Source organism: Populus alba, chromosome 2 (assembly GCF_005239225.2).
Source record: "Populus alba chromosome 2, ASM523922v2, whole genome shotgun sequence".
NCBI lineage: Eukaryota > Viridiplantae > Streptophyta > Magnoliopsida > Malpighiales > Salicaceae > Populus > Populus alba.
Genome location: NC_133285.1, coordinates 9985760 through 10045919, shown reverse-complemented (window position 1 = coordinate 10045919; position 60160 = coordinate 9985760). Strand labels below are relative to the sequence as shown.

General features: G+C 30.5%; 4 protein-coding genes, 1 long non-coding RNA gene and 1 pseudogene across 6 annotated transcripts in view; 5 read left to right on the top strand and 1 right to left on the bottom strand.

Moving 5' to 3' along the window:
- LOC118063512 (CBL-interacting serine/threonine-protein kinase 9) overlaps window positions 1–5055 on the bottom strand; it is a 6349-nt gene extending 1294 nt beyond the window's left edge. Inside the window, exons 1-9 of one of the 2 annotated variants that reach the window (XR_004689915.2) lie at window positions 4640–5053; window positions 4431–4493; window positions 4259–4330; window positions 3997–4104; window positions 3757–3837; window positions 3402–3455; window positions 3186–3311; window positions 3006–3095; window positions 2692–2814 (exon numbers count right to left, since the gene is read on the bottom strand). Coding sequence is in view for 1 of the 2 variants with exons in the window: in XM_035077570.2 (XP_034933461.1) it covers window positions 2692–2814; window positions 3006–3095; window positions 3186–3311; window positions 3402–3455; window positions 3757–3837; window positions 3997–4104; window positions 4259–4330; window positions 4431–4493; window positions 4640–4816 (894 nt within the window). In the remaining variant the exon portion in view is untranslated. Of the gene's footprint in view, window positions 1–2691; window positions 2815–3005; window positions 3096–3185; window positions 3312–3401; window positions 3456–3756; window positions 3838–3996; window positions 4105–4258; window positions 4331–4430; window positions 4494–4639 lie in introns of both variants that reach the window. The other variant, XM_035077570.2, reaches the window with a different exon arrangement.
- A 7602-nt stretch (window positions 5056–12657) lies between these two features.
- Window positions 12658–13418, top strand: LOC118063511 (uncharacterized). The gene is made up of 2 exons (XR_004689914.2): window positions 12658–12804; window positions 12927–13418. It is a non-coding gene; the product is annotated as an uncharacterized lncRNA (long non-coding RNA).
- A 6700-nt stretch (window positions 13419–20118) lies between these two features.
- On the top strand, window positions 20119–23860 carry LOC118063510 (GRF1-interacting factor 3). The gene is made up of 5 exons (XM_035077569.2): window positions 20119–20541; window positions 20661–20768; window positions 21813–21889; window positions 22902–22983; window positions 23057–23860. Exons 2-5 carry the CDS (start codon window positions 20691–20693, stop codon window positions 23444–23446), a joined length of 627 nt encoding a protein of 208 aa, XP_034933460.1. The 5' UTR covers window positions 20119–20541; window positions 20661–20690; the 3' UTR covers window positions 23447–23860.
- A 2236-nt stretch (window positions 23861–26096) lies between these two features.
- Window positions 26097–27715, top strand: LOC118063509 (uncharacterized). Its single transcript, XM_073407391.1, has 2 exons — window positions 26097–27440; window positions 27559–27715. Exon 1 carries the CDS (start codon window positions 26499–26501, stop codon window positions 27432–27434), a length of 936 nt encoding a protein of 311 aa, XP_073263492.1. The 5' UTR covers window positions 26097–26498; the 3' UTR covers window positions 27435–27440; window positions 27559–27715.
- A 12027-nt stretch (window positions 27716–39742) lies between these two features.
- Window positions 39743–42811, top strand: LOC118063508 (uncharacterized). The gene is made up of 6 exons (XM_035077565.2): window positions 39743–40014; window positions 40088–40148; window positions 40244–40379; window positions 40904–41240; window positions 41726–41854; window positions 41939–42811. The coding sequence occupies exons 1-6, from the start codon at window positions 39912–39914 to the stop codon at window positions 42409–42411; spliced, it is 1239 nt and encodes a 412-aa protein (XP_034933456.1). The 5' UTR covers window positions 39743–39911; the 3' UTR covers window positions 42412–42811.
- Window positions 42812–43857: 1046 nt separating this feature from the next.
- Window positions 43858–46370, top strand: LOC118063507 (elongation factor 2-like; annotated as a pseudogene).
- The last annotated feature ends 13790 nt before the right edge of the window (window positions 46371–60160 follow it).

Genomic DNA, 60160 nt, shown 5'->3' with positions numbered 1-60160 from the left:
TAAAGATTGGTAACATTGAGAAAATAGGTAGAGGAGAATTTCAAAAATACATAAAAATCAAGCTGCAATTTTGAAGGAAATTAAAGGCCTAATTATATCCCATTATACTCAAAATTGAAGAAACGATGTAGTTTCAATGTCAAATTAAATGATTATTGAACGAATTTGTATAAAAAATTAAGTCCAAGTACATAATTAAATTTTTAAATGGGTAAAATTAAGTTCAATGATTTAATTAAATGCAAAGACTTAATTATACTTTAAATGGGTAAAATTAATTTTATTAGGAATTTAATTGGTGAAAAATTAAGTTTGGGAGCCTAATTTGAGCTTAGTTTAGAACATTTAAATTTTAAGAGCAAATTTAATTTTTATCAAGTCAATTGATTGAAATTAGGGGCAAAATCACAAGAAAATTAGAGTTTTGGGGTCAAATTGAAAACTTTTCACAACCAAGAACCATTTTGCAAAAGACAATGAACCATGAGGACCCAACTGACAAAACCGGGGGTGAAATTGAACAAAAAGGTTTAATGATCAATTAAGGGTCAAAATGCATAAATCCGAGACCAAGGACCAAAATGAAAAAGACGCCGAACTGCGGGGTTAAAATTGAAGTTTTCCAAGGACTTAATTGTATCAAATCAAAAGTTTATGGTCAATTAGGGGTGCAATTAACATACATTGAAAGGTGGAGGACTAAATTGATTTATGGCAAAAAAAAGGAACCAAATGTTGCGTTATCTGATTATTATTAATTATCTTTTTATTATTACCTAAAAAAGCTATCTAGGTGGCTATTTTTTAGGTGTATTTAATGCTTCATATTTCCACCAAATTTGACAACACCTAAACCAAAATGATCACCTAGCATTTCTATACAATCAGGTATGGTCCGTTCAGGCGTATTGACACCATAGCGACCACAACGTCGATTTAAAGTGGTCAACTCAGATAGCCTTTAGCTGTCAAATTTGACAGTTCATAATGTCTACTTTGACCCAATGATCAAGATCCTTCCCAGCTGAATCAGGGGCAAAATGTTTTTCCCTGTGAAGACAATATTTCCCTCTTTCACCTTCTATAAATAGGGGTTGATTTAATGGTTTGAGTATCAAGAAACTCAGGTCCAAAGTCGGCTAAAAACCAACCCCTCTTCTCTCTTTGTTGTCCTAGCTGCCAACCATCTCCACCACCAGGTTGTCTGCCACCAGCTTCACCATATGTAGCTAGCTCAATCACTAGCCGACCACCAAGAGCCACTATCGGTCTCTCTCTCTTCTTTACAAACACCCTCTTCCTTCTTCTCTCTCCCTTTGCCATAGACCTCTATCATTGCAATTGCCGGCCTCACATCATCCTCCCACATCAGCCAACCATGACCACTATGCTAGGTTACTCCGCTTTCCTTCTTTCCCCTTTCTCCTTTACCCCTTCTTTTTTGTATACGGGATCCATTCTACATACAGGCAGAGAGGGAAAATAATTAATCCCTATTTTGGGCTGGACCTATGCTAGCCCAGCCCAAGTGGCTGGGTCAGGTCCAGCCCACCTAAAAAAAAACAAAAGATATGTTTGGTCGTTTTTTACCAAACCATGTTGGACTCAACCTAGCTCTATATATAATAATAATATATTAATAACTATTATTATAATATTTTTTTATAAAAAATTCCAAAAATCCTTTCAAAAAATTTATGATTTTCTTACATGTTTTTTTTTTATATCAATATTGCATAATATCAGGCTCTGTATTTACACTATAAGATATAGATCTCGTATTAAATACTCAGTTTTCTCTAGAATATTTCTAAACAATTTCAAAAAAAATCTCCAAATTTTTAAATTAATTTCTCTTTTAAAAAAAACAAATAAAAAATATTTTGTTTCCATGCATATGATCAAATCCTAAAAAAATTTTCATGTATATTTTCATAAAAATTGCATTTTTCTCATATTTTAAAAATCAGAAAAATAAAATTGATATCACAACTAGTTTATGATTATCCATTGGATTTAGCCAAAAGGTCAAAAACTCTTTACTAAATATATTTTTTATTTCATAGGGTTTAAGTGTAGACTTTAATACCTGTGTGGTGTGTAACTACACAATAGAATACACTCTTAGGCATTAAAGATATAAAGTGCAAAATAAATACAATACTAAAATTCAGATCTTAGAATCATTAAGATTTAACCCGATAAGATAGAGACTCTAAGAAAAGGAGATGTACCTTGAATCATAGACAAAATCAATGAATATAAATTTGACCCAAAAAAAACAATCAAACAACAATACAGTTTACTTTAAATAGAATGCACTTGGAGTGATGCATCTTCCTTTACACAACACCCAAACTCTCGTAGACCATAGGTTATTAGTAACTATAATATTAGATGGCTACTCTTGAACCTTAAATATAATTTTATTATTAAACCCTAAACTTTTTCCTTCCCAACAACACACACCTCTTAAGAGGCATGAAAAGCTCGCCATCACCCAGACATTGCCCCCGCGACATCATTGACACAAACAAAAGCCCAACAAAGTTCAGTGCCGAGAATTGAACATACGGGATTAAACATTCTGAATGCCCTTCCTTAAAGGGTCCGCAGAAGTTCGGTACCATGACATTATTTTGACGCCTTGTCTAAGGTAAATTAGCTAGCTTTTGTGATCAAAATTCTTACCTTTGAGTCATTAAAAACAGCATCAACATCATCTATATTTACATCCTCTTCCTGCTCGAATTGCGGTGGCTTGTATCCTTTCTTGAACCATTCATCTTCTAAAATTTCAGAAACTGTTATCCTCTGTGGAAGATGCAATCATAATATTAGTGATTATGAGCATACGATTGAGACAAGAACAAAGCCATCAAGTACCGCATTAGGTACTTTATACGCTGATTCTCTAACCACACTAATAACAGGTCCAGAAGCAAACTCAAAACGAATGAGTAAATTTAATGTACATCCAACAAAGAGAGGGATCTAGATCTCACTGTAAGAGGTTTTGGGTCAAGAATGCGCTTTATCAGTTTCTTTGCACCAGATGAAAACCACGATGGAAATGTGAAATCAGCTCCGCAGATCTGAAATTACTTTCTGACATGCATTGGTATGCATATGGAAGGTCTCTAAAATTAAAAAAACGTGAAAAAGAGAGAGGTTAATTTGCTTACTTTTCTGTACAAAACCACAAGACTTGACTCGGAAAAAGGTAAGAATCCAGCCATAAGAACATAGAGAATGACCCCACAAGACCATACATCGGATGCTGTGCCATCATAACCTTGGTCTCTGAGAACCTGGAAAGAACAATAACATATGCAATCAACACAGTACCAGAGAATGTATTATCTGATAATTCTAATTCCATCAAATTAAAGGTGAAATACCTCAGGTGCGACATAATTTGGTGTTCCACAGGCAGTGTGAAGCAGCCCATCACCCTAAAAGTAGAAAAACAGAGGAAAAGGTTTGCCTTCATTGCTTTATATTGCAGAAACGATCAATTCCCAGCAGTAAGCTTTTAAATAGTAATCAGTTTCGATAATTCAAGAGAAAGGGCCCAGTGTCTTCATATACAGAACGTTATGTATTAATTTTCATCATATAAATGTTGGGAAATACGCAATAAATCCAAGTATCAAATAACACACTTCTTAAAAAACTCAATCCACCTAGAGAAAGCTGCTCCTGTCTACATAAACGTACAGGATAGGATGTAAGCAATAATCAGATAAGGCTTACCCGCAATTGTTGTGACAGCGCACTCAATCCAAAATCCGAAACTTTAAGAACACCGCGTGAATCAAGAAGAAGGTTCTCAGGCTGCACAAATGCAGAGTAGCCATTAATGATCAACAAGTAAACTCCTGGTTGAGCGAGGCCAGAATCAAGTGTGTGTGTGTGTGTGTGTGTGTGTGTGTGTGTGTGTGTAGGTAATCAGGAAAATGAACATAGGAAATCATGCAAGGCATATAGGAAAACCTTCAAATCTCTATGGAAAACGCCTCTACTATGGCAGTAATCCACGGCTTTAATAAGCTGCTGGAAATATCTCCTGGCTTCGTCCTCTTTAAGTCTCCCGTGCTTAGCCTAGGAGCAAGGAAACAATCAAATAACCTTTTTTAATTACGTGGTCAGTGCTGACAAATTAAAAACATCAATGCACAAGAAAATGGGAAATGCGAGAAGTAATAATAAATTAGAGGAATTAACTCAAAAGAGAAAAAAAAATTTAACTTCTTACAATTTTGTCAAAGAGCTCTCCTCCGTCAACAAACTCAATGACAATGTAAATCTTAGTTTTACTTGCCATGGCCTATAAATATATGCAGGTAGTATTAGTAAGATCAGTCGCATACATATAAAAATCTCAAGAAATATATCCTTTTATTATTATTATTAAAAATCGCAAGTACCTCAAAGATTTTGATGACATTTGGATGTTTAATCAGCTTCATTGTTGATATTTCTCTTTTTAACTGCCAACAAAAATTATATATATAAAAGAAAAACAACGCAAGGAGTTCTCTTAATCATTGATTCAAAATTAATAAATCATCATAATTAGAATATTGATATCCCACGGTACAGAAGTTGATAAGAGATTAGCATTAATTATCAGAACCTGTTCGACCATCTTGTGACGGAGGACTTGATCACGGTCGAGAATTTTAATGGCAACAACATCACCGGTCTGAACATTTTTAGCGACCTTGACCTTGTCGAAGCTCCCTTCACCAATGGTCTTGCCTAACTCGTACTTTCCTACACGTGTTCTCGCCGCCGGTACCTTGACACTCATGATTAGTTATTTTGTTGTGTTAATAATAATTCAATTTGTCAGATTAATCGAGTTTGTTGTTGTATAATATAAATGCAATGGTTTTTGGATTAGAGGCGGAGGAAGAAGGAAGAAGAAGAAGAAGAGAGGAGGGAAATTTCGAGGATGGTGTGATGATGTGGGTCCCCGAGTGGAGAGGAGAGAATGCTATCCAACGTCCGTACCACAGTTCAATCAATTCACTCGATTTCCGTGTCTTTACATTATTTTTGGTAATTTTTGTTTCCTTTCCTTTTCTTTCTAAGAACTCGGAGGCTTCTGTGGAACCAGGGAGTTTACGTCCTCATCCCTTGCATAATCTTAACTCTTTTCGAAATCAAATTATAAAATGGGAAAAATACATATAGCTTAATCTATCCTTCTTGGAAATGTTTACAATATGTTGCGATTCACATCTAAATTAGCAAAGTGGTTTTGTTTTTCTTTTCATGTTCTCGAGATCAGAAAAACAGAACAAATTATTAATTTATATTTTAATTTATACTTGAATTGTGGATAAATACTCAAATATACGACTCAATAGTAATTTGATTTTTAATATCAAATATAATTGTTAATTTGAATTCAACTGTTTAAATTAGATAGGTATGATTTATTATGTTCGAAAATATCAATCAATGATTTATAAATAACTCAATAATATAATCTCTCCAACTAGATTATTCTCTTTAAAAAAAAATATTGATGGAAATCCACATGTATGCTTCTTGCATGTGTATTTTTCTTTCCAATTAGTAATATAAAACCATTACTAGTTTAATTCTCATTTAATAATTTCACTTTAAATTAAAATACTTTTTATATGGTATCAAAATTTTAATTACTATTATAGGTATGAATCATAATATCATATTATTTTTAATTAATTTTAAAAATTAAATACAAAATAATCCATAAATTTTTATAAGTTTTAAATTCAAAAGATTTTATTAGATAATAATTGTATAATACTATTAACAAAGTCTCATCCAACAGTAATGAAATAATTCAAATTCAAAAACTAAATCAAATGAGATCAAATTTTCTCAAGAAGCAGATATCTGTTTGGAGTTCTTTACGTGTTTACAGGATTCAAAAATTTTAATGCTACGAAGAACATCACAAAATTTATCTCTTAAAAACATAATACGATCACAAATAGTAGGGTAAAATTTGCGTGGTCCATGTCCTGATTGCTCGTTACGCTCTATGATGTGCTCATACTGTAAAGACAAATATCACTGAAAAGCATATAATTAAATACAAGTTACTTAACAAGCAACGTTGTCTTGTTCCAACTAGGTTGTTTAAAATAACCGATTAATTAAGAAAATCAATAAAATCAAAAAAAAAATTAACTAAAAAAACTGAATCGAAATGAAAAATCAATTGTCAAAACCATAAATTTTAACAGGTCCGGTTTGGTTTTGGTTTTGAACCAGACACCAGCTCAAACCGAATCAGACCCACTAAAAGCCAAAAGTTACACAAATCTTTGAGCTATAAATACTTAAAATGTAACCTAACCCTAAAAGTTAATATAACCTTCTTGCCTCTCACAACAAGCCGCCACCTGTCCCAGAAAAATTCTCAATCTTTCCTCTCAGTTAATTCTCAAATCTTCCTTCTCAATTTCCCAACCTTCCTTTCCAGTGAGTGGGTTGTTGAACGAGCTTTCAATGCGAAGGTCATAATTTTTAACATTACATACACATCCAACAGTGATCTTCAACGAAAACATAATAAAGAAAATAGGAGTTAACAATTATTTCTCTCCCTTGCTTCTATATATTTATAAGCCTATGTAACTTGAAAATTTATAGTAGCTTGTACTTGCTATATACACTCCATAGGAGAAGAACAAAGCTACGACAATATCTTTGTGTATTTTTGTCACTTGTATTTTTTTTTTTTTGTTATCTTTCCTACCTTTTGATTCTTAGTTGTCTTTCTTGTAGTAACTATTCGTGGTAATAGCTGAGATCAATGGGACTAATGACAGTGGAAACCATGGCGGTAAAATCTATCTTCTTTATGTGCCTGAGATTAGGTTTTTTGGTTTTTTTGCCAAAAAAACTGGATTTAACCGAGCCGGACTAGTTTGGTTTGAACCAGTTTTCGGTCCGGTTCAGTTAATATTTCACAAAATTAATATAATTCGGTTTGGTTGGTTTTTTAAGTTTAAACCGAACTAAACCGAATCGTGAACATCCACAATTCCAACCATAGTTTTTAGACCTTACTTAATTGACTGGTCCAGTTCAAAACTCAGGTTCCGAGTTTTAACAGGGTCATCAGGTTGGCTGAGTTAATTTTTAAAAAAAATCAAAACGATTTTGTTTTAGGTAAAAAAAAAAAGAAGTAAAACAAAAATCAATGGGTTGCGATCGGGTTTTGATCGGGTCATGTCGGTCAACCAAGTTACATTAAGTTTTTTTTATCCTATTTTTTATTCAACCCAGATCAGGCTAAATTTCAGAACTATGATTCCAACTACCTAATTCACTCATCCCCCGTTGCAGGTCACACACTTTTGTTTTTTTTAAAAAAAGGTGAATATAGAGTTTTTTTCAATGTATTTTTATATAAAAAATTTAAATTTAAATTAAAAGGTTTATATAAATATTTAATTAAATAAATAGATAATTATTTTTATAAATAAATAAAATTGATAATAATAACTAAAAGCAAAACTAGAAAAATTAAGAAATAATTATAGACTAAAATATTTATTGTAAGCATTTAAATAAATTGATAATTATCTATATAAATAACAGGAAAAAAAAATTAACAATAACTACAAGCAAAATTAAAAAATTTGAGAGATAATTCTAGATAACAATATTTAATTTGCAACATGGGCGTATTTATCTAAATATATTTAATTTATTTATCTAAATATATTTACTAAATTTATTTATTAAAATTATTTATTTATTAAATCAAATGATAATATAAATATATATATATTAAATTAATTAAAAAAAATAAAAAAAAATTATTTAAGGTTGTACATATTAAAAATATTATATAAAAATTAAAAATAATGAGATGAATTAAAATAATATTTTTAAAAATTAAATATATAAAAAATATTTTTTTAAAAAAAAATACTATTTAAAAAAACAGCAAAACTTGTGGCCGGCTTCAAAAGGGGTCCGCATGGGAAATTGGTGGACTACATTTTGGCAACTCGTCCTTCGTTTTGTCCTTCATTGATTTCAATGTGCGGTTTATAATGTTTACTTTCTATGACATCTCATGGTGGAACTTTGTCCTGGAGAGGTTTTCTCACGAAGATATAGGAGGAAGTGTTTATGTGACTAATTATTGGACTCGACCGGAAGTGTATTGAAATTTGATAATAGTTATTGTTTATAGTATATTTTATATTTAAAAATATATTAAAATAATTTTTTTTAATTTTAAAAAGTTATTTTTGGTATTAGTATATATCAAACAGGATCATAACATACTAAATTGAATTATTAGATATTATAATTATAATTTGGATAATTACACTGATTTTTTTAAAGCTTAATTATTATTATTATTATTATTATTATTTTATTTTGCCACTATTTTTAAAAAAAATTACAATTTAAATGCTTGATTAACTTAAAATCTAAAGTGAAAAGAAAATAATGAATTTATAATGTAACACGAACACGCTAACATCCTATAGTTTCTTTGTTCAATTCCCCCCCCCCCTTCTCTCTTTTGTTTCAATCAAAAGACAAAAATTGCATGCAAATTCATTATTGATCAAACAATTATCTCTCTACTAGTAAGAATCATCATCTGATTAGTTGAGGATAAGATTTTTAAGATCTTAAAAAATTTAACGAGATTTTTGCCTAAACAAATCTAAGATTTTTACTAGCAATGAAATAGACATGTTTATCGATTCCAGAGCTGATGTCTTTTACCATTGCAAATGACACTTTTCAAATGTGGGGTTGTGAAACATGGCTTTGTTGGCTTCCTCTTCAACTTGTTTGACTAAGGAGGTAGGAGGTGATGGTTGAGTTAGAATTGAAAGGAACTGGATTAGAAAGAAGTTGGGATTGTTAGATGTAAATAAAAAAACTATAAAATGGAACCAAAAAATTTCTTCAAAATAGACCCATCAAGAACGCTCCATAAGCCCGGGCTTGGTATCTCAAGCTCAAAATACAACAAAGAAGCCAAGAAGAGTAGGCTCGGGCTATCACGCCCAAGCCCAACACCCAAAGAGCCTAGGCTTGGACTATTGCCCAAGCCTATGCAAGGCACATATCTTGCTAGGCATGCACCCCAGCACCATTGTGGGCTTGGGTTATTACCTGAGCCTATACAAGGCGTACACTTTATTGAGAATACACCTAACGTCCTTGGTGCTAGGCATGCACCCCACCATTCTTATGGGCTCGGGCTTCCACGTTCAAGCCCCACATCCTCAGGCTTGGGAGCATGCCCTGAGCCTAACATGCTTGGATCCAAGCAGTGTGCCTGAACTCATTTCTCATCTCTAATACACTTGAGCCCAACTTGTTTGGGTATGGGCAATTAGTTTCGACCTGCTTTCATCTCTAATGAGTTCAAGCCTCAAGCACCTCGTCCATACTCAATACTTACTATGGAATTCTCTAAGATTCCATCCAAGTCTCTCAATATTTTATATTGTTTTAATACATATTATTTTGAGTAGAATACAACTCAAAATATCACAACGATAAAATTACACTCCAAACTCTTCTCTTCACAAAAGAACAAGACTTGTGAGCTATTAATATATCATGAGACCTTCAGAACAAATGTTTATAATTTCTTCATTCTCAATATTTTTAATATATATTTTTTCAAAATCTATCTTTCTAAATTACTAACTTTACCATTAGAGAGTCCTCACATCAATCAAAATGGATCTTTTGTAAGTACTAGCCACAAATCACCTTGACTTACCAAACATCAAGTATAAGATATCAATCATTTTGACTAGGGAGAATAGATGAGATTGTTAGAACCAATTGATTAAATGATTATCCAACCCGAGAATCCTATTTCTAAACTATTTGGATTTTTAGAGCATCATCAGGGATGAAGCAATATGCCTTGGTTGAATGAATTGTATAAAAATTAGTTTCGAAAAGATACAATTTAGAAGGCCCTTTATCGAGTGAAAATAACATGGTTTGTTCCAAAAACTTTTGGTTTTGTACAAGAAATCTCGGTTGTCATATGGGCAAAATTTGACAAAGTAAAAGATGAAATGAATTCTAATTTGACAGTAGTGAATGAAATATTTATGATTTTTTTTTGTAACGAAAACTCTTTTTCCTAGAAAAAAAGGAAAGGAGAAAGACCTTTTTTATGTTCGAGACGGAAAAAATATTATATTATGAAAATAAGTTATTATTTAGTATTATGGTCACTAAAAAACTATAATTGATCTATAAAGTTTTAAGATAAGGAATTAGTTATACTAAATATAAAATATTATCATCCTAAAGTATTTTTTCTAAAATATAATGCATTGTTAATCTTGTCTTTTATTCCTAGAGTTTATTATGACTAAAATACCACTAATACATATATTTGGATAAAAATATATCTATTATAATGAATTAAATCTTAGATAGACGAATCAGTTCAAGCCTAACCTAAGGTCTAATTAATCTTTGTCACTCTCAATTATTATCTCTTGATAATATGATTTGTTTTTTGGTCGGTTATGGGACACATGAGAGAGAGAGAGAGAGAGATATGCTCAAAGTCTAGCTAATAGAGGAAAAATAGGGAATTTAATGCCAAAAAAAAAAAAAAAAAAGATGTTGTAGATTTTTTTTACCCCAACTGATATGATAATTAAATTTTCTTTTCATTAGCATTTTTTATTATCATTTTTATTAGTACTGACAATATTTTTTACTGCATAAGAATGAAGTTTTCTATGACTTGGATTGTTAAAACATATTTCCATTTCCGACCATACTAGGCTTAGAATGGCTCCTCGAGGGATGATGGAACCTAGACCCAAACGACCGTTTTAGATCTGCTGATTTTCTAACGGGCTCATCATATAAGAAAATCTTCTTTCCGTTTGATGGGCCCACTCAACTTATAAAAACTTGACGTTTATAATGGGCTGTTTTGAGCTGGAATTTGGAAAGGAATTTGAGTCCATAGTGGACAGTATCATGGGTCCTATAGACTTCTATTCTTCGAAAAGGATTTGGCCATCCAAAACCCGGGCCCACGAACCAAGTTGCTTGCTTTGAGAGTTCATATTATGCTTTTAAAAAAATAAATTTTAAAAAATATTTATTTGGTTAAAATTATTATGAGATAAATTTTAGTTTATAAAATAAATAAAAAATAGATATTTATTAATGAAATACAAGTATTTTATCTTATATAAAATCAAGGTTAGAAATATATATATATATATATATATATATATATATATAACCCCACAATTTTTTCTCTATAATTAGACAAACAAACATAAAGTTAGATAAGTGTAGAATATTTAATATTGTTTTCTCATAATATTAAATATTCTACACTTATCTAACTAATGAAAGAAAAAAAATTCGAAAATGAAAATAATTTTTTAGATTAATATAAATATCTAAATCAGCTTGCGCTCACCTCGAATAATTTCAAGAGTCAAGAAGTTAATGACTATATAAGTCTTCTATAGCCCCGAGATTCGTGAGGCTTGAACTGGTAACGTCTAAAAAACAAATCTCCGCTCATAAAAAAAAGATTTGACAATGAAAATATTTTTTTCTTAAATTTGAAAAATGGAAACAGTTTCAATCATCCAGCATACCTTTTGAAGTTATAAAGAAAGCTAACTATGTTACAATAATGCTCAAATAAAGCAAAGCGTCCCTAAATATAACTGGCTGAGATGCAGCCTGTTACAGCGTTGCCGACAAAATACATTTCACTTACAGAAGACTTCGGCATAACCTCAAAGGTCAAATGCAAACGGTAGGCCTAACACATGTCCAGTCACTCAATAAAAGCCTCTTGTCGTTACACCACACCCAAACTCCACCGGTAAAATCTACTCGGTATAGTAAGTTTGTGACAGTGAGTTGCATTAGAAACTGAGTTAATCTATTAAAACAGAAATTGAGTTAATAAAAATGAGGTTCTCCTTTTCTTCTTCTTTTTGCAGATGATATATATCATTTCATTTACATAGAAATTATTTTCATGGTAGTCCTAGCATTGATCGTCTCGAGAGAGGGAAAAAAACTAGTATTAATTAGTATAGACAGAGTGAAGCACCGAGTAAAAAAACAATGGTTCGAGAACATACATGGATAGCACCTTACATTATTTAAAAGAAAAACCTGGAGAATTGAAAGTAGTTAAATTATCATAATCAAAGAGGAAATAAAGATTATGATTTTGAGAATTTATTAAAGTGAACCCGCTGTATACAGGAACTAACAGCCAGCTATCAAAACAGGCACCAGCCACCAGAATTAAAAAGATAAAAAAATATAATGGTGTTCATATAATTATTAACTTCATAATTTATAGAATTAATAAATATACAGATGATACTCAAGTTAATAAATAAATAAAAAACAAAAGACAAGACAAAAGAATCTACCCCAGATAGCTTCATCGATCACAAAGAGTTAAAACTAAGACGCAATCATTTTCTTCTTTGAATACGGAACAACTTTTATAAAAACAAAAGGAAAGAAAACAAGATGTCACGTTGATACTAGCTTTATTACCGGTAGCAGTATCACTTGAAATAATATTTGTTTTTAAATAATTATTTTTTTATATTAACACATCAAAATAATAAATATCAAAAAAATTATCAAGTCATGGGTCTTACTTTATTAACGATTCCCACATATCACTGCATTCTCAGTCTCGTTCTGCTAGCATCTCTTTAATCTGTCTTTAACAAAAAAAAAAAAAAAAAAACACCTCCGATTCTCCTTCAGACTAAGGTATGTTTCTCTATGAAGGTGTTACTCCTGCCACTGTCTCTGTATATAGCTTGTTATGCTAAGATATATATGATAAATGATAGTTCAATCTTTCTCTTCTCTTCTTCTTACCTGAATTTCAGCCACAGAACTGGTACTGGTTGATGGGAACGTTCAAGGAAGCCAAGCATGAGGCAAATCAAGAATATTATCCCGAGAAGATTGTGAAGAAATGCGTAATTTGTTTGCTTTCAATTTTGGTGTGTATGGCAGGAGGAACACTACTGCTATGGTGGGGTTGTGAATATCACCCAACAAATACTCAGCTGTGGATGGTGCCCCTCGGTCTCATTCTGCTGGTTACTCCTGTGATTGCTGGGGTCGCTGCTTTCGTCTCCGAAACCTGTAATTGTAAGGTAGAAGATGATGACTCTAAGACGACGAATGAACTCGTTGTTTAGGCAGGTGACTCAGTCGATGCTGAAAGAAACTATAAAAAATGGCAGTGTGGTTTTGATTTATCAGTATTTTAGTTGGCTACTTGTTAGAAACATGTAGGTTTTACTTGTGCAGCATTTGCCTGTGTGATTACAGTATAAACTATAAAGCAAAATTTATGCTGACGTTATTTTTCAGTTTTTAAGAATTTAAATATTACGAGGCAGACTCGAATTTAAGTCAACCGGGACATGCATGGGACTAAATGCTCATCAGCAGCTCATGTTCAAATTAATTTAAGTTATTCTCGGTTACCTTCTGAAGCTTCATCCATCTATGGTGTCTTTGGTGTTATGTAAACTTCAATTCCGCCTCAAAAAAAATAAAAAAAATAAAAACCTTCAATTTCCCTCTAAAAGCGTTGTCTATCATCATGATTTAGTTCCCTAAAACAGGTTTCTAAAATAATTCATTATAAAGACATAAAAAATTGAGTTTCAAACCATAGGATTCTATAATACCCCAATGAAAGACAGCTACGCGTCTCCAGATCATGGGCGTGGAGGGTCATGTATAGTATGAGGTGTCAACTAGTGTGGTTTTAATATATAATTATTATAGCCTCTGATATTGAAGCAATTGTATAATATAAATAATAATAATAATCTATTGAAAATTAAAGCGATTAATCAGGGATGGTTTACGTGAGGCAAGAATCTTGCCTCCCCCGAGTCTGTACTCTGGGTATGATTTATATATTCGAGTAAGAGTGCTCTGATCAAGGGCTTTATGCCCCGTTTTTCACCAAAAGAAAGAGTGTGCTGATGAAAAGGTTCTCCACAGAATTAAACGATTGTTCTACACGCTCAATTTCAAAAGACGATGTGAAATTCTAATGGCAATGCCAATAAATTAACCTGTAGATTAGCTAACACATATGTCTACTTTCCTCAAAATATTTTGAATTTGAGCCTCTTTTTTAACCAAAATAAATAAATAAATAAATAAATAAAGGTTACCTAGATAATAAAAAAAAATTATTAAAAAGTAAATTAAATCAAATCTTGAAATCTCTTTTAATAACTTAAATTTTTAAGTCAATTGGAGTTAAATTGATTTTTTTAATAGGATGAATAAAAAATAAAACAAGATTATAAATTTTTAAATAAAATAAGATTATAAATGTTTGATGGGCAAGGAAACATCTTTGAAAAGGGAGTGAATATTGTTGAGGAATGAGTTAATGACATCAGATGAAATTTATAATGGAGGAGAAAGGAAATGGAGATTAATTTAGGCCCTGTTTATTTGTTAGAAAGTAATTTTTTTTTTTTAAAAGTGAATTATTTTTTGATGATTGAAAGTGTAATGAAAAATAAGTTGGAACATACTTTAATATTTGGTTATATAATGGAAAATAAGCTGGAAAAATAACTTATAATGTTTTATTTTTCTCAAGTTTATTAAAAAAAATGAGAAACAAATCTTACAAATTAAAAAGTTGAATGAGAATGAAATTGAAAAAAATATATAATTTCATAAATTATCTCAAATAAAATAAATAATAATAAAAAATAATAGAGATAAAATCTAAAAAATAAAAAAAATGAAAGATGAAGAAATTAAAATAATAATAATTAACATTTTATAAATTATTTCAAATAAAATAAGTAACAATCAAAAGAATTAGGATCGAATTTGATAGATAAAAAATTTCAATAAAAAAAATAATAAGGGAAAAAAGCAAATAATAATTATAAAAATGAGGATCAAAGTTAATATAAAAATTAAATTTTAAGAGATAAAATTGAAAATAAATATTCAAAAATATATAAATAATAATATATATATATATATATATATATATATATATATAGCAATCAAAAGTTTGAGAACCAAAGTTGATATAATCAGCAAATAATATGACTTTTTTAAATTTTTTACAACTTCTGGAAAGTGTTTCCCACTCAAATTTTTCAGGAAAATACTTTTCTGGAAACCAAGCTAAAATTTTTTTTTTTCTGAAAAATATTTTTTATTGATCAATTTTTTTAATGAGAAACAAATATAAAAAAGTTAGGAAAATAATTTCTCAAAAATTATTTTTTAAAAAAACAAGTACAGCCTTGACCTTCATTTCCTTTCAAATTCCCATCCCAAATCGAAGGTGGTCATGGAAGGGAAAGAAATGGCTTTTAATTTTTTAATTTTTTTAAATTATTTTGATCTTATTTCTTTTTTGAAAAATCTAATTATATCCTTTTCGTCACCCCCATCCCTTCGCCTACAACTAAAAAGACACTTAATATTTTATGAACTTTCCTTCCCTTTTTTCCATGCAAACAAAGAGCTTATTTAACCTCCATTTACCTTGTTACTTATCCAATCAAAAGAAGATAAAAAATATTTCCCAACCCTCACCCCTCTTATCTCAGTTTTCTCCAAACATACTGTTAAGGGGTAAGTTAGTCATTTCATGTTAGCCTGATTTATAATATGTTTGTTTTTATTATTAAAACACGCTTTAAAAGTTTTGTTTTATGTTTTTAGATTATTTTGATATCTTTAAATTATAAATAAATTAAAATAATAAAAAAATATTATTTTAATATATTTCCAAATAATATTTTTTTTTAATTAATATTAAAGTCATAAAATTTTTATTTATAAATATGTCACCGAGAAAGATAGTATAATCGAACCGGTTTCATATTTCATTATAGGGATTATTCATGACAGTAACATGGAATCACATCCACTGGTCACTCTCTTTGGCATTCGCATGGATTAAATGCTCCATTTGTGTTTGAAAGTGAACAAGAAATGCTGTGGTTTTTCCATGTAATGTTAAACGTGTTGAAAACTGGCTTATCAAGCAAATTTAACTACCAAACATGGTCGGATGCAGCATGTAGGCAATGGGGGCACTTGCCCACACTGCCATATATCATACAGAAATCAATATCAGGTTTTAATAGATAAAATAATTAGAAACAAAATTAAAATAAATGTGTTTTGAGGATAAAAAAAAATAATATCTAGGAATTAATTATAATAGAAATGAGAAATAAAAGTTAAGAAAAACCTTTGCAAAAAATTATTGATGTAAATCCTGATTAAAAATTAATAATATTACCGTGAAACTATAATAAGTTTATAAATGAAACAAAAAATAATGTATTTTTAAAATAAAAAAATAATCTTGGAGATTTAGTAAAATAATTGATATGGTTCTTTTAACCATGATTGAATGAGAAAATTTAAATTTTAAAATAAAATCATTTCCTAACTAGCTTTATATTATTGGATATAATTTTCAATCCAATAATGAAAGTGAGTTGAAATTTAAAATATTAAATTAAGAAAAAATAAAATTGATAAAGATATGATGTTTTTAGAATAAAATAGAATATAAATAACTCTAAATAAATCTTAATCGAATAAGAAAGATTATATTCCCTATTCGGTTAATCACTTAACCTTTTTAATCCCACTACTTTTTAGAGCCTTTATTATTTTTATTTTGTTTCCTGGTTTGATGAGTTTTAAGTTTGGGAATTGATGATGATAAAGAATAGGTTGTTTTTTAAGGTTGTGTTAGAATTGTTTTTTTTTTTTTTGTAAGATATAGAATTTTCAAGAATCTAGGATTTTCAATTTGAATTGTGTTATGGGTAATTGGAGATATGGTAGGCTTGGAGAAAACAAGATGCAATAGTTGCTTATTTTTTTGGGTATTCAATTAATTATAGTTTCGTAGCCTCCAAAAATAAGAGAGTAAAATTGTATTCCTTGGTGTATACAGTTGTCGATCTTTTTATATTTCATACATAAATAATATCAAAATTAGAAATTAGCCTTGGTCTCCTTTTGTTCGAGCTTAACACGGAAGTAGATAGTTGACTAAACCAAATAAATAAAGTGTTGTCTAATAGTTAATAGTTAAGGTATTGTTATATATATATATAAGAATAAAAACATAAATTTGATTATTAGAAAGTGTATTTATTAGAAGGGGCAATCACAAACCCCAAACGAATTAGTTTTTAGTTTTAAAAAAGATATGAGAATACTTGAGTAAGAATAAAAAAAAAATAGCTATTGAACTTTACATCATAATCTTGAGTTTAAAGTGTATGAACTAACAAGTATTTTAATTTTTTTTTATTTATATTTTTCTCTCAACAAGATTAAACAAATTAGCGATAAAAGAGAATACATGATACTTTTATTGCCAAATAACAAAATTATCATGCAAACAAGATCAAGCAAATAAAATCTATCAAGCATTTCTCTTCTTAAATTTTTTATGTTATTTTTTTTTCCTTTTTAGAACCATCTTTGTTTGGGAAGAATCTTGAAATAAAAAATATTAGAGAAGAAGAAGCAAAAATCACGGCAGAAGGAAGAAAAAGATGTAGAAATTATAAGGGTATGTTAAACATTAATTATAATATAATTTTTTTTTTATTAATGAAGTTTATGTGTTTTGACTTAGTATGTCAAGTGTTATCAACTATATAAATATTAAGATGTAAATTATAGTTTTTTAAAAGGTAAATTAGCATCCTATGATTTAATAACTTTTTTAATTTTGAAACTAATTTTTTAAATATTACACTCTACAATCTAGTCAAGACAGATTTTGAAAATAAATGAAAACACAATATATCTCCATATATATATTAAGGCATGGAAAGTAATTGTTACTGCATAACTCATATTCTTCTTTGTATTAACCTTCTCTTTTCTAGCATACTTTTTTTTTTTAAAAAAAAAACATGAATATGAAAGAAAAAATCAAACACAAATCTATGGTTTAACACAAAATCAAACATATTGAATACTAGTTGGATCAAATTTTTATTTTCTCTTTCAATTTCACACCTCCTCTCCTCCACATGCCATCATCTAACATTCAAAATCTCTGAAAAAGCTCAAAAATTCCAACTTTATAGATTTGTTGTTCTTTGTGCATAGATGGTAGTGAAGATGAAGAGTTTTTTGGTTTGTTTAAGAATGTAGTTGCAGTTATTTATTAAAGTAATTTTTAATCAAATATGTTTTAAAATAATATGTTTTTTGTTTTTTTAAAATTATTTTTGATATCAGAATATCAAAATGATTTGAAAACATAAAAAAATATTAATTTGAAATAAAAAAAATAAAATTTTTTAAAAATATTTTTAAAATATAAAAACAAATAGATTTATATGAATATTATTTTTACCAAACCGGTTTGAGTTTTAGGATGCGACTACCACCTCATTGCTTCGACTTCAAAATCATGATATTTTTTTTTTCCATTTAAAGCCTTTCTTTCTCATTAGAAACCATCAATCCATTATTGGTAGGGTTTTTTTAAGATACTTTCTTTATCTGAGCCATTTATGCCCACTCTGAAAATGGATGAACAAAGAGCAGATGTGGTGGGATGAGTGTCTCTTTGACAATTCCAAATGGTCGTGTTATCACTTATCAGAGGAGGAATTGCTTGGCTGCTGATAGCTACTAGTCTTGTGTGGGGTGAGCAAAAAAAACCGAATAACCGGTTAAATCAAGAAAAATTAAAAAAAAAAAATTAAAAAAAACCGAAACGAAAAAAAAAAAAACAAATTAACCAATTAAAAACTTACAAAAAAATACCGGTTTGGTTTGGTTTTTAAAGTCTAAAATCGATTGAACCGAACCAAACTGGTTCAACCAAGCCAGCACTTAGAAAAAAAATAATAGGTATATACAGGATGTCTTCCTAACCCTAAACCTAAACTAGCTTTCTTCTAAAAACAAAACTAGCCGCCCCCTTCTTTATTCTTTGCATCTCTCCTCTACCTTTGCTCCCTGCATCTTTAATTTTTAATTCTCCTTCATGCTCCTGTTATTTGTTAAGCTTTGTTCCATGCTCCTCCTATCAAAGACACGCCACCCTTTTCACTTTTGTAATTTTACTTTTAATTGTTTTATTCCTCCTATAAAAGACATACACCTCCTTATTTTTGCTTTTAATATATATATATATTTTTATCATTCTTCTTTTTGTTTCTCAGATAATCATGTAATTATTATATAATTTTCCATGCACATGTAACCAAAAAAATTATTATATTGAGTTAGTAAAAGGCTTTTATGTGCTATCCTAATATCCTTGATGTTGGTACTGTGAGGATAATAATTTAAAATCAAGTTTGGCACTTGATGGATGATGAGTAGATAAGGATCTATGTAAATTACCTTTTGATCTTCCCTTTGTTTTTGTTTTTTTTAGTCAAATGACCTCTGTTCTTTCCTTTTATTTTGCCATGCATGCCCAACCATTTTAAAAAAAAACCATGTTAAGAAAGCCAAGATTTATCATAAAATAAGCTTAGTTGTGTGAAATTAAAAACAAGACGAAGATAGAATTCTTGAAAAAATATGGTAAGTGAAAAAACTCAGAATAAAAACTCAATTGAAATAATTTCGATTTAAATTGGTATGGAAGGAAAAAAACCGAACCGAACTAAATATGGTCGGTTCGAACTGGTTTTCGGTTCGGTTCGGTTCAAAAACTTGAAAAAAAAATTTCAGTTTGGTTAATTATTTTGGCCCAAAACCGGACCGAACCGGAAATGCTCACCCCTAATCTTATGCAATTATATTATTTTATATAGTTAATCAATTAGTTCGAGTTCTGAAAATTTACATAATTGATAATTTTAAAAACTATAAAATTAATCGAGATATACATAAATTAATTGACGTGCTCATATTAATTAAAAAATATCAAATGAAATGGAAATAAAAACGATCTACTGTTGCTGGATGACTCTAATTTCAAAATAATTTTCTAAATAAGTTTAAAGATATGGTGGAGATGGTGGTTGATTTGATGGTGAGTGAAGATGGGAGAAGAAGGTTATCTTTTTTATTTATTTTTTTCTTTTGCTTTCTCTCCATCCATTTTAAAAATAAAATTGACCACACTTCCCAATCTCAGTTTTCAGAAAGTGAAAGTATAAAGCTGATTAATTTCATGCCGACAACCACAACCAGTGTATAGACGATTGGAATTTTCCTCTTTATGCACTTGAACTAGCAGCTTACAGTCGAGCCACCTATCACGGGCAGATACGAAGTACAACAAGTAAAGCCAGAGCCTCCCTAACGAAGTGACGTAAGCATCGGGCCAGGTCTGAAAACAGTGAGAGTTTGTCTTTAAAAGACAGACCAAATCTATTATCTCTTGTTCGATATATATAAAACAATATTATTTCTGCCTGCCCTGTGTCTAAAATTTCCAGAAACCTAATCTTCAAAATATGCTCACTCGCCATCTCACAGGTGCTCCAACCCCCTCCTCCTCTCCATATATTTTAAATATATAAAAAAACCTTTATTTTTTTTCTGCTTCTCTCACCTCTTAATTAGGGTTTAACAATTTGGGGATTTTTTGGGATTAGGGTTTGGGAAAGCAAAGTAAATTAAACAAGATGCAGCAACCACCGCAAATGATTCCTATGATGGCTTCATTTCCAGCGACAAACATCACCACTGAGCAGATCCAAGGGGTAGTATCCTTTTGTAATTCTTCCTTTATTCTATGCATAAATTGGTTTCTGCATGGTTTTTTGGGTGGTTTTGTTCCTATGATTTATTGATCTGGGGTTCTTTGCTTATGGTGTTTTTTCATATTTCTTTGTTAAATCAATATTTGAAGCTGATAAGTAGCACAAGTAATGAGTAACTGTCTAAGTGAGACAATAAATAGCGAATTGATTGTGGCTTCTTAAATATTGTTCGATTCAGGAGATAGGCACCCCCCCCCCCCCCGTTCTATGCACATGTCATCAGTATAATCAAGGCTCCTCTATCTTTTTCTTTATCAATTGTTACTAATGGGCTTTAAAATCCATGATGCTTAAAATAGTTGGTTATGCAGATTAGTGGCTATCGTGACAGATTTTGCATAGATAGCCACCTAATCCCATTAATATCAGGGTTTATTTGTGAGCTTTTGTTTGCGTGTGCCAAACAAACATAATAGTTAGAATATGAGGAGATAAGGAGACTGTTCGTAAGCTATTAAGTTGTAGATTAGATTGAACTCAGAAGTTGGAAAATTCAGCTATTCAAGCTCGTTTTGGAATTAATTTATTGGAAACTTTGTATTTTTCAAAGTATTCCTTTTGAACCTTCTACTTCTGCAAATTCCCATATTAATGATGTACATTTTTGTATCGCAAACCCATTCGATCTTCATGAAATCCTCAATATTCATATATGCAAATTCATTCTTGCAGCTAGTAGATGTGTTTTCCTGTTCATGAAACATGACAAAATGTTATACTATACAGCAATGTATGAAAAAATAATGGAGAATTTACCATGTGATGCGTGAATTCAAATCCATGGTTGTACTGTGTGCTAATAGCTGTTTTTATTTATAGGCTTTCACACCTATTCAAGTTTGGCTTTCCTCTTACTGCCATGCTTAGCAATATCTGATCTTAGTTTCCATTTTTGGTTACCCCTTCGTCTGCAACTCTAGGATGTATTATTTGCTACTATCTGTCATATGATGATTGATTTATCTTTTTTAATTCTTTCTGCAGTACCTTGATGAAAACAAAAGATTGATTTTGGCGATATGGGACAACCAAAACCTTGGAAAACTTGCTGAATGTGCCCAGTAAGTGATTTGTTCTCATGTGCGAGTGTATGCCCATGCTATCCTAGTGTTTCATGTGTGTTAAGCATAATGCAAGTTCTGATCTATCAGATGTAAGTGGGGCTGTTTCCTGTTTAGGAAACTTGACAAAAAGGGTCTTATGACTTATGGGCTGGTTTTGAAATCCAATCCTGGTAACTTTTCTCTAATAATAGAGTCTATCAAATATATAAGCATCTCCATCATAATTAGGACAGAAACAGGTAGAAATCTCAAAGTTTGTGTTCTGGTACCTATTCAGAACAAGACTGGATCAGTTCTCTGAGTTCCTAATTACCCACTAGCATTTTAATATTTTCTAAACAATCAAATCCAACACATTCAGTTGGTAGCTGGCATCATTATTGGTGATGAAAACATGGAGTGGCATAACTTAAATCTATTCTTGATTGCCTATTTTAATTTGGGGTCAATTATATTTTGTCCTGTTGGAAATGGGACTGAACTTTTGGACTTTGTCTGTTACCAGTTTATGCCTTAAATCCTTTATTTGTTTATAATGGCGGGGATGGTTAGGGTGCATTCCAGATATTAATGGTGCCTTTGCATCCATAGTTGAGGTATTTACTTGTTCTTTTGGCTCAATCATCATGTTACTACATATATTCTATATCAGATAAGGGTAGTGCTTGGTTACTGTTGTACCGGTACTGCTTCAATGTTCTTAGCAAGAATAAACATCACTTGAAGAAGGTAGGATTTTGTTTAATAAAGTATGTGCTTACAGTTAGATGGAAGTCCAGGTGAAATGGAGGAGAGCCATAGGATAAAAATTTAGACTGGATCTGAATTTACCAGCCAAAAAGAGGCATTGCACTCATGAATATCACAGGGAGAGGTTTTTATTTTTATTTTTTTGAGAATGCTTCATTTTTTAAACTATATGGAATGAAAATATTGCATGCCCCTTTTTATCTATATGCATGTTCATTGCCACCATTTATAAGCCATGTATAAAATTTCAATGAACTAGGTATCAAACCCAGTTGCAGAAGAATTTGATGTATTTGGCTGCGATTGCTGATGCACAACCACAGACACCAGCAATGCCTCAGGTGTATAGTAATTAATGAGACTGGTCATTTGCAATTCATTTACTCTGCTCATGCTTATTAGCATTGCTTTCAGATGGCCCCGCATCCTGCAATGCAACAAGGAACATATTACATGCAACATCCTCAGGCAGCAGCAATGGCTCAGCAACCAGGTATTTTCCCCCCGAAGATGCCATTGCAATTCAATGCTGTACATCAAATGCAGGATCCTCAGCTGTTACACCAGCAAGCCATGCAAGGGCAAATGGGAATTAGACCTATAGGGGCTAACAGTGGCACGCATCCCATGCGTGCCGAGATTGCTCTTGGAAGTAGTGGCCATTCTGCAAGTGCTGGCACAAATGATATGTGTGGGGGAAGCAAACAACACGACTCCGGGGCTGCCACAACTGGTGGTGCAGATGCCCAGGGGGGTTCTGCTGCCAGGCATAATGGTGATGATGGCTCTGAGGATGCGAAATGATGTGGCCTCTTGAGGGATTCTGTGCAAATCCCGTTGGCTGTTAATAGTAGGCCCCCTTATTGCAGAACTGACATTGTTCTGTTGATCTATGTTAGTTTGAGTAAAGAATTGACATTTTATGTTTCCCTTTAGTGTTGACAAGTTAGGTAGGTAAATCACAAGGTCTTGGTGTGCCAATGAATCAAAATCAAAACACGGGTGAGACAGAGGCTGTTGTAGTTTGTGTAGAAGGAAGAGGTGGAAGCTTGTGTTCTCTCATTCTCTCATTGATGTCTGTCTCTAGTTGTACGTCCGTCATTTTGTAACAACTTGAAGATGATGCTTGGTGTTGTAGAATCTTGCTCTCACAGAGTCATCTTTTTGAGCTCGTTTTGAATGGCACAATTTTCCAGAATTGCTAACTGGGCCATAGAATTAATAGGCATTTTTAGATCACTGTTTTGGTTTAGTTTATTGTGTTTCATAGTTGTTTTTTAAAATATTTTATTTAAAAATATATTAAAAATATATTTTTATTTATTTTTAATATTAGTGTATTAAAATAATTTAAAATTTTAATTTAAAAAAATTTAATTTTTTTTAAAGCATTGAATAACCATAAAGTAAACGCAAAAGCAATTATACCCTGAGCCTGAGCCTCCATCAACTTTATTTTGTCTTAATGAGTAAAGCAGCTCTGGGATCCACGTGTAATTAATTAATTTAACATGTTGGTAAAATGGTTCAGCTTTCTTTGCTTTTCAGGATTGTTCTTGTTGAAGCTATTTTGAAATTATACCCTTGGTTGTTTAGCTAGTAAATTTCAAGAAAATATTTTCTGATATTTGATAGTTTAATGAAAAATAATTGGAAAATACTTTTCAGTGTTTGATTATGTCATGGAAAATGAGCTGGAAAATAGCTTATTAATATTTTATTTTTTTCAAGTTTATTAAAATAATGAGGAACAAATCTTAAAAATTAAGAAGTTGAATGAGAATGGAATTGAAAAAAAAATATAATTTCATAAATTATCTCAAATAAAATAAATAATAATCAAAATAATAGAGATTCAAATCTAAAAAATTAAAAAAAAAATGAAAGATGAAGATGAAGAAATTAAAATAATAATAATCAACATTTCATAAATTATTTCAAATAAAATAAGTAACAATAAAAAAAATGAGGGCCAAATTTGATAGATAAAAAATTTCAATAAAAAAATGATAAGGAAAAAGCAAATAACAATTATAAAAATAAAGACCAAAGTTAATATAAAAATAAAATTTTAAGAGATGAAATTGAAAAATAAATATTCAAAACATATATATAGCAATCAAAAGTTTGAGGATTAAATTTGATATAATCAGCAAATAATGATATTTCTAAATTTTTCACAATTTTCGGAAATTGTTTTCACCCCAAATTTTTCAGGAAAATATTTTCCTGAAAACCAAACCAAAATTTTCTTTTACTGGAAAAATGTTTTCTATTGACCAACTTTTTTTAATGGCAAATAAACACAAGAAAGTTCGGAAAAGTGATTTCCTGGAAACCATTTTCCGGAAAACAAACATAGCTAAAGGAAAAATATTTTTTCTGAAAACCAAGCTAAATTTTTCATTGACTGAAATTGACTGGAAAATGTTTTCTATGGACTACCTTTTCTAATATGATAAACAAACACAGAAAAAGTTTAAAAAATAATTTTTCAGAAACTACTTTTTCAGGAAACAAACATGTCCATAATGATAAAAACTAATAAACGGATAAAATATAAACGGAACAGGGTAAGAAGTGAGGGAATGAAAGAAAGAATCCAGGAAAAAAGAAACAAAGATAATGACCTCCGAGGAACCTTTTCCAAATGAAAGCAGAAGACAAGCAAGTTTCATTACTAGAAGTATCATGAATATTTAGTGGTTTTTTATTGGAAAATATATAAAAATAATATTTTTTATTTTTTTAAATTTATTTTTAATATCAGCTTATCAAAAAAAATTTAAAACTTTTTAAAAACAATAATTCTTTTTAAAAAATAAAATTTTGAAAAAAAATGTAAACAAACAACGTGTACTTGTTTAAAGTTTAGAAGGCCAAAAAAACATGCTTCAAGATTCGGTGAAAAAGCGACCTTCATCAGACTCGGTGAAAAAGGGACCTTCATCGTGACCCTGAAGCCAGCTTTCTCGCCGGATTTGTACTAAAAAACATTTTTCGGTTGAGTTAAACAAGAAAATGTGAGGATCTATATTGGATCAGCTTACTTAAGCTTGATGAATTGCTGCGTAAGGAACCCTATCTTTTACCAAGAAAATATACTAATCTCCATTCATGATGTGCCAGCTGCTGCTATCAATTCAAAATTAATTCTCATATGAGCTTAGAACCAAAATAATTTGGAAGAATAACTTCTTCAACTTCTTAACGTTGATGTCTTACCTACAAAGAACCTGTTTTGCAATTAATAACTGTTGTCTGCCTCTTTAAAATTACATTTTTATATATATATATATATATATATATATATATATATATTTAGATTGTTTTAATATATTAATATTAAAAATATATTATTTCAATATATTTAAAAGGCGAAACGAAAAGTATAAGATAAGCCATTATAAAGAAAACAAGTAAAGAAAGCGACTTCTGCAGTCGGTTGAATTCTGGGTAGCTAAATTTCAAGGGAGAGATAATTCCATCGAAGACTGGAGAATGGTACCATTCACTTCTTCTATAATAAGGCCATAGACTGAACAGATTATAAGATGGACTATGACCTTAACCCTTCCAAAACCCCAAAACTATGGCAATTCCATTGAAGCCCATCACATTTTCCATGTCCTTTCTTAACACGCCATCTCCATCTGTGTACTGAAGACGCAACTGACTCAAGAGCCACGCAAGTCGCAACCAGAAACTTCGTTTCGATTCATCTTTCTTCAGAAAAACCTTACAGTTCTAGCAAGTACAGCACCAAAAATACGTATCTGATACCGCCAGTATTCCTGCACAGTTGAAGCTTGGTATATATCTTTTCTTCTCTTTCAAGAATTACTTGAGAAGAAACATGAAGGAAGAGCAGTTACCATCTTTCAACCATCGCCACACCGACAATAACAAGAAGACAAGACTGGTATTCAGATTATTGAATTCTCCAGCCGTTTACGTTATCCTCTTACTGCTATCCTACGCCCTAGGTTACTTATCAGCTCCAAGCTCCGGCTCTCCACCTCAGCCTTTACCATCTCCAGAAATCTTGAAAGTGGGTGATAACCTCAACACCCAACTCGACAACTTCCGAGTCAAGACTCGCTGTGCCAAACCCCTTCCACCCCAGCTCGTCCATCAAACAATTCTTGACCGGGTTTTCAACTCCACGTCGCCATATGAAAATTTTCCTCCCGCGTACGTTAGCGGCCTCCTTAGAGAGAAAAAGTTCAAGGGATGGGGCTCCTACGGTGAAGTCTTCGAACACCTTATCCAAAAAGTGAAGCCTAAAGTGATCATCGAAGTGGGTACTTTCTTGGGCGCATCGGCTCTCCACATGGCCGAGTTGACTCGCAAACTCGGGCTGGACTCACAGATTCTTTGCATAGACGATTTTCGCGGGTGGCCCGGGTTCCGTGACCGGTTTGGTTATGTCAATATGGTAAACAGCGACGTTTTGTTGCTGTACCAGTTCATGCAGAACGTTATTCACAAAAATGCTACCGGGTCGGTTTTGCCACTGCCATTTTCGAGCGGGTCGGCCTTGGAGAAATTATGCGAGTGGGGTGTGTTTGGTGATTTGATAGAAATCGACGCGGGCCATGATTTTAACTCGGCGTGGGCAGATATAAACCGGGCGTACCAGATCTTGAGACCCGGTGGGATAGTTTTCGGGCACGATTATTTTACCGCAGCGGACAATAGAGGAGTGAGGAGAGCAGTAAATTTATTTGCTCAGATGAATGGGCTTAAAATCCACACCGATGGGCAACATTGGGTCATTGACTCCGCCTGAATTCAGGTTTGTTATTAGTCCTTGAGTGTCAAAAAGTTACCGTTGATAATTTTGTGAACTTGAATTTTGTTAATTTCTTAAAGGACACGTGTGCCATGTATGTGCATCTTCTTACCTCTTTCAGCTATGATGGGCCATGCATGGAAAAAATCTTTCATAAGCCACGTATAAGGTTGATCGGGTCTCTTTGGTGTTTGTTAGTGTACAACAAGTAGTAGCCATTTTGGAGCAATAAGTGGAGGATTATGTGGAATGGAATAAGAGAGACTTTTATTTTGTTTTGCATGGTTGTTTCCATCTCCATAGCCGTCATGCATGTCGACAATGGTGCACAACTGCACATTCAATCCTTTCTAATTAATCTATAAGGTTTCTTGCTCATCAGCTCAACTGTCGCCGAATCAGAGTGATTTACTGGCAACAATGGCTTGCCGACTCGTCTGGATTGACATCATTTGATGTTAAGTTCATGAGCAAATTGATTCCAATGATTCTTTAAAAACATGAGTAGCGTGGAATTTGATATTGATGGGTAAAGATTTAATCCTCTTTTTTTAACACAAAAACCCATAAAAGTTATGAACACATTTTTTTTTTTGATATATTTTCAAGACATTTTTGAAGGTTCGGGTAAAACACTCGAGCCCAGATAATAGGTTAGGCATGCTAGAGTCTAGGTGTTGAGAGCTCCCACCCTGCGCCTCTTTATGAACTTGGATGCACCACTCGAGTTCACCCTAAAAAATATATCTTGACCTTCTTTTTAAGCTTAAAAACACAAATTGGATTCTTTCTTATTCTTTTTTTTTTATATATATATTTACATAAAAGATATCATTCTCATTAATACTTGTATAAAAGATATATCTTTTAATTTCTTTACTTGTATTCCTTTTAGTAAGATAATTTAAATTAGTTTGTAGTTTTATATTAGTCATCATTTTTATTTTATTTTAACACCACTAACTTCATTAATCTTTATGATTAATTTTCAAGAGTTTAACCTATCAACCATCTCATTAATTATTTTTATTTTTTGTCAAGAAATGGAGTGGCAACAAACACCATCTCAATTTGTGTATTACTTCTTGATTTTCTATTTTTAATGGAATATTGAGGTGCTCATTTGTAAGAAATGAAAAAGAATTTTTCATTAAAAAACAAAGCATTTACATTAGAACTATATATATATATAGAAAATTATTCTAAGCATCCTATAGTTTATTCTTTTTACACTTTACCTTCATTGTTTTGAAAATTATAGAAAATATTATTGGTCAACAAAAAATTTTAAATCACATAAAATGACCAAAATAACCCTACATTATATTATATCCACAAACACAACAAACAAAAAACACAATCCTATCTCTTTTCTCTCTCATGATTTTGCAATTTCTAAATAAAAACTCTCTAATATTAAAACAAATCTCAAAAACTAAAATTCTACACAATCAAAGTTTAGGGGGGTTCATACATGATTCTCTTGGAAACGAGGTGTTTATTTGAGTCATTAACTTGTACAATCTCTCTCTTATACTTCTATCATTGAAAATGAGATGACAAATCTCAATTGTTTTTTAAAATTAAGACTTCAATAATCAAGTTAATGGGTTTAGCTGTTGTTAAATTATTGTTATTTTCTTAGAATATAAATTGTATTACTCGATTAAACAATAATGCACAAAATTAAGGTTATTGTGGAACTCATAAATCCCTAAGCTTAAAACCCTAAAATTTCAAGTTATTTCTTGTTCAAACTTCAATGTTCATAATCTTAAAAAAATTTAGGAAAGTGGAAAACAATCTGGATTGTTTTTTTTGAAAACTCCAAAAAATCCCTAAATTAAAAATTAGGGTTACTACTGATATAGCCCTTGTTTTTTATTCTTTAACTATAACATGTTTAATTAATATTTAAGCAACTTAGATTAACTTTGTTAAACCATGGTATAGCTTAATTAGTAACTTGTTATTGCAAACCTTAATAAAACCCAAAATGTTGCCTTACATGTTACGGTTAATTTGTCCACAATCATTCCTAATATTCATGTATGTTAGATTCTACCATAATTATTTTTGTAATGTTAGTTTTGAATCACCATTGTAGGAAACAAAATGCCTAGCATCATTATACATCATGGAGTTACTTTGCTCATTATGAAAAATTGCTTCTATGAGCATATATATGTCTTACATAGATATATTGTACATATGCAAGTAACTTTACAAAGTGGATTTGCATGTTTTTACTATAAAGGATGAAAAAGGTAATAAAATAGTTGATGATGCATCAATAATGAAAATATTGAATATGCATGAAGTAAAAGAAGAGGAAGAAATCTATATTTATATTGATATCGATACTAATGCTGCTTCATTAATAATCAAAATGCCTAAGTGTTATACACGCAAACCAAATATTGCTGGTAGGTCAACTAGAATAAAATACTTTTTAGACTATGATAATAGAAATTAAGTTACACAAAAAAAAAGTTTAGATTTTGATTAAAAAGATGATAATGATGTTGATATAGGTGTTTGAAAGAGTGAAACTACAGTTGTGGGAGTGCTAGTATGGTTGTTGGAAAGGGTGCAACTGTAGGTATTGGTGTTAATGTCAGAAGTTATGGTGCTGATTTTCAAATGGGTGTTGGTAGTTCTAGTGAATGTGCATGGGCTGGTCTGGGCATTAGTATGCATGTTGGTGTGGGTAGTTTATATTATAATATAGGAAGTGATAGTGCTAGATTTAGTAAAGAGGATGCTACTGGATATGACAAAGATTATTGGGATAATGATTTTAGTAAAGATGATGAGGACTATATTTTTTTAGATGATAAATGATTTAAACTCTCAAATGCAAATGAAGATGAATGGATTGATAACTTGCAAGAAGATGCTTGCTTTGGCTAAACATTGGATGATGCATTGGACTTAGAGAATGAATGAGAGTTAAATAGTGATGACAAAGATGTTGATGTTGAAGCTAGTGAAAATTCTGAAAGTAGTGATAAAAATGATAAGGATAAAAATGATGAGGATAAAAATGATAGTGATGGAAAGAAGAAAAAATAAATTATTTATCCTACAAATGAATTTAAGTGTGAGACATTTAAAGCGAGTGCTGATGGATCAATTAAATTTATCAAATGTAACATTTTCACTAATATCACTCACTTCATAAATGTTTTTAGAGAATCTAAAGTGAAAAATAAATATCATATGAAAAGATACATTAATTAGAAGGAGAATATTGGAGCTACATGTATGGGTGATGGTTATGTGTGGTGGATATATGCTTCTTTATTCCTAGTAACAAGACTTTGTGTTGAGAAAGGGAGAAATATAAAGATGATTCCAAATAATACTGTAGAGTATCAAGTATATGATGGTTGAAAAAGGATTTGTATTGATTTAGATAAGGAAAAAAGAAGAAGAAGAAGCTCTTGTTGTGAACGAAAGATGATTAGAATTTCATTAAAGCATGTAGTATGTTATTTGAAGTATAAGAGAATTGAAATTGAAGATTTATATCATACATATTACATTGTTTAAACATTTAAAAGGACATACTTTAAGATTATTTATCTATTACCAAAGGTTGTACTAGATCTTAAAGATGAAGATATAATTGTACTACACCTAAACTTAAAAAGGAGTGTGGGTCAACTAATGAAGAATTAAAAAAAAAATGAGAAAAAAAACTTAGTAATGTCAGAAAAAAAATTGTTACACTCAGGTATAATAATTGCAAACAATATAGATATAATTTCAAGATATGCTATATAGACAGTGTTGCCCAACTTAATGGTAATGTTGGTGGTAAGTATCTAGAGGTGTGAGGGAATCTAGTGGTGTTGTGAGGGATTCAGGAGATTTGATAGTGTTATGAGAGAAATTAGAGGCGTTACGAGAGAAACTAAGAGTGTTATAAAAAAATCCATTAAGGATCCAAAGGAACAACCAATTTTAAGAGAATAAACAATGTTAATTAAAAAAAGGCTTAATAAGTTCAAAAGGTAGCAAAGTGAGTATAGAGTAATAGAAATGGTGTTAATACATCATTCTCTTTATCCTTAGAAGATAAATACAGGTGATTCTAATATAGAAGAGATATACAGGTGATTCACTAACATATTATTCATGACAATTCTATTAGTTTAATAATTTACATTTATCCAATCAATTCTTTTCTTTTAAATTGCATTTTGCCCCATTTATATCATCCTATCATTCAATACAAAGAAACTATATTAAGCGAAGAACATAATGATTTTTTTTTTTATTGGTACCAAAGCATTACCTATATTTATTATGTGTTTTATATGCCAAGCTACCTTCACTTATGCAATACGAATAATATTGCATTGCTTATATATTAATATGAATGCCATATTATAAGAATGTTCAGGTTATGTTTTAGAACGATATTAATGCAATATTGTTATTTAAATTTACTTCATGTATTCATTTTATTTTTTCAACATGAATGTTATAATAATTATAAACATAAGAATTGCTCACAATAAGTTAGTTATCATCATCAACTTCACACTTGCAATGCTAACCTCTATATTATTATAATTCTTGATTTAACTTTACGTAAATCATCTTTAATTCTCGTCGTGATTCACGACCGTCTTATTTGAAATTTTTATCTTCCAGCAGTTCATGGTAATTAATTAAGTTTTGCAGAAAACATATTGTCCAGGAACACAAACAATTTTCCATCCGTCGAGGAGTTATATCTATCACGTAAGATAAGATAAATATACTGGATTAGTTAAACGTAATGAACTTCACTTAATAAAGTAAGTTGATTTTTTCATCTTATTTAAAAAATTGAGAGCTCAAGAAAATAACACTTGTAAGAGATGGCGCCGTTGATATATGAGACATTAGAATAAGATTAATTGGTTGATTGTATATAAGTTATTTGTTTTTATCTATATAATAGTTATTTATTTATTACCGTAAATATGTAATATACATGTAATTTAATTATCATTCATATTAATCAAACACATTATATCATAAATTTTTTATTTCTTTACTTGTATTATTATGGGTAAGATAATTTAAATTAGTTTATATTTTTATATTAGCCATCATTTTCGTGATTAGTTTTCAAAAGAGTTTAACCTATAGTTTGTACAGAAATGAAGTGGGAGATTTTGAGTGGTGTTCATTTGTCAAAAATGGAAAAGAATTTTTCATTAGAACTATATATTCTCAATAATAAAAGAAAACAACGATTTTATGACAATGACCTCAATGTATTTTTGGTGCTTAAGATGATTTTAGTAAAATTCAAAATTTTTATTTTGTATATCTTAAAAAAAATACTACTTATGAACTTATAAATATATTTAGATAAATAATGAAAATTTATATGTGACATTATTTCTCATATATTAAAAAACCTAGGGTAATTTGAGTATTTTATTGTTTATATGAACAATGAAGTACTTTAATTTTTGAAATTTTGATTTTTTTTTTCTTTTAATCGAATCAATTTTAAACCTAATTTCATGAAAATAGGCTTGAAATTATTGTAAACATACCAAATTTTTTAAAAAAATGTCTCAAATGCAAAACATTGAGAAAAATATATATAATCTCAAATTCTCAATAATGATCATTTTCATTTAGAAGATAATTTGTTTATTTTTTAGTCATTGGCTTTAAGAGAGGAGTGAGAAATTCACTTAAAAACAACAAGAAATATAAATGTGTCAATTTAGCCATCTTTTGGAGATGAAACTTGTTATTCTTGATGTCAATGAGTTTTATTTGATAAGAAAAATTTGATGATGATGTTTTTTGTTTTTTCTCATCTAAAACATCCCTAAAAAGAGAGATCAAATTTATTTTATATTTTTTTATTGAGCTAATTTTGATTTTTTTTTAATGAAAATAACTTGAAATATGAAATTTTTATACAAAAAAAACACTTTACTGATTTTCTAACTACAACAATAATGATCAAAATCTAGATTGAAGTCTAATAGGCAATACATTCCTCATTTATTTTTTTTATATATAAAAAGAGGAAAGAAGACAAGTCATGCATCCCCTAAAAAGAAAAAAAAAAAAGAAAAAAGAAAAAAGAAAAAAATTCAACTAGCCTTATGTTTGGGCTCTCATTTGTAACCCTTTGTTTTTTAATTTTTTTTATTTTATTTTTTAATATTGAATTTTTATTGAATTATTTTTTAATTTATTCTTTAATTTTTTTCACTATTTGATTTTTTATTATATATATATATAATGATTAATAATAGAGTTTATAACTTAAATCATAAGTTTAACAAGTTAAACGATTATATCAAATTTCATTTGAACTGTCTTTTTACTTATTTTAGTTTATTTAATTTTTTAATTAAAAAAATCAGGTAAGCTTCCTTTATTAATAGCCGCTTGTTTATATATATATAAATAAAAATAGGCATAAGTTATGTCAATGCTCCCCTAAAAAAAAAAAAAAGCTAGCCAACGTGTTTGGGCTCTTAGTTTTGGCCCTTTTTTTTTTTTTTAGTTTTTAATATCAGGTTTTTATTGAATTTGTTTTAATTTTATTATTTAATAGTGGTTATTTAAGTGTTTTTCTTTTTAAAAAAAAATCAAAACAAAGGTTACCTACCTAGTCCATGGGCTAAAGCTACCTAACCAACAACCCAATACCTTGGCTGGGATAGAAATGGAGATAATAGAGTTGTAACGGGACTATATCTTCTGGCCCATCAAGCTTAAGAAACCATTTATCTTTCTCTCTGACGCAGTAGTCTTCAGAATATCTCTCTTCACTCTTCTATCTCGGAGATTGCATATCGCTCCAAGGTTCCTGGATTCATTGGTAAATCTTCATTTGAATGTGTTGGGGATAGAAACAGAAGCAAAAGAATTCACTTTCCAGCTGCTTTCTTCAAGAAACATGAGGGAAATCACCCATTTTGCTGATCTATTATTTTTCTCTATTCAAGCTCTTGTTTTGGTCCTTTTCTAACCATGTTGAATCAATTACTGTAAATTTTTTGAACTTTTTTTTATTATATAATGTTAATGTGAACCCATTTGCATGTTTCCACAATGCATGATCCAATCATCGAAGAAAATCTGTTTCTTTTTTGGTGTTTATTGTTAACTAAAGAATGAAGTATTAGCCTCTTACTTGTATTTGCCCCTTGTTGGCATAGCCCTCAGAAAACAATCTTATATGTAACGACACATAGAGCCTCAGCCTTCTCTATCATTTCTCTGAAAAGTTTCACAGCTTCTTTTGATCTCTTCTGTCCAAATCGGGCTTGAATTACAGGGTTCAGAACTATGTCTTCAATCTGATCTCTACTTGCCTTGCACTGTCCTGCAATAAAGGTCCCATATGTGACAATGTCTGGTTCGCACCCATCAGAAGCCATAGTTTGCACAATATCTGCCGCCTTTTTTTATATCCCAACCTTGTAGAAGTGCGCAAGCAGGGAGTTGTACCCTTCCATTATCATCTGGTCCGTCAATTGAGTAGCCTCTTTCATTCTCTCGTTTTAACAAAGGCCATGAATTTCTGGAAACCCCATGGATGGAGCTCCATCTGGTCAAAGATCTCCTTTGCTTCTGCAAGCCTTTTGTTTTTTTTTGCAAAACCCATCAATCAAAGTATGATAATTTATGACATTTCTTGCATAAAGACTTGCTTCTATTTCCATTCAACAGGAAACTATAAAAAAGAGTACTTTCTACTGCCCTAATTAAATTCATTTTTCATCACAGTAAGAAACTAAACAATCTCATCTGCATGTGTTTGTAAATTAGGGATGTTTATCCCTAACTTAAAAATGATAGTTGTGTATAACTTCATTAAAAAAAAAAAAAAAGCCTTAATGGAATAGATAAAAGAAATCCAGAACATTTCGGCTAGAATTTAGATGAGAAATCCGGAATGATCCAATTGTTCAACAATTCAAAGATATAAAGAAAAATACAAAAATAAATGAAATATAAAAATTAGAGAGAGGAGGCTAGTCGCTAGAGTTTCATTGATATTGCATGATCACTGTAATCTAAAAGATAAATTTATCTTAAATACAAAAAGATTATATATAAGCTAAATTGAAAAGAAAATAAAAATATTATTATATCCTTAATAAATAAAAATAAAATAACTTATATTTTTTTAACATCTTTCCTTAAACTCATGATGCGACAGCTATAAACATCAAGAGTTTGCAATTATAAAATAAAAATAGGAAATAGAATGCGACTTGATGAAAAGATCTAAAATATGTAAAGAAGAATAAACCAATGACAAAGTAATGGTGTCATGCTTGAGATGATGATAAGTAAGATGACAATCGATCTTAATGTGTTTAGTTCGTTTATGAAAAACCAAGTTATGAGCAATCTGAAGAGAACTATGGTTATCACAATACATAGAAGTACGATGAAAAAGGGAAAACTCTCATATATACAAGTAACCAATATAACCAAACAATCTCTTTTGTAATTGATGTCATATCATGATTTTCTGTTTTAGTTGAAGATTGAGAAACAATAGATTATTTCTTGCTCTTCTAAGCAATAAGAAAGTCACCTAAAAAGATATAGAAACAATCAACAGACTTGCAATTGGTAGGATCACTGCCATGATTAGTATTACAGTATACACGCAGCTCAAAGAAAGAGGTGAATAAAAGTAAAAGACTTTAAAAAATTGTACCCTGAAGATATCATAAAATACAAAAAACAACCACCTAATGAATGATAATAGAAGAAGCAACAAACTAACTAACAATATGAACAACATATGCAATATCTAGATGAGTAATAATGAGATATATCAAGCTCCCAACAATAGTATGATATAAAGTAGGATATGACAAAGGTAAACAATTAGAAGAAGAGTATTTTGTGTTCATTTCAATGAGAATATTTACAATCTTATTATTAGTGAGTCTAACTCGCTCAAGAATATTTGCCATATATTTTAACTAAGAAAGAAGATAACCATTAGGTGAGTAGGCTACCTCAATATCTAGAAAATATTATAGAGAACCCAAATCCTTCATTTCAAACCATAGTTTTGAACCCCGACCTGGTGATCGACCCGGTCTAATGATCAGGTCACGAGTCAAATGGGTTGAACCGGGTCAACCCAAAAAAAAAAAAGAATACTTTCAAGATGATTCCATATGAAATGATAACAACATATAAGCAACTAGAGAGGAAGAAGATTTAAGAATACTTTCTGAATGTTGGCAAAGCATATGATGGAACAGTTTCAAAAAAAGATTAAGGCTATAAAAACTGAAGAAAAAATGTAAAATAAAGCAACCATACATATATTGTAACCAATCAAGGCACAAGATGACTAGTATCCAAGGATCCTGAACATTGTAGCTCCCATAAAATTCAAATCAATCGAGAAAAATCCCAAACAAGTTTTTGAATTTCAACATGAATTAACATCATATAAAAGTATCTTAAAAAAACAAGAATACAACTGAAATAATATATACTAAACTAGGATAATTAGTTTCTGTTCTCAATCAGCATTACAAATTCACTACTTTTTAGCCAAACCTTGCTACAGATTAAATCCAACAATAGAAACTCATGTGAAAATAAAATAAACCCCATTAATAGAAATGAACATAAGCCACCTCTTGATGCCACTATTTTGAAGAATGGAAGATAGTAATCTTTTCTCATCTCTCTCTCCGTCGCAAAGATTATGTCTAGAACCAAGTTTCTTGATCAAGATGTTCATAAATTTTGTAACTTAAACAAGTTTCTTGATCCAAGTGTTTTAAAAAATCCTACTTGTCCTAAAAAAAACAAGAATACAATTGAAATAATTCACCATTATCATTATTCAAGACGATTCAGCCTTGTCAATTTACTCAAAGATAAGCATGTAAAAACCTTAAATAAAGACGTGCAGAAAAGAAAAGAACAAAGAAACATACCTGTGGGTGTGAACAACGAATGAATCGATGCAAAGGTCAAGAACTGCAAATCTGCAAGTTTAAAAAAAGGCAAAGAACTCATGGATGAAGGTTAACGTTTTCTATTGGAATAGAGGGGTGTGCAGATCAATTCAACTTTTCACTTTTCCAAAAGAAAAGAGAGAGTGAAAGAAGGAGATTCATGTAGAGAAACAAGAGTTTAACCATATTAAAATCACCTTTTCTTTATTAATCAAGAGTCTTCTGCTCCTCTGCTCTTCGCGATTGAATTAGCTTTCTCTTTAATTAGGTTTTCTCTCTATCTGTAATTTTGCTCTTCGTCTTCATCGTTTTACGACTCTGTATTTTTTTAAAAAAGACCAAGTCTCAACCAGGTTTACTCGGGTTGACCGGGTTTCATCGGGCAAACTCTCAAATAGGTTTTTACTTAGACCTGAATCAATCCTAGGCCTGGGTCGACCCGCCGGGCCGAGTTTCAAAACTATATTTCAAATTTTCTAACTAACTTTATCTTCAAAACTGAAATACCATTAATGTTGTCACCAGTAATAATCATGTCATCAATATATAAAGATAAAGTGATACAACATGCATCAATGCATTTAACAAAAAGAGCAAAATCATGACTACTAGAAATAAATTCAAAAGAAAAGATCACAATAGAAAGTTTTTACATTTTCTTGAGCTTACAAACATACCTAGAGTCATGTGAAACACTAGGAGGGGTGTCATATAAACTTTTTCTTAAAGATTTCCATTCAAGAAGACATTTTTAACATCAAGTTGAGATATATGTCACTGACGAATCAAAGCTACTACAATAAAAGTACAAATAGTAATCATTTTTGCAACATGAGCAAATATCTCCTTATAATCTATGTCATACTATTAAGAGTATCCTTTTGCAACCAATATAGCTTTGTATTGCTCAATAGATCCATCAAAATTAGTCTTGATCTTATACACTCAACAACAATCTCAGGGTTTATTCCTTACCCTGTTGATTGAGGAGGCATGTAGAAGAACAAGCTTCTGATATAAAAGACTCCTCAGCTTTACAGACTCCTTAACAACAAAATTTTATAACTTTTACAACAGAATCCACTACTTCAGGAAGATAACTACTAGCCTTTAAAATATTGAATTTACATGTTGATAAGATATAGGTAATGAGATAAGATATCAGTTTAAAAGTTCTATTTAAACTCTAAAGAAGACATAACTCAATATATAGAAAACTACTATTGTAAAACTTTTTCGTAGAACAAGACTTTCTATATATTTGACAACAAATTCATTTTTTTTCCAAAACCAAACCAAAAATGAACATCCATAGAAAGATGACATGATGAGAAGGGATTTCATAATAGTTTTAACTAGATTATTGATCAGCGTTATGCTGTGCGTTAAATTAAGCTTTTTTAACGTAAAAAAAATATCTAGGTGTTACTAATATTTTTTTCTAGTAGAAAAAAAATTAAAACCATACAAGAATTGATCCAATGTGACTTTGTCACCTTAGAATGTTCAAAGACAACCCAAATAATGGGTAAAAATGTTATTTAAGATGATATTGTTTTAATAAACATTAAGACAATAACATATTGAATTGATTTGAGTTAACCAGAGTTAACTTACCAATCCGCATACCAAGTCATGAGACTATGATAACTCTATAAAAAGAAAATCAAAACAAATTATAAAACTCAATTTTCAACCAACCTAATATTGAAGAATAAATCCAAAAAAATAAAACAATAAAAAATAACTTGAATCAACTTAAGGTTAACTTATCGAACTCATGTTCAAATCATGAGACTAATACAACCTAATAAAAAACAAATAGATTATGAAGCTTAATTTTTAATCAACCCAATATTAAAAGATGATTTTGAAAAAAATTGAATAAAAAAAGAATAAAAAAGATTACTCGAATAAACTAGAGTTAACATGTTAAACTTGTGACTCGAGTCATGAAATGAAAATAACTTCATAAAAAGTATATCAAAACAAAACATGAAACCTAATTTCAAATCATCTCAATATTAAAAAATAAAATTTAATTTTTTTAAAAAAATCTTGAATCAACTAAGTTAATCTATCCGAATCATGAATTTAAAATAACTTAATAAAAATAAATTATAAATTTTAATTAATTTATAATAAATATGAATGGTTAAATTAAAATTAAAATATATAAATAAAAAAAACTTGAATTTTTTTTTCTTTTTGCAAAACTAATTGTACAAGAAGGGGTACAATAAATTCTCTTCCTCATTTATTATTATTATTATTATTTATAATTTTGTTATGAGAATATATTTTCCCTATTAAAAAAACACGATGACTCGGGAAAATGTGATTGATGCAAGAATCGTCTTAACTTTCAAAAGGGTAAAACTGGCCAGGGAGATCTCTACTGTAGTGGGAATAAATCAAGAATTCTGCAGCAGAACTTGTGTTTTAACTGATTTTTATAGGTTTTCAAGAAACTTTCAAAGATCAACGAAAAATGAGTGAAGAAACTAAATCATCAGATTTTACATCACTTGAGACCCGACCAGGCATCTTGTTTATCGGATCCTCTAACGTTGGCAAACGCACTCTCCTCTCAAGTAACCTTCCCTTGCTCTCCCTATCTCGATTTGACTAGTTCTTTGATTATTGATTAATGAAAATTAATTGCAGGGTTGCTGTCAATTGATTTGGAAGACGCATTTGACTCATCAAACCAAGTTTTCTCACATGGGTTAATTTATCTGCTTGTTTTTCATTTTTTATGATTTTTCTTTTGCAATTATGTAGTAATGGTACTTAATGGGTTCGTTTTGGTTTTGTGAATAGATGGAGTATTAATACAAAGTATTACACAGCTGATGTTTCTCTATGGATAGCTCATCTTCATGAAGGATTTTCAATTGGATCACTTCCAATTTATAACAAGCTTGCTGCTTTGGTTATGGTTTTTGACCTGAGTGATGTTAGTAATTTAGTTTCCTTGTCCTATATTTGTGATAGCTTTTAATACTATTTTACAGTGTTTAAATTGGTAGTGATGCAGATGCTGCAGTACCCAATTTGAGAAAGCCGTAAAATTTTGAATTTTGATGGAAGTCATGCTTGTTTTTGTTAGATTCAAGTGCTTAAATCTCAAATGCTTCAAAAACCCATTTTCAGAAAGGTTTAAAGTTTCAAACTTTGATGCAAAGTAGGTTTCTTTTGTTGTTGTTGTTGTTGTTGTTTTTAAATTGTTAAAGTTGTGAATGCTTGAAAACCATGTTGGAGAAAGGTTTAAAGTTTCAATCTTTGATGCAGAGTTCTTTTGTTGGTTTTTAGAGTTTAATTCGAAAATGTTTCATATGGAAAAGCAAGGTTCAATCTTTGATTAAAATATGCTTCTTTTTGTTGACTTCAAGTGCTTAAACTCCAAATGCTTCAATTTGGGGAAAACTATATAGTTACAATGTTTGATGTGAAGTAATTTTTCTATTGAATAATGTGCAGTTGTCATCTTTTGTTGCACTTAAGGATTGGGTAGATGGAAATGATATTAGCAAGTTTGAGATATTGCTGTGTATTGGAAACAAAGTTGATCGGATTCCAGGTCATCCTGTTCATGCTGAATATAGAAGACAGCTAAGGAAAATTGGAGAGTCAGGATCTTTTGATGATCTGAATGTAGAGCCTGATGAGTTTGGAATTTCTGAGATTGAAGGAAGTAGTTTGTTGGGTGATGAAGAAGAGCCATCACGGGAGATCAAGAGGTCATGTATTGAATGGTGCACTGATCATGGAATTGAATACATTGAAGCTTGTGCTTCCAATGTTGATTTTGACAAATGTGAGTACCATCTATCTTCAGCTTGACAAATGGTTATGGTGATATCAAAAGGGATCTATTTCACTACTTTTGTGAACACTAGATGGATAGAAGTGCTCAAATAGATGACATTATGCAATATGTAGTTTTCCCAAGTCACAATCATGATGTCAATGCTTATCATTCTACCTCCATTTTGATATATCTATCTACCTTTAGGAGGATAAATGGTTTAGTGGTTTATGCATGGGGTCAATAAATTTGTAGAATTTTGGATTAGGACATTCACTCTGCATTATGGATTGAAATTGAGATTTTGAAGCGAAAGATAAGTAGAAAAAGAACATGACAGGGTATCTATGGTGATTATCATTGAATTTAGTCATAGATGCAAGTGATGAAAGATTAAACAGGGAATAAACAGTAGTTGTAAAGTTATAACTAATATTAAATCTCTGTGCATCTCACTTTTGTTATCTAGGAGAGTTACAATGTTGTTCTCGCAGGTTTGTTGGTTGATGGGGACTCACAAGGAGTAGAACGTCTATATGGTGCTCTTTCTGCTCATATGTGGCCAGGAATGATCCTGAAATCTGACAATAAGATAATCCAACCAACATTACCTGATAAAGAAGGTTTGGCACGACACTATCATTAAATCCATATTCTTTATTGTTAATTGAAATGCTAAATGAAATGCACTCATGCACCCTGCCCAGAAATCTCGGAAGATGAATCTGATTATGAATTAGAGTATGAAGTACTATCTGGTGGCTCAGCTGAACCATGGGATGACACATATGGAGGATGGGTTTCTGCAAATGGTAGAACTGCCATTCCAGATGAAGGGGGACCAGTTACTGAAAATAATTATGTCAAAGAATGTGAGCATGAATATAGAGAAAAGTTTGATAAAGAAGAGATGCAGCCCTCATCATCGGCAACAGAATTGCAAGGTGATAAGAGAGCGGTGCCTGATGTACAAGAACCTTGTGAAAATGGAGAGTCAGATGAAGTTACGCCTTTTGACTTTGAGGATTTGGAACAGTTGATGTCTGAGATAGGGAATGTGCGTGATAACTTAAGGTTGATGCCTGATTTTCAAAGGAGGGAAATGGCCGCAAATCTGGCCATGAAAATGGCTGCCATGTTTGGAGGTGGCAGTGATGTTGATGATGAGGAAGTTGAGTGATCAGATGTATTTGCATGAACTAAGTGGTTTAATTTGTATCCTTGTGAAGTCTAGTTCATGGTGATTTTGGGATGGTAATGCGTCCAACCATCTACAAGGTATAACTACAAGATAAAACAAATGTACTGAAATTTTATGTTGGCCACTCGATTCCATTGGTGGATTTACTCTCCAGCTTCTTAAGGTGGTTGCCGAGATGACCCATATTTTGTGCTCAATCATGTTTAGATATTGGGCGTTAGATGATCTCCCCATGTTTGTAGAAGATACGAGTCCAAGGAGTCTTGTCTTGTTATTATAGGAACGGAACCCTTAATTATGTGGATTGATATTCCAACACTTGCCTAATGGTTTTGTTGTAACAAGTAGCTATCCAGATGAATTTGGTTTCTATATTCAATTTAGGACTTGCAACAAACTCACTTCTACGCCTTAAATTTCATTTATATATCAACCCTGTGTAAGGTTGGGTTTTGTGCAGAGACATTTAAAATTTGGAAGCTTCTTCGCAGTCATTAAGGATGTCACACAAGTGAGAAGATGCATGAAGAGATGATGACATCTTGTTAGGGTAAGTTCTTAGGAAAGTTGGCCTGGTCACTAAATTGGGTCGTAAAGTGGAAACGATACAGATGTTGAAGGCTGGTCGCATATGCAAGTGAGTTCTCTACATCTTTCCATGCTCGTTTATTTGCCTAGGCAGCTGTTGCTTGGCCCTTAGTGCTTTGCAATTATGCTTGGGAGAAAAAGGCATTGCTTTTCCCTTTCAATCCTTGATGTATGAGAGATATTTACAATCTTTTCCTTGAAGATAACCTTGGGTTTGTGATCGACTATGATGTGAAGATGGTGTACTTTCTGTAGGACAAAAGAACAATCACCCTTTACCTCTTTTGAAATATCACCATTTTCCAATCGCGGATTCATTAGATTGGATAAAATGCACAAGAAAAGGGCTAAGACATCTACTTTCTGCTTTCTCTCCTTGTCTCCTGATTTTTTTCGCGTACCAATTTAGTATTTTTACCCGGGTTAAAATACAGAGAAAATGAGTTGAGAGTTTAAGAAATTGGAATTCGAAATCAAGAAGAAAATAATTTATAAAGAAATTACGAGTGCTTCAAGGTTTAAAAATTAGAATGCAAAGAAAACATAATTCAAAAAAAAAAAGAATGAAGAATGAAAAAGGAAATGAAAAGGGGATATATAGATTCTGGATGACTGCCCATGCTAGAATCTTGATTTTTACTATAATTTATGCAAAAGTGGAAGGACGGTATCAAATTTCAATGAGCCTTTTCAAGTTTTCTTTATAGAAAAAGGAATCTTCACAAGCAAAAGTGTGAAAAATTGACTTGAAGTACCTCTCCTCCATTGCTAGTGGAAGTTTCAGAATCTAGACGCAGAGACAATCAAACGGGTGATTAAAGAACTAATTAAAGAATAATAAATAGTAACTCATCATATTATGGATAAGATACCCTACAATTTATTGGTTTTGATTTTCAACTGTAGTCAAATGGTTGAGTCAATAATATCTTTTGGAGTTCTGATACTCTTATCATAAAATGCACGAGATAGGCTCCTCTTGATGATGCTTACGCCAATGCTATCAGGGATTGTGACCCCGAAGTCCCCTGCTTCTGACAAAAGTAGGTTCTTTGTTTTCGGGCGTGTTTTCTCTGGAAAGGTACCCACTGGTCTGAAGGCTGGGATCATGGGACCAAACTATGTCCCTGGTGAGAAGAAGGACCTGTATGTGAAGAGTGTGCAGAGAACCGTCATTTGGATGAGAAAGAGGCAAGAAACCGTTTAGGATGTGCCTTGTGGTAACACCGTCGCCATCGGCGGTTTGGATCAGTTCAACACCAGGAATGCCACTTTAACGAACGAGAAGAAGTTGATGCCCACCCAATTTTTGCGTGTGGCTGTTCAATGTAAGGTGGCATCTGATCTCCCCAAAGCGGGTGCCCAAGTCTGATCCCATGGTTGTCCGTTCCATCGAGGAATCTGGAAAGCATATCATTGCTGGAGCAGGAGAACTCCACCTTGAGATCTGTTTGTTTGAAGGATTTGCAGGAAGACTTTGTGGGCGGGGCTGAGATCATCAAGTCTGATCCTGTTGGGTCTTTCCAAGAGACTGTCCTGGAGAAGTCCGGCCGTGTGGTGATGAACAAATCTCCCAGCAAGCACAACCCGTCTCTACATGGAGGCACGGCCCATGGAAGAAGACCTTGCTGAGGCTATTGACCAGGGTCATATTGGTCCAAGAGACGATTCTAAGAATCGCGCCAAGATCTTGTCCGAAGAGTTTGGGTTGGGACAAGCATCTTGCGAAGAAAATGTGGTGTGTTGGTCCCGAGACTATGGGACCCAACGTGGTTGTGGGTATGTGTAAGGGAGTTCAGTACCTTAATGAAATCAAGGATTCTGTTGTTGCTGGGTTCCAATGGGCTTCAAAGGAAGGTGCCTTGGCTGAAGAAAACAAGAGAGGTATCTGCTTTGAAGTCTGTGATGTAGTTCTCCCTGCTGATGCCATTCACAGCGGTGGTGGTGAGGTTATTCCAACTGCCAGGAGGGTTATCTATGCGTCCCAGCTCACAGCCAAGCCCAGGCTTCTTCACCTGTTTATTGGTGTTAGAAATATTTAGGATAGAAAGAAATATGAAATGAGTTTATAGACACAAAAACTTTATTTATTTTATATAAACACAACACCTTCATGATATTTCTAAACCTCTAAAAAAACATTTTTTTTATTGTGTTTAATTTTATGTGTAGTAACATGTTTTTATTGACGTGAGATATAACAATAAAATAATATGATTATTGATGAAACAATATATTTTAAATTAAACTAAATAATTAATATTCAATTTTATCTCAACAATTATAAATATCAAAATTAATTACAAAAAATTTATTTTAATGAAGAATTAATCTCACTAATATATTAAATTCCAAGCACCATCTTTTGATATCATAAACATCCATATAATAATAATAAAAAAAACTCACTAGAAAAGTCATTCCACCATAATTTACTACATAATAAAAGCTCACATAATAGCATTAGAAAGATCACTAGAAAAATCATTTCATCATAACTTAATTTACTACATAACAAAAATTCATATTTATAAATATTAGGAGAAATTTTTTTTTTTAATATAGAATATACATTTTTTTTTTCATTTTCAGTACTCATTTACAAACTACCTAGTGTTGGTAGAGATCCAAGCTCAGAGTAGGCTCTTGGTGGTATTTACAGTGTTCTAAACCAGAAACGTGGTCACGTGTTTGAAGAAATGCGGAGGCCTGGTACTCCCCTATACAACATCAAGGCATACCTTCCTGTGATAATCTTTTGGCTTTTCAGCTACTTTGAGGGTTTAGGATTTAGAGTTTAGTATAGGCTTTTCCACAACGTGTGTTCGACCACTGGGACATGGTGTCTTCTGATCCTTTGGAGGCTGGCACACAAGCAGCTCAGCTTGTTACTTATATCAGGAAACGAAAGGGTTTGAAGGAGCAGAAGATACCTTTATCTAGGGGTGAGCAAAAAAATTAAAAAAACCAAACCGAAAAAAAAAAAAACCGATTAAAATTTTGAAAAAAACCGACCGGTTCGGTTCGGTTCGGTATCGGTTTTAGGCTTATAAAACCGAAAAAACCGAACCGAACGAACCGAAAAAATAACCGGAAAAAAACCGAGCCAAACCGGGAAAAACCAAGCCAAAACCGGAAAAAATGAGCCAAAAACCGAGCCAAACCGGAAAAACCGAACCAAACCGGTTTTTCCCCTAAAAAACCGAACCGAACTGAAACCGGCCGGTTCGAACCGGTTTCGGTTTTTTTTAAAAAAAAAAAAAAATTGGTTTGGTTACTTTTTTTTTGATAAAAACCGAACCGAACCGGTTTTGCTCACCCCTCTATCTGAGTTTGAGGACAAGCTATAAGCATTTTACTGTTCTTGTTGAAGCAACGCGGTTGTTCTGTTCTTTGCAGCCTCCTCATTTTGTGATGTTTTGAAATTTTACTGCTTTGGATTGGTAGTATTGGAACAGATGTCATTTTATCCGTCTCATGCTGTGATGAAGTTGGTATGCTTTAAATATTCAGATGGTGCATTCCTTGATGCTTATCAGATTATGTATGTGTTTGTGGTGATTATATCTGCAGTCTTTATGCTATTGAGAAGATCATATTCAGCCAATTGTTGTGCGTTATGACCTCTGGGTTCCTTAAATTTGACATTCTTTTTTCATGTTTGATAAATAGCCTGGACTTTGTGTTTGCGATCTTTGTGTTTCCTGGAATTTTATTTTTTTTCAACTAGGTGAAGACTAAAAGACAGATAAATATTTGCATATTATTTAGAGTGTGTTTGGTATTGCGGTAACTATTGTGGTTGTAGTTTGAAAAAAGTTATTTTATAAAAAAATACTTTTAGTTGAGGTTGATTTGAAAAAATAGGTGTTTGGTTAAAACTGTGGTTGAAATTAAAGTTGAATAAAAAGTAGTTTAATGTGTTTGGTTAAGGTAGTGTTTGAGGCTTCGTTTCTACCTGCGTTTTGCAAAATTTTGAATTTTTTTTTTATTTGCTAAAATTGAGTGTGGTTTGTACTTTTTGGATCGTTTTGATGTGCTGATGTCAAAAATAATTTTTAAAAAATGAAAAAAACATCATTTGCATGTATTTCGGCACAAAAAGCTATTTGAAAAACAACTGCTACCACACTGCCAAACACGCAAGAATGCTTTTGAAATTGAGGTTATAAAATAATTTATATATATATATTGATGATTTTAATTTAAATATTGTAGATTTAATTATTGCTATTACTTCATAAAATAAATAATACTTTATATAAAATATTTTTTATTGTTCCATTAAAATATCTACAATTCCATAACGTTCATACATCCGATAAAGACTACAGTTTTTTTGGTTTCTTAAACGTGCAACAACATCAGGTAAAATATAATCATTAACAAAATTGAGATTGCGATCAAATTCCGCAAATACTACGTCATCAAGCGATCTTTGTCTAATTTATGTAGTTTCATTGAATAATGTTAAACACTAGTTTTTTGAATAAAACACAATTAAAATAATAAAAAATAATTTTTATTTTTTATTTTACTAGATCAAACCCGTTTTAATATATTTTAAATTTTGGACCGAACCGGTTCGGCTGGAATAGTGCAGCATGCTGCACATGCTAATTAATTAGCATGATGGGCGAATGCATGCAGCAGAGAGGCAGGAACGCGACAGAAGCATGTAATTTTTGCTTCAACAAATCAGTTTTTAAATGCAAATAATGATAGAGCCCACGTATAAAAATCATGACTGATTTCTTAACTAAACACTATATTATCACTGTTATATAATAAATGCAGCCACAGACGCTTACTCAAACGAACTTTGATGTACGATTCAAATTGCACTTCGGGCTTCGGGGTGAATTATTGTAAGAAACTTTAAACCGTGTGATCAAGACACAATTTAATGTGAATTTAAAGTGTGAAACTTTTTTATTTTTTTCTCATTTTGATCCTGTTTTTTTTTTGTGATTTTTTTTTATGGTCAATTAATTAAAATTTATTGAGGAAGAGCAAGATTAAAAAAAAAAAGGAAACCAGAGTAAAAAAAAAAGTAATTAAATGGCTATTTTCAAATTAGATTAAAAAATTCACTTTAATCTTTCTATTTTTTAATTTATGAACATTAGGTCCTTCAATGTATGAGTTTGTCTTAACACTTTTACTAAAAACACTTGGAGCATCAGACACAAATTGAACATGATATTTAAATAACATTAAGAGTGTTATGATTAAAGCATGACATTGTCTAATGCACAGCATTTATAGAGAAACTAGACGTGGCCTTGTGCTAATCCGTGGAGTTGAATTATTATTATTATTTATAAAAAAATATATTTAGGTGCTATAAACACTTTAAAAATTTATTACTTGAGTTATAGACCCGACTAGATTAAATAAGTTGATTTTATTTTAATTAAATGATAAAAAAAAAAATAATAGTAAAATAACCACTAAAAAAAAACAATTATGAGAACTTGGAAAAAAAAATGATGTCGCTCAATTTTAGCCAATTAAATATGGAATGATATCATGTCTGAGTCAAACCGAGTTAGCATGACAAACATGTAAATTAGATAAAAAAAAAAGGTGAACTAACTCGAATTAACCTGCGGTTTAAGTTATGAGATTGGAATAACATGATAAAAATGAAAACAAAGAAAATCACAAAATCTTTTTTTTCTTTTTTATTCATTACAATTGCATTTTTTTTTCTTCCTTATTCCTTTTACAATTTCGTCACTTAATAGTTGGTTGATTATTAATTGGGCAACGTAAAATGATTCTCAATTTGTTTAATTAAATTTATATATAAACTTTTTGAATTCCTATAAATCCCCAAATAAAATCAATGAAATTAATAAGGAAAATATTATATTAAATGCATAAGGTGAACATTTAATGTATGAAGAGGATAATATACTTGGAAAATTTGAAAAAAAAATATTTATTTGTTAATTTAAAAACAAACCTATAAAAATGGTGAAAAAAAAAATAAATACAGATAAAAATCAAATGGAAGAGGTAAAAGATAAAACAATATCATGGGATATAATATTATGAAATTCAATGTAGTCAACTTAAATTTGGTGTTAAAAATATGTCTCAATCTAGAAAATATGACCCCACAAATATAAAAGGTACAATGCAGACTCGTAGCCTGAAAAATGATGAATTAGTGATGAAAATGGAATTTTTTTTATATAAATTTAGGTTGAAAATATGTAGAAAAGTATTTTGAATTAAAAAAAATTAATACATGGTTTCATATACGAATGACTCTAATAATTGGTATGATAGCATATTTTTTAACTTGAAAGGGCATAAATTTTGAGGAAAATTTATAGGGATGAAAATCCCCAATGAATTAATTAAAAATATTAATGGATCGGTCTTATCCATATTACATTATCATTACCTAAAGAAGGAAATATTATAAATAATATATTGCTCTGCTCGGGTCTGTGATGAACCTGCAATCAATTTATTATACAACATGAGTATGAAATTCAGCAATGGTATAAAAAAACATATACACTTATATTTTATTTCATTAACTCGCAATTAACACCTTAACATTTATAAACATTTTTATTTTATTATTCAATTCCAACTAATGATCCATTTAAAATTCGACAATTCAGTTACATTAATGCTTTCAACTCCATTTTGAGTAATTTAATGGATCAAATATCATACAAGTCATTTAGACTTACATCATTAGCTCTACTCAAGACTACTAGTTGATTAAATATTTTTGGTAATTAATTACATTGATACAACTAGCTCCATTAAAGATTGCTAGTCAATTTAATATTCTCAGCAATGAATTACATTGATGTCACTAGCTTCATTTGGAATTGCTAGTCAATTTAATATTCCCAGCAATGAATTACATTGATGTCATTAGCTTCATTTGGAATTGCTAGTCAATTTAATATTATCGACAATCAATTACATTGAAGCCACTAACTTCGCTCATAGCTCTATTCAAGATTACTAGTCAATTCAATCATTTCTTAATATTTTCACTATTATAAATATAACACACATTTAAGAACTTGCAGTTCTAAGAATTTAAGAAATAATTTAAATAAAGAAAGGAAAGGAAAGGTGTAAGGCACCTCCATAAAGCATGTGCACGAGTTGCTACCCCTGCTGTTTTGAGTTCAATTTTTAGGTTTCTTGTGAAGATTTATGTCATTCCTTCTTCTTCTTTCAAAGTTTCTAGCTTCTCTTTCTAAAATCGAATCCCCCATTGTTCTTCCTATTTTACTCCTTTTTTATGAAAACTTCTCTACATGCTTTACTTTTTATATTCCTAAAACAATCTCTCTTCAATGTTTAGGTGGAGGAAAATATGACTCGATAAATATAAAAGGTACAATGTAGACTCATACCCTAAAAATTGGTGAATTAGTGATGAAAATTGAATTATTTTTTTTATAAATTTAGGGTGAAAATATTTAGAAAAGTATTTTGGATTAAAATAAAATTAATACATGGTTTCACATACGAATGACCATGATCATTGGTATGATAGCATATTTTTTAACTTGAAAGGGAATAAATTTTAAGGAAAATTTGTAAGGATGAAAATCTCCAATGAATTAGTTAAAAATATTATTGGATCTGTCCTATGCATATTACATTATCATTACCTAAAGAAGGAAATATTATAAATAATATATTGCTCTACTCGGGTCCGTGATGAACCTGAAATCAATTTATTATACAACATGAGTATGAAATTCAGCGATGGTATAACAAAACATATACACTTATATTTTATTTCATTAACTCGCAATTAACACCTTAACATTTATAAACATTTTTATCTTATTATTCAATTCCAACTAAATGATCCATTTATAATGCGACCATTTAATTACATTAATGCTTTCAACTCCATTTTAAGCAATTTAATAGATCAAATATCATACAAGTCATTTAGACTGAGACTGACGTCATTAGCTCTACTCAAAATTACTAGTTAATTAAATATTTTTGGTAATTAATTACATTGATACAACTAGCTCCATTAAAGATTGCTAGTCAATTTAATATTCTCAACAATGAATTACATTGATGTCACTAGCTTCATTTAGGATTGCTAGTCAATTCAATCATTTCTTAATATTGTCACTATTATAAATATAGCACACATTTAAGAACTTTCAATTCTAAGAATTCAAGAAATAATTTAATTAAGGAATGTAAAGAAAAGGTGCAAGGCACCTACATGAAGCACGTGCACGAGTTGCTGCTCCCTTCTATTTTGAGTTCAATTTTTGGGTTTCTTGTGAAGATTTATGTCATTCCTTCTTCTTCTTTCAAAGTTTCTAGCTTCTCTTTCTAAAATTGAATCCCCCATTGTTCTTCCTATTGTACTCTTTTTTTATGAAAACTTCTCTACAAGCTTTACTTTTTATGCTCCTAAAACAATCTCTCTTCAATGTTTAGGTGGAGGAAGGATGGAAAAGAACGCAAGAAGTCTGGACATTTCTCTTTTTTTTCTAGCTATTGGACATTTAGTCATTTCTTAAAAGAGGACGTTGTTTATATTTATTTACAAAAATATAATTGCTTAGCTCTTGAATCATTTTTGTTTTTGTTTTTTTTTTTTTACCATCAATATTATTATTTTAGTACCTTATTAAACTTTGATTAACCTGAAATTTTAACTTAAAGTACAAATAAAGATCTAGAGATTCTTCTTAAACTTCCGGTCTGATTTAACAGTCGGATAAAAATATATGCTTAATATATTAAAACTGCATAGTCAATAATTTGCATAAAAAATCTGAATTTTCATGCTCTATTTTATTTATTAAAATGATTTTGAAATTTTCCTCTTAATTTATCATTATTAAATTAAACATTATCATATTTATCACTGATTTTCCAATGTATTTTTGTTGGGGGGTTTATATTTAATCTTTGTATATAAAAGTTGCACTACAAGATTTAACAGTTTTTACCGACGGAATTTTTTCCGTCGGTGTAAGACACATATTCCATTGGTAATTAATTTACCGACGAAATCACCGACGGAAAATTTCCGTCGGTGAATCTTTTGTCGGTAATTTTTTGTCCGTCGGTAAATCCATCGGTAATAATATTACCGACGGATTTACTGGCGGAACAGACACGTTGGTAAATTTTTTTTTTATTACCGACGGTAAATCCGTCGGTAATTATTTAAAAAACATTTTAAAAAAATTCATTTTATAAAATTATAAAATAATTAAATTAACATAAATCAACATTGTATAATATATACTCAAAATGCTTGGAAAAAAGAATAAGAAAATCAACTCAAACAAATTTGCAACAAATAAATAAAACAAAAAAATTAATTCAACTAAAAAAATTCATATGAAAAAAATGAAGTTGCAATTGCTAAAAATTTAAAAATCCTATAAATAAATCAACTAAAAATTGATCTCATATGAAAAAAAAAATCTCACAACAACATTTATACAATTATTATGAACAAAATCAATTAAAATTAAATAAAAAACAAATATAGTGAAAAAAATCATGAAAAAATAAGAAAAAAGAAAAATCTTACCTTAATATACTTGCAAGTGAAGCTAAGGAAAAAAAAATTCATAAAGCATATTAATTAAAAAAAACTAAGAGGATAAAAGAAGAAAGAAGAAGAAGACATACCCGAGCATGGAGGAAAAGAGAAGGAGATGAGGAGAGAAAAGAAGAGAAAGAAATAGATATTGATGTTTTTTTACATATAGTGAAGAAGAAGAAGAAGAAGAAGTAGAAGAAGAAGTAAAAGTAGTAGAAGAAGAAAAACAAATAATGAGTCTGTTTCTTGTGAAATAAGTGGATTCAGGCTTTTTATTGGGGCGCGTTACCGACAGATAATTGAATATTAGTATTTTTTAATTATTCCGTCGGTAATATTTAATTTAAATTTTCAATTTCGTAAAAAATTTTCAGAAACCGCCAAAAATTACCGATGATTTTTCAATCCGTCGGTGATTCCGTCTGTAATTTTTAAATGAAAATTTTAAATCAGTTGAATTTTTTTAGAAAACCGCCAAAACACACCGACGTATTTTCAATCCGTCGGTGATTTTGTCCGTAAAGTAAAACAATTAACAGTGCAAGTGGAAAATGAACAGTTCTGGAGCTCTCTAGAAAATTCCGACGGAAAATTCCTTCGGTAATTCCCTTTGTAATTGACATGATGAACAGTGTTCACAATTTACCAATGGATTTCCCGACGGATTTACCGACGGAATTATCGACGGATTAATTCCGTCGGTAATTCCGTTGGTAAAAAATGACACGTCGTCATTTTTTTTTGCTTTGTTTTAATTTTTTTTTTCCACGATAATTCCCTCGGTATATACCGAGGGAATATTTTCGTCGGTAAAATCCCTCGGAAATTTACCGACGGAAATATTCCCTCGGTATTTCCGTTTGTATTTATTGATTTTCTGGTAGTATTGGTTTAAAAATACCATTTAGTTGTAAAATTAAATGTAGCAATGGACTTAATCTTGATACGTTAAAGATTATCATAATATTACTTTATAATTTCTTATGTTTTTTCTTCCTGAGAATTAATCTCTTATGGTTGTTGGCAATATACTTTATTTTATTTTTAATCAACTCGGGACCTCATGCTCAAGAACCAGGCCTCAGTCAGTCCAGCCAAGCTAGGAAGGTGACAATGTACATATCTTCAGGTATTTACTTCTCTTTTTCTTTCTTATTTCCAATTTATTAGAATGATTATCTCTTTATGTATCTTTAAATGGAAGATGAGATAAATGATGACATCAAGAAATTTAGTTAGGATTTATGCATTATATTATATATACTAAGGAGAACCATTTGACATAAATGGTCTCCGGAGCAGTATAATGCGTACATAATCCATAAACAAGCGGTAATGATAACATTTATTAATTAAGCATAGAAAAAGAAGACAACAGAGCATGACAGATCACACAAGTCCTATTCCATTCTCCCCAGGAAAACAAAAAAAAAAAAAAAAACACCAAACTGAACTAATTCGACTCGAACATGCTCTAATTGAGCTTGACTCCATGAAAGGACAGATAAGACAGTAAGATTATTCTAGACGCATGCCCAAAAGACCATTTTCAACAACTTCACCTCATCAGTACCATGAACCTAAACGGAGATCCAAATCAAGTTCACCATATGAAGGGAAAAAAACCCCACCAACAGTGCTGCCATGAGTAAGCGTATCCTGAAGGTTGCTTTCGCGGGCATAAATCGGTGGAACATCTGAGCTTCCAGTTTCTGACCGAACAGGAAACGTTGGTTCTGTCACAGGGAACATGATTAAGGTTGGCTTGGGCTCGGATGTTGGAAACAAGTCCAATGTTGTAGTATGATTAGTTGTGCCTATGATCTGATCAACCACAATGGCATTTGTTTCTGGTTCTACCACCCCGTTGGTTCCTGAGGCAGCATCAGCAACATCAGGCACCACGACGTTGGAGGTGCTAGCAATATTGGCTGCAGCAGGATCGGACATCGCAACGCCAACTTTGGTGTTTGGTCCCTTTCTTGTAGAGGATTTCAACAAGTGGCCACTTATTCGGAACACCAAGTTAGCATGGTTTTTGACTTGTTGAAGATTTTTAGTCTTGACAAACTTCGTGGATATTTTCGCATAATTCCCTGTTCCATACTTCCTCAGTCCCATTAGGAATAGCCTGCAAAACAACAAGTTAATGAACAAAATATTATTAAATCAGTTGATTAACTCAACATAAAGTAATAATATTATGAAATTATGGCGTCAAAGTAATTTCGAATTAATGAATGTGAAGAATTTACTGGGTTTCACTGTTTGGCAAGTGAGATCCACAATATTTTTTAGTTCGGTTTTTTTCTCTTCAAGAAACATTAAAAAGGTAAATATGATTTTTCTAAAAAAAAAATAAATATGCAAAACGAAAAATTTCGCATAGGACTTATCGAAAGATAACTGGAGTACTAGAGAATACAGACATGTAAATAGTGTAAAAACAACATTATCATTTATTTATTTATTTAAATCACCTAAATTAAGATATGATTATTCTAAACTCAACCCCCATTTTATTCCTTTAGTTTTTTGAGTGTATATTCCGAGAGCGACCTGTCCATAAAAAACTAATTAGTATATATACAAAATAGAATAAATAAATATAGAAAATATTAAAAAAAGATTTCAACATATACATGAGACGATTTTCATCACCTTGAAACACGAAAGTTTCAATAATATCAAAACTATGAGAGAAAATGAAATTGGCAAAATATACATAAGATGGCACATGCAAAAACACACACATGATTTAAGATGTCTAGAACAAACAAACAAAAATAAAACCATATGAACATAATAATTATTTGTTGAAAAATAAATGGATCGGTAATTAAACTAAGATGAGGAATTGTACTCGTGTTCTTGATCAGTCCAAGCACCATCAGGATTCTTCTTGTAGTACTCTTGCACAAACTTTTTGACCCCTTCAGTGATCATCTTCTCATAATCTTCCATTTTACGATGCATGTTAAGATCTATATTTTTATTTTTACCATTCATATTAGGCCTTCTCACAGGCTCAACTGTTCCTTGCAAGCAAGAAACATTATCTTTTATCATTGGTAGGTGTGGCCCTTCGATGTTTATCTTGGATGGAGGAGGAGAAGGGGGGGGGGAGGGGGGGGAGGAGGAGGAGGAGAATTGAATCTGATATGTTTTTCTTTAGGTTTGGGTAGCGAAAGAGGAGATTTGGAAGCATCCGATTGGTTTTCCATTGTTAAATACAAAAAATGAAAAATGAGAGAAGAGAGAAGAGATTTGGGGCTGGGGGAAGTAGATTAAAGATGGAGGAAAACTGAAAGAGAAATTTTCTGCTTTTTTTTTTTTAAGTAGGATGCTTTCACTATCAAATTACTAGGTTCTTATATAGTAAAAGAAGCAGTTGAAGGCTGCCTTAAACTTGCCAAAATGACCTTCCATGGTGGCCCTGTTGAGAGATTTTGTTGATTCATTTGCTTTCTTGCGGAGATTATGAGTAGATGTGTGGAAATGACCATAATAACCTTGTGTCTTATCATGTGAAGGTGTCTTCTATCATATAGATAATTTGATGCTTTGGCTAGCTGAGGAACATGGTTAAAGAAATTTGGAAATGCCAAGCTTTTATTATCTTTTAATAAATTTATTTAAAGAGGAAGATGATGGTTATTTTTTAGAATAGTTTAAACAATTTAGAAAAATATAAAGTCATATAAGACATATTAAATAACAAACTTAAAATACAACACACGTCACGTTTTTATAGGCCGGTTTTATAATGACAATATTAATTATTGTTCGCTCTTCATTGATCTACATTTGTGAACAAAGTTGTTTTTATAATGCGATAACATTTTTTTTTTTCGAATATAATCATTACTGATATAAATACATATCTTAATTTATAAATTTTATAAACACGTGTTTTTATCTTTAAATAATTAAAATTTATATCATCACTCATAAATTATTGAATAAAAAATGTAAAAATTAATTTTTCTTAACATAAAAAATTAAAACGTAATTTTTCAAGTCAAATTATCTTTGAATTGGTATTTTCAATATACATTTCAATCAACTAAAATTAAATATACAACTAAATTTCAAATTAATGGTTCAGCTAATTAGTTCTCAAGGTTAGAAATCATGTTTGGCCATACAATATCTCATTACTAAAATACATTTGCTATATTGTTGTGATTCATGAAAAATTGAATATTATCACACAAACCATCAAATTGACAAACCAACATTTTTTTGAAAATTGAAAAAATAAATATATATTACAAAGGGCAAAAGAGTAAAATAGATGGGCAATATGTTTGCTAGAAATGGTAAAATAAAATACAGTGTGCCACCTGCCTATAAAATAGAGTCCTAACGTACAGTTTAGTACTCAAACAAAAACCAATATTCATCTCTTTAAAAGCAATAAGAAAAGGTGTTCTTCTCTATTTATTGTAATTTACCTATTTTTGAGAGTGAGTAAGCTCTAATTAATTATTATTTTTCTTATCAAGGGAGTCCAAAACATTTGCCATACATGTGTTGAATTTCTTGGTTGTCATTTGGCACAAGGAAGTTACAACACCAGATATTTTTCTATATATGCTTTGTTTTAAGAGATTGTGTTTCTAAAACTATATTTTGTATTTAAAATTATGCTTTTGAAAGGGTTATCAAGAACCTATTTTTGACTTGATTGTTTTAACTAAGAATAATTATGTAATTGACAATATAAATTAGTGCAAGAACTCTTTAACACAACTCTTTTTATAATAACAATGAATAATGATATTTTATGTAGCAATTAGTGTTTTCATAAAAATTATGTTTTTTTGTTGTTTTTATACTTGTAAAGTACATTTTTTTGTAACATAAAAAATATTTTATTACAATTTTTTATTTTAAAAAGAAATTATTTTTCTTTTAAAACAAAATAGAAAACCTTATGCTTTAAATTAAAAACACAATCTTTTATAATGAGATTTACTTTCTTAATTAAAATAACAACTTTCTATTAATTATTTTAACAAATTATACATGTTCCACAAATGAAAGTGTATCTCGTGACTTAATTTCAAAACCTTTTTTAATGTGTTATTGATCATATTTAATTCTTTTTATTTACAATATCGTGTGTTATTACACTATTTAAATTTCATAGTTTTTAAAATATAAGAATTAATCTAATAAACACACATAATATGTATTTAATTCTTCTAACATTAAGAGTTAATAATCATTAATCATAAAGGGTGTAACTTAACTTGTCAAGTCTTAAATTTACTTTCTAGAGGTCACCAGTTCGAGTGTCACAAATCTCAAAATCATTGTAGACTTACCTGATCGTTAACTTCAGGGACCCTATGGATTAATCGAGTTGCATATAAACTCATCCGAACACCCACGGGTACCCAAAAAAATAAAAAGTTAATAATCATTTATTATAAATGAAATATATTTATTAACATACTTTTAATATATTGATAATTTTATATCTTAAAAGCATAACAATATAATTTGATTAAATATTATTTATTTCTTTTGAACACTTATAAGTACAACATAGTAATGAAATTTCAACCATTGCTTTGCCACCCAGCACATCACCAAACAATACCATGCATAATATAACACAATAATATCATTAAGGTGTACAATTTTAATTAATCAGGTTTTAAATTTATTTTTTGAAGATATGTAGTTCGATTGCTATAAATATTAAAATTACTAAAGGTAATTTCAGGATCTCGGAGATTAAATAAATTATGCATAAATTGATCTGAACATTTATAATTAAATAAATAAATAAACAATATCAAAAAAGCTTGTTGGCAAAAGCTCACTGCAAACTTTTCAATGTACATTTCAATCAACTAAATTTAAATATACAACCAAATTTCAAACTTCAAGGTTAGAAATCATGTTATAAACTTATAATTATCACATAAATCCTCAATTTGACTAGCCAGCAGTGCTTGAAAATTGAAAAAATAGAAATATATTACAAGGGGTAAAAGAGTAAAATAGATGGACAGTATGTTTGCTAGAAATGGTAAAAACAAATACAGCGTGCTGGTAAATTAAAAAAGAATCTGGCTGAGAAAAAGTTGACAGAATTTCACGACCACCTGCCTGCAAAAAGGAATCCTAACGTTCAGTTTGAAACCCAGGTAAAGGCCAATGTTCATCTCTTAAAAGGTGTTCATTTCTATTTATTGTAATTTACCTGTTTTTGAGAGAGAGAGAGAGAGAGAGAGAGAGGCAGAGAGTTAGCTCTAATTAATGTATTTTTCATTATCAAGGCAGTCCAAAACAATGGCCAAACATGTATTGAGTTTCTTGGTTGTCGTTTGGCACAAGGAAGTTACAACTTTTTTCTATATATATGCTTTGTTTTGAGATTGTGTTTTTAAAACCATGGTTTTTATTTAAAATTATAGTCTTGAAAGGGTTATCAGACATCTATTCTTTATTCAATTTATTTTTTCTCAACTTAAGTACTACAATACTTTACAAGCACTAAGAATAATTATTTAATTGATGATATAAATTTGTACAAGAACTTAATTTTTAACAAAACTCTTTTCACTGATATTTTATGTAGCAATTAGTTTTTTTTTCATAAAAATTATGTTCGTTTGGTATTTTTATACTTTTATAGTACATCTTTTTTAATATAAAGATATTTGATTATAAATGTTATTTAGAAAGAAATTATTTTGCTCTTAAAGCAAAATAGGATACCTTCCTTATGCTTTAAATTAAAAACACAATTGTTTATCATGTGATTTACTTTCTTAATTAAAATAACAGTTTTTCAATTAATTATTTTAACAAGTTATACATGTGGCACAAATGAAAGTGTTTCTCATGACTTTATTTTAAAACCTCTTTTTATATGTTATTTATCATATTTAATTTTTGTTAGAAAATAATATAAATTATATCTTGAGACCTTATTTAACAACTTAAATTTTAGATTGAGATGGTTTTTTGACATGGTATCAGAGTCTTGATGACTAAGTTATTGCGAATTCAAATCTCAACATTCTTATTTATTTGATAAAAATTAAATATAAGATAATGTGGATTTGTGCAAATTTCAAATATAAATGGCTTTTATTTTAGAGAATCTGTTGGATAATAATATAAATCATATTTTAAAACCTAAACTGACATCTTAAATTTTTAGGTTGAGATAGTCTTTTCACAATTTTTTATTATAATAATATGTGTTATACACAATTTAAATTTTTCATTTTTCATTTTTTAAAATTTAAATATTAATCTTTTATATATATATATATATAAAAGATTAAGAGTTAATAATCATTTATTATAAATGAAGTATATTTATTAAAATATTTTTAATATACTACATACTTATTGATAAATTTACAATATTAATAAGTGATTTGTTATTAACTAGACAACCACACTTATTATGTGATTTGTTTTATTAACTAGATTGATAATAAATTTCATTGATTATTTTCACAAATATATCAAAGATGCTAATATTTTATGTAACTTAATTTCAAAAAAATTTCTAGGTTATTA

Coding starts and splice junctions, on each gene's coding strand:
- LOC118063510 (XM_035077569.2), top strand. CDS start 20,691: ATGCAGCAACCACCGCAAATGATTCCTATGATGGCTTCATTTCCAGCG. Junction 20,769..21,812: donor CCACTGAGCAGATCCAAGGG/GTAGTATCCTTT, acceptor TTCTTTCTGCAG/TACCTTGATGAAAACAAAAG. Junction 22,984..23,056: donor AGACACCAGCAATGCCTCAG/GTGTATAGTAAT, acceptor CATTGCTTTCAG/ATGGCCCCGCATCCTGCAAT.
- LOC118063508 (XM_035077565.2), top strand. CDS start 39,912: ATGAGTGAAGAAACTAAATCATCAGATTTTACATCACTTGAGACCCGA. Junction 40,149..40,243: donor AACCAAGTTTTCTCACATGG/GTTAATTTATCT, acceptor TTTTGTGAATAG/ATGGAGTATTAATACAAAGT. Junction 41,855..41,938: donor AACATTACCTGATAAAGAAG/GTTTGGCACGAC, acceptor CACCCTGCCCAG/AAATCTCGGAAGATGAATCT.
- LOC118063509 (XM_073407391.1), top strand. CDS start 26,499: ATGAAGGAAGAGCAGTTACCATCTTTCAACCATCGCCACACCGACAAT.